This window comes from Triturus cristatus, chromosome 6 (assembly GCF_964204655.1).
Source record: "Triturus cristatus chromosome 6, aTriCri1.1, whole genome shotgun sequence".
NCBI lineage: Eukaryota > Metazoa > Chordata > Amphibia > Caudata > Salamandridae > Triturus > Triturus cristatus.
In genome coordinates this window covers 1,627,237,458-1,627,309,546 of record NC_140589.1, presented here as the reverse complement: position 1 = coordinate 1,627,309,546, position 72,089 = coordinate 1,627,237,458, and the positions used below count along the sequence as shown (strand labels likewise).

Genomic DNA, 72,089 nt, shown 5'->3' with positions numbered 1-72,089 from the left:
TTTGCTACTGGGTAATGCAACTTATGGAGTATCTAGTTGTATGATGATGATTTACTTAATACATTATTTTTCTTTGTAGATTGACCCCTGAGGAAGAGACTGATACGTCCCGAAATGCATCAGGCATTTTTTTGAATGTTACAGAAACAATGTTTATTAATAACCATGTTAAATGTTAATATTGCTTAACATATATGCAGTGACAATGCACTTCGATTAATTTTATTTTGTATTCTATTGTTGACTCATTCTTGGAAATAACATTTGTATTGTCATAATCAAATGATTAGAAATGTTTGAGAATTGAAAATTAAATTTGATTATATTTCAGACTAAACTGTTTATTGTGGCATAAATGCAGGGGTCTGAGTTTGACTCAGTGAATAGTGCACAGTGCACTCAAGTTGTAATACTTGTAATAGAACCTTCATATCTCCACACTTGAATTGACAGCAAGTGAAGCACTATAGCACCTTCAGTTAAAACTTTTTAAGAGCTAAAATATTGGCTTAGACACTTACTTCACTGAAACAAAGGTGTGCTCTTCCAAACCAAATAACCTTTCATTTTAGACAAGGCATGTTCTGTGAATACAAAATAATGCTGTAAATGTTTTTCTCATTGTAAAATGCAGAATTGCGGAAGATTAAAAGAAAAAAACGATACCCTTTTGGACTGTACTTTCTAAGAAATTGTTTTGTGTGCTATTTGCATGCGATAGCATTGTATAAACATGATTTTAAAAACTTGAGAATGAGTTTTCAAATATAAATAAACATTTGTTATTGTTAATCAATGATTCACTCACTTATGCATTTGTCCCATCGAATCCATATCAATGATATCGTATCGCAAATATAAAAAGTATGTTTTAAACATATGTACAAAATCTTTTTTCTTGTTATAATTTTTATTGAGCAGAATTAAAAACATAAAAAGGCAGTTTGACATAGAAAAAAAGATAGATGTATTATTGAGATTGATAGTAAGAAAATTCTGGGAAGGGATCATTTCATATGGACAAAAGTACAAATGCTAAAATGCGATAAATTCGACAAATACAATTCATACTGAGCTATTCTGTTGCTTAGAAAAGGCAATATAGACATCACAAATATTATACAATTAAAAAAGATCGTTTCATAATGTACAAAATCTAACACTGTGAGAAATTGTAGCAAGTGTTTTAAAAAAAATGCTCATTTCATATTATTCCGAAGTAATTCAAATCTAGTTTGTACATAGAGACACGGGGACAACTGCTGAATGCACCAAGACAAATGATGTGTTAGGTCACCACTTATCAGATATATATATACCTTCAAAAATCCCTTGTAATGTGTCATTCTCTATACTTGTTGATGCCTTTCAACCCCCTGTTTGCATTTGGGGTCTCACCAGGATTTGAATGGGTTGTTGTACTGCTGGAAATGGCACATCAGGTCACATATGAACCCTATCACAAGTGATGACCACCCCCCCCGGGTTCCATACCGTTTTCTGTCAGTTTCGACATTTACGTGGAGCTACTTGGCGAAGATTCACCAATAGATACACAACTCTACTTGAAAGTCTCCTCTGCTTCGGAGATCCAAAACTTCAAGCACAACTTTCACATCATCCAGACCAGGGTGACCAGCATCTACCTGAAGCTCACCCCAACCAAGACAGAATTTATTTTATTTGCTAAGAACAACAGACAAGATACAGTACAAACCTAGCTCAATGACATAACCTTGATGGCTTTGAACCTCAACTTTCACGAATGGCAAAACCCTTGATTTCACACTGGGCACCAACCTCTCCCCCAAGAAAAACATTGTCTGTTTCTTGAGGTTCTTGTACTTCAATGAGGTGTATGGAATGAAAATGTTGTCATAAAGTATATTTAGTGTAATTTTTTGTTGCGATACACCCATCTTTGATAGAATTTTTCGATACTTTTGCAGATTATAATTAGGGCTCCTGGTTTATGGGATTTATTTTTTTAACATTTCCGTCTATATTCATACATATTTATTTTTGGGCCATTGGTTTGGTATTTATCCATATTTATTTAATGTTTTGAGAATAAGTGGAGGTGTAAAATTGGATAGTTCCACATTTATTTAAATTATGCATTTATTTTGGCAAATTAGGCAGCCAAATATAACAAAACACTACACCGACAGGTAAATATTAGCATTATATACAAATATATGTTAACATATGCCTGTATTTAAGGGAATCTGATTCGGTTTTTAAATTCCCATGGTGTTTATCTGGTTAGCAGTTGGTCTAGAATTCATGAATGACAACAAGTAGAGCCATTTATAAGAAGCACAATTTGTGTATCTTTTCACTTTTAAAAATAAATACAGACAGGAAATAGATTGTTTTCTGTCAGTATTTATCTGTAAAAATCTATTTTAAAAAAAACTGGAAGACTTAATTATACTGTGTCATGATGGGATGAACGGTTACAAATTTTAATTCAGCACAACCCATTTTTTGCCCACAAACAGTAAAAAAAAACCTTGTTTTGTTTATGTGGGGGTGGGGGCTGAAATGGATGACTCCCTGCCTTTTAAAATGTAAGCATGTAGTTAAATCCACGGGCACTATTACACACATTTCTGCAGAAGATGTGCTCTTGGTCTGTCCTAAATTGAATAAATTTTCCACTTAGCCCCATATTAAATATTTGTTAGAGATGTGCTGTTTTACTCAAGCTCTTTCTGTAGAGATAAATGCTGTTTTTGTGCAGCAAAAATGAATGTCCGTGTGTTTTTTTTTTCTCAGACCATATGCCAACAGCATTGGCAGTTTAAAAAAAGAGATTCAGCAATTCAAAAATATACATTGGTTGTGGTTCTACATAGCGATTCACCACTTTTGGCAATTGACTGAAACATGGTTTCAGGGTGATATGTCTCAACCAAGGTCCGCTAGATTCTCCTTGGTTATTTCACATTTTGGAAATCCATTCAAGGTGCTACCCGTGTCTTTACGCAAAAGCCCGTTCTACCAAATCTTCTGGAATATTTCCAAAATGACAGCAGACCAGAGGTGTGTAATTTACAAATATTTTTTCCCCATCAGCTCTGTAAACAGCTCGCTGCTCTGCCATTTACGGAAGAAAATGACACGGCTCTGTATCAGGTGATTGGCGTGTGCTGGTTTAAGAGACATTAGTAGTTGGGACGATCGATAAATAGAAAGCAACTTTTAAAATTGAATTTAAAGAAAGTAAATACAAACCCTGATGGCTGAACTAAGTGTGGTGCGGCCATACTTTGTCCTGTGCGACTTCACTGCGGGAGACAAATAAAAGCTGGAACACAAAGGAAGTCCCAAGCAGCGGACGTCACTCTATCCGTGATGTTTAATACAATTAATTGTAGAATTTTAAAAGATGGATTCTGCAAAGCGCAACTAAGTTTCTTCATACACTGAGAAAACCCCCCAAAATACATTAAAAACTACTGAAAAATAAAACTGAATAGAAACGCGCGGCTGGCTCTGCTTTTTCTTGACAGTGTAAACTTACAGGTAGAGAAGCAGGAACAATGGAGACGGGCCCTGCTGTTTGTTGACACTGACACCAGCATGGGGGTGGAGGGCCCTAATTGAGATATCCAATCAGTCGCATGACATAATACGGAACCCCGTGGAGAGCGGTGATGGTCGAATAAACATATGAATGGGCTCAACCTAAACAAAGACAAACAGTGTGGCTGTGTTGATACCCACACCAAGCCCTGCCATTGGCATGCTGATGTTCTATGCGCGAGGTGAGTGTGTCATGACAAAAGGGTTTATTGAGGGGGTGGAGGAAATGGAATGTGTAATCTGGGAGGGGGAAGAAGATGTGGGCGGGGGAGATGAATTGGAAAGAGATTAGGAGAGGCGGAAAATGAAGAGCTCTCATTGTAAGGTGTAAAGGAGCACGGTAAGAGATTGCTGTTGTATGCCATCTCTCTGGATAGTGAAACGTGGCTGCTAAACCACATATTGCAAAGTGGTGGATACAGCAATCTGAGAGACAAGAAACAACCAATCAGTCAACAGCAAATTAATCTATCTACCCTCACTTCATCAAGCTCTGTGCATACGAACCCAGACGCACGCGCCCTCTCTCGTTCTCTCTCTCCCTATTAAGCTATCTTCCCTTAGGTTTTCTGTCTAGCTCGCCATCCGTCCACCCCTCACCTCCTGGTTTTCCTCCACCGTGCCTCTGTCCGCCCTATCATTCACGCACCTGTCCTCCCTGTACTGACCACACATAAGCACTCCGTCTATACAATTGCTGACGAGGCGTTCTTCTTTGCACGTTACAGAAGAGGATGCGTGACGTTGCAGATGAGGTGAATGCGTGCTCCACCTCAAGAGTGGACTCCAAGGGATGAAGGATGTTGAAGCGCCCAAACTATAGTCTGCGGCCTTTGGCTCTTCAGCCTCACAGACGTGTGACGAGCTGTTGTCTAACATGCGGGGAAGTGAGAGGAAGCGTCATTGCCTGAACGACTGTTTCTCATGTATGATCAAACGTAATTGGTTGTTGTAAACTGCGATTGAGTACAGCGTCAGCGTATGGGCCGCTTAACACGTCCGTGTGGTTGGGTGAGCGCACGTGGTGCCCTAAACGGGCAGGTAGGTTAAATACGTCAATTTTACTTAAATAGTTTTGAGAGCTTTCGCTTTTATAATGCTAAAAAGATAAAGCTGATATCTTTCCTTGTGCACGTAATTGTGTACACTAAAGAAACGTAAATAAAATGAGGCATTAATATTGGTAGGGTGACCACATCTTTGAGAACCAAAAACCGGGACATTTTGCAAACAAAATAGGACTACAATTTTATATCAACGGTGCTGCGCAGAATGACAACTTTTAAATACAGGAACACAAAAGAAGCACTAAGAAAATAAATAAAATGTAATTTCTAAAACCAGCATCCTACCTGTTAATTAAATTGCTTACTCATAACAGCTGCTAACTAGCAGATCTTTAGAACACCCAATAAGTGCCTCTCGCTGGTTTCAGTCGACCCCCTCTAAAAACCGGGACCCACCTTAGCCAACATTGCCGAAATCTCTGGGGACAGCTGGTGAAAACCCGGGACTGTCCGGGCAAAACCGGAATGCGTGGTAACCCTAATTATTGGTGTTAATGCTATAACATTTACAATCGTCAATGCACAAAGCTCCACTAGCAGGATTTAAATAGTGCTTGATGCTAGTGGCCTAACTGTAGGTTTGAAGCGCTTTTTACCAGTCTCAGATGAAGACATTTACGTGTCTAGCAACACCTTTGTAAGAGTACTTATTTCTGCCATCATAATATAGTTCGTAAACTATAAGAACCAATTTATATTATTACTGAGGGCACATTCCATTGACGGGTCTACACTGACAGAATCCTGGCCCGCTGCTCTCAGGTTGCAAAAGGCGGTGTAGCAGGTACATCAACGCGTTTCAATGAAGCTGTTTGCATTCGTTTTTAACTCTCACGTTCAATCTATTGCTCTCAATCCAAGCTTTCCCACAAGATGACTCATAAAGTCATTTAAATGACCCTTTACCCGCTCAAGAACTCTGAAGTTGCTTCGTGTAAGGTGTGAGTAGCCGGACTCCTGTTCAGTTTCATTCTCCTACTGGAAACACTACTAATACTGGAATAAAAAGTTGAACACCAGGTCTAGATGTCCAACTCCCGACATGACACACGAGAAAGTGCATTCTCTAAAACCCTTATTTATACTAAAGTATGCAATTATTATTGCAATACATTACAGCTGTCAATAATATGAATAAATTTAAATTGACAGTGATGCAAGAAGCCACTTTCGAGGTCTCTTCGAATGAATACAGAGAGTAAAATATGTGGTCACATTAGATCAAATATTCTGGAATGAAGATTCATTTAATTTGCTTTGGCTCTTTAAGTGACCTTACAGTCCAAGTATCCAGTTTACTTTTATGGAGAGACCTGAGCTGGTATCTAAATATATGTAGGATTAGCTCAAACTCAGATCATGATTTTCAAAAGTTCATGCTCTGAACTGTAGTATCCAGACTCTGGCCAATACACAAACGCATCATTACATATGACCTATCATTTAAGAAACATAAACAATAGTAAACTAGTCGGAGAATCACTTAACCAGTAGAAATGCATGATAATTACAATAATTGCATGGTTGACCATTGAGCAGGACCTTCCAACATTTGTTCATTTATTTATTCAGGTCATTCATCATATTTCTGGGCACCCACTCAACATTTTCTGCAGGGCAAACTCAGTGGGTCCCCAAAACCAAGGAAGCCTTGGTCAACTTCAGCGGCGGCTCCTCCGTTATGGCAGAGCAGCACACCCCACCAGCAGATGCAAAACTTGCAAAATAAAATGATAATAAAACAGATTTACTATCATTTTATTTTTCTTCACAAGGCCAAGTCTTGGGGACTGGGCCATGTTATGCCAGGCCAGAAGGATGCGTGGTGAGCAGATGCTACAAGTGCGCATGTTGGTTTGGCCAGCTGTCTTAGGACAGCCAAACTGACATGCGCACTGAAAGTGCTCCAACCCGAGCTGCAGTGCCAGGTTGGAGATAACAGGTACAGGCTCACAGTCTCTCTGGGAGTGCAAATCCAGGCCACTCAGGACAATCCCAGCACTTCTCTCATGCTGCTAGCATGAGAGTAGCATCTGGATTGGCCGTAGGGGAGTCTGGGAGCCTCAGCCTGTGTTGCAATGGAGCCAGAGGAGCAGAAGAGTGACAATGTAGCGGGCTGCAGGTAAGTTCTTTGTTTATTTTTGTTTTTTGTGTTATTGTCGTTGTCCCGTCTCCCCCACTCCCCAGCTGGCTACCACTTTCCCTGATAACAGCCGCTACTAGTCAATTTATAAGCTCAGCACTAAAACAACCAAGTCAGCGCCAACCCTTGAGATCCCCTTGGCTTCTTTTGAGTGAAGGGCCTGTGCAACCGGACTTTAACTTAGTCCCCTGATGAAAGTACTATCTCCTCAACCTCCCCAGAGAAGTGCCATGAAGTTCTCCCGCAAAGGCTCAGGACAGTACCTGTAGCATCATGCCACTATCACCAGGACCTCTGAAGTAACATTGCCTTTACTTGGGGTAAAACTAAAATCAAGCCAAATCCATGATTTGCCTGACTTTGGAGTGTGTGATGCCAAGATGTCTACCATCCCTGTGGCCCATCATGCGTCTTCCTCTCATAATATATCATTAACCACAGACCTGCCAACCTGTGATTTCCAGCTAATTTTTTCCTACCACTGTTTAATATCGACTCCTCATTTGCTTTGTATTTCATATTTGCACATTATATGCATTATCACTCCACATCTTCGATTTTCTTGGTTTCTCGATACTTGGAATCGCGCTCTGTAGTGCTGACACATTCTTTGCTTCTCTCTGAAGTTACCTTGCATGCTCTTCGAAGCCTATTTGTGATAAACTTGTATTATTTCAGCAGACTTTGTACAAAGATTCAACTAATTCATTTTATAAATAAATACAGAGAATGGTATCAGGTTTCACAGTTCATGCGTTGTTGTTGCCGTGGACCTATTCTCAATCTCAGTCGGTCATCAAATATGGAATTTATAGCACCTTTACTACCCATGGGTCTCTTAGTGTAACTGATCGAGGAACCTCAAAGGGGTAGGTATCGAGAACTTTCTTGAAGATGGACTATATTTTAGAGGAAAGGAGTTTCGAAATAAGGGGCACTTCACCGAAAAGGCACTACCTCCTTTGCTTTTTTAGTTTGACCATAAGGACAACAACAAGCTTCTGGTAAAGGCTTCTAAGATGTCTTAGATGAAAGCTACGTATACTTTTCATTTCAAAGTACTTGGGCATCAAGTTGCTTAATATATTAAACATTAAGCGCCTCTATCTGAATCTAATGAGAGACTTGAACTGGGAGCTAATCAAGGGAACGCTTGGCCTGGGTTGCATGTTCTCTTCTAGCCCTGCATACAAGGCCCTGTTCATTAAGGATAGCCATAGCTCCTTCTTCTTTTATTTGGTAAATTTTTATAATAATGATTTTACCAATTCCTTCAGTCGTTTGTTTGAGAAGCTGTTTAGTTTTATTAAGTGCTTGAAACCTACAGGAATGGGTAACCACAATATTTATTATGTGGCAATTTCTATCGTATATACCCTTATTTTCTGTAGTTTTGTGAGAATACACATAATTTTCCACCAGAGAAGCCCATGCATGGTTCAACTTGTGCCCTAGCACATAGCTAGGAAAAACTCCTGTTATCCCAAGCTCCTCGTCAAGGAGGGAAAGTGGACCACAGCCTGATTGGCTAGCATATTTGAACTATAATGATGTATTTGAACAATTTGACCAACTCTCCACCTTCATGTATAGAAACTCGGTCTGCCAGTCATCTCACTGAAGAGCTTCTAAATTTGGATCTGTATGGACCTTTGGTGTTGCACTGTATCCAGAATATGGTGCTTGAATGCTGCCTCCTTCCTCCTGGATGGAACAAAGCCATACTCCGGTTCTCATTGCCTGCCCTGCTGATACCATTTCCAGTGTGGAAGTCCCCATTCTGCCTCAAGCAGTAATGCATTTATGGAGCATGTGAAGGAGACCTGCACCACCTCAACACAAGTACAGAGGTCACCGCTTTCAAGGCATTCAACCTCGAAGAAAACAGATGTTCATAAACATTCACTATGCACCTCACACTCTGAGAGAGTGGCAGAGATGGGCTGCCCAACAGATTAGATCTGCAAGCGTATTTGCGATTGTGGTGACTCCTAGCTCTAGTTATGAATGTCATGGGTACTCCCTTACCATACCAAGCACAGTGATTTGTCACCTGGGGCCGTATTATAGAGGTGCCCCGGGGGCACAACGGGCATTTGCGCACACTTTACGTGCCCCCGGGGCACTTTGGTATTACAGAAGGAGCCACAGACGCTTCTGGGTCAGAGCCAACGCTTCCTCAAAAGGGCGTTCCCTCATTTGCATGGGGGCGGGGCCCAATGCAAATGAGGGAACCCCTTTGCCTCTGTACCTGCCCCATATTACAGACACAGGCACAGAGGCAAATAAGCTGTCAGGTGGCACACTGACAGTGCACCACCTAGAAGGTGGCGGACTATGAGTGCGCCCCGTGGGTGCAGCCCTATGGCGGGGGGAAAGAGGGTCCATAGACCCCCCACACATTTACTTGCAGCGGGTGCAGTCACTCACTGCACCCACCTGCAATAGAATCTCTAATCCCATTTAAAATTGCAGGCAAACTCAACCTCTGCGAAGACTTCGCGAAAGGCGAGAATTCTCCAATAAAACTACTGGACAAGGCGGGATCCAAATGATCTAAAAATACCTTAGGGTTCCTCGGTTATAACCTTTATTAATGAGGACACTTGTTATAGCGAAAAACACTTATCTTGGCGGGTAAAAAGAGCACAATGGTTCAAACCTGTCTACTACTCACCAACATGTTTCTGCCCTCAATATTTAGCCTGTCTTAATCAATCAAACAATCAATCAGGGATTTATAGAGCTCACTATTCACTGGTATGGGTCTCAAGGCCCTCGGGCAGCTCTGAGGTCATCTGAAGAGCCAGGTCTTGAGGTCCTTTCTGAAGACTTGCAGTGTAGGGCATCATCTGATGCTGAGCAGGGAGTTCATTCCAGGTCTTGGCCGCGGTGTAGGAGAAGGATCTGCCACCGGTTCTGGCTCTGTAGATGCGGAGGATTTCAGCAAGGGCAAGGTCAGCGGAACAAAGGTTTCTCTTTGGGGCGTGGAAGGTGTTGTGGTCCGGTGTTGTGGAGGGCTTTATTGGCGTGTGTGAGCAGCTTGAAGGTAACTCTCTTCTTGATGGGGAGCCAGTGGAAGTCGCGGAGGTGCTGAGTGATGTAGTTGTGTCGAGGGATGCTGAGGATGAGTCTGACTGCGGCGTTCTGGGCTCTCTGGAGTTTGCAAAGGAGTGATTTGTTGATTCCGGCATAGAGAGCGTTTCCGTAGTCCAGCCTGCTGGTGATGAGTGTGTGGGTGAAGGTCTTCCTGGAGTTTGGGGGATCCATTTGATTTGAAGGTCTTGCGGAGTATGCAGAGGGTGTTGAAACATGTGGAGGACATGGCGTTGATTTGTCGGTTCATGGTGAGTGAGGAGTCGAGTATGATGCCGAGGTTGCTGGCTTGGTCCATAGGGGTGGGAGGGTTTCCGAGGGCGGGTGGCCACCAGGTTTTGTCCCACAGGGCGGGGTGGATTCGAGGATGAGGACTTACATTTTCTCCGAGTTGAGCTTCAGGCAGCTGCTGCTCATCCAGGATGCAACATCCTTCATTCCTTCCTGGAAACTGTGCCTGGTGATGTCGAGTTCCTTGGTGAGGGAAAGGATTAGCTGGGTGTCGTCCGCTTAGGATACTATGCTGAGTCCGTGTTTTCTGACGATGGTTGCAAGGGGGGCCATGTAGATGTTGAAGAGCATGGGGCTGAGGGAGGATCCTTGGGGTACTCTGCATCTTATCTCTGTGGGTTCAGAGAGGAAGAGCAGGAGTCTTGTTCTTTGTGTTCTGCCAGAGAGGAAATAGCAAATCCAGTCTAAGGCAGTTCCCTGTATGCCGTTGTTGTGGAGTCTGGCGGCTAGTGTGCGGTGGAAGACGATGATGAAGGCTGCTGAGAGGTCTAGTAGGATGAGGGCTGGGGTGTGGCCTTGATCGAGGAGGGTGCAGATTTCGTCAGTGGCAGCTAAGAGGGTGGTCTTGGTGCTGTAGTTGCTGTGGAATCCAGACTGAGATGAGTCAAGGATGTTGTTTGTTTCTATGAAGTGCATTATCTGGGTGTTGACAATTTTCTCGATGACTATGGCGGCGAAGGGTAGGAGAGAGATGGGCCTATAGCTCTTGAGGTACGTTGGGTCTTCAAAGGGCTACTTGAGGAGGGGGATTCCAGGTGAGGCGGGTTGGCTGTGTGGCATAGGTGGTGACGGCCCTGTAGGCAGAGAGTGCTTCAGGGGTTTTAATGTTTCTCAATGTTTTCTCCAGTAATCTGCATACACACTTGGATTCTCAGAGGTCTGTAGTGAACCAGGTGGCTTTCGCGTGTTGTCTGTCTGAGTTCTGAAGGGGGACAAGAGTGTTGGTGCAGTTGGCGATCCATTGGTGGAGGTTGTTGGCTGCAGTGTTGGCGTCTGTCATGGTGGGGTGAGGAGTTCAGTTGGGGGCGGAGGGGAGGTGCTCTTCGGTGATCTTGCTCCAGTTTCTGCGCGGGAGGCGTGGCCACAGTGGCGGTCCTTCCAGAGAGGTTCTGTGGTATGACTGAAGCAAATTTTGTTTCCTCTGGTGAATATGGGTGGGGGTGGAGATGAGTTTTTTCAGTCCAATGTTGGCAGTGTTTTCTAGGATGGCGGTGGAGTTGGGGTCGCTGAGGTTGTCTAGGTGGAACATCATGTCTCTGAGCAGTACGTAGTCCATGGAGGCAAGGGCATGGGGTGCGATGTAGCCTGTGATCGTGTTGGTGAAACTGGTGCATGGTCCGAGTGGTCTGTAGGGGAGTGTTTCATGGAGTGTTTCATGGAGAGTCATTTTGGGGTTGGGCTGGATCTGGAAGTGGATGTGTTCCATGGGGGGGCGAGGAATCATTCGAGATGGAGGTTGTCAGTCGGAGGAAGCTTGTGTGGATGATGGCAAGGCCTCCTTTGGTGTGGTTGGGGCGGTCGTTCCTCACGATCTTGTATCTGTCGGGGATGGTGGTTGCGATGTCGGGAGCGGATCTGGCGTTGGTCTAGGTCTCTGTGAGGAAGGCAATGTTGGGCAAGAGGGTATTGAGGAGGACCTTATCTTCTACTGCGTGTCTGTGCAGGGAGCCTATGTTGAGGAGGATGCACCCCAGGGGTTTGGGTGTGCTGGCATACAGTGGGCTGGAGGTAGCTGTCTGGGTCCGGAGGTGGGTGAAGGTGCGCAGCAGTGTAGGCAGGAGAACGGGCCTTGGGAGATGCTCTGTGTCGAGAGCTGGCAGTTGTTGTTGCGTCTAGGGTTGAGTGCGTGAAGAGTGCTGGAGTCGTAGCATCTGAGGACCAGGAATCCTGGTGCTGATCGTGGATGGGTGCAGATGGGCGCAGACAGGCTTGCCTATGGCACGCTAACGCACCCCAGCGGCGCTCCCACTGCACGCGGCACACAGTGTCTGCACAGCGTCTGCCATTAAGTAGGGGTTGGGGACGGAGAGCAGCTGGGGGGGCAGAAGCGGGAACACACAGGGAGGGAAGGGGCCGTGGGTGCAGCAGCAGCAGGAAACAGTGAGAACAGAGGCAAACAGAGAAAAATGGAACAAAAGGCAGAATCACAAAAAGGCAAAAATGAGAAATCCAGAAAAAGCCAGAAAAGCCAGGCCAACAGAAAAAAGGAACAGAAAAAGGCTGACAAACATGTAGCGGACCAGTAGAAGAGCAGGCTCTTCTACTGGACCACCAGGGATGATGTGCAGGCAGGAGCCTGCGGGTGGAGGAGGGCCTTAAACACCTACCTGGGAACCAGAAAGGCACTGGCGGTAGTGCCTTATTGGCGGAGCTGCGTGAGGGAAGAGCAGTATCCCTGACCAGGAGGTCAGAGGTCTAGCTCGCCTGTCGTGCAGTGGCTGACATTAAGTAGGGGTCAGGGGAGGGAGTGAAGCTGGGAGGCGGGAGCAGGAACACAGGGGGAGGGGCCACGGGGACAGGAGCAGCGGGTACCAGCAAGAACAGAGGCAAATAGAGAAAAAGGGAATAAAAGGTAGAATCAAAAAAAGGCAAAAAAGAGAAAGCCAGAAAAAGCCAGAAAAGCAAGACAAACCGAAAAAAGGAACCAAAAAGGCAGACAAAAATGGTGCGGGCCAGCAGAAGAGTAGGCTCTTCCACTGGACCATCAGGAATGAGGGGCAGGCAGGAGCTTGCGGGTGGAGGAGGGCCTCGAACATCTACCTGGGAACCAGAAAAGCACTGCGGGCAGTACCTTATACATGGAGCTGCGCGAGGGGAGAGCAGTTTCTCTGACCAGTGGTCTTGTCTGGAACATCCAACAGGGCTAATGTATTCGCTTGTTCACTTGTGTGGTGAACCTTTTGATGAAAGTGTGACTATAAAGGACACCACCCCCTCCCTGACCCTCCGTTCGGTATCCGCTAAAGTCTAGGGTTTTTTCTTTCGTAATCCGTTAGATGAGAAGCCCAGGTAGGATTCACCTGGGTAGATGTGTTGGTTGGTGATGCACCTGCATTTACCACTTAGGTTAAACTGGGCTTTTAGGCTATCGTTTTAGGGATCCTTTGGCCCCAGGCCAGATAGGCAAAATATTGAAGGCAGAAACATGTTGGTGAGTAGTAGATGGGTTTGAGCCATTGCGCTTTTTTTGCCCACGAGATAAGTGTTATTAGCTATACCTAGGGTTCGCATGAATAAAGGCGATAACCGAGAAACCTTAAGTTATTTTAGGATCACCTGGATCCCACCTTGTCCAGTAGTTTTATTGAAGAACTCACTCCTTTCACCAACTCTTTGGGGTGGTTGAGTCCACCCTGGTAGTACCATCTTACCAGGGTTGGGAGAGGATGCCGATGATGAAGCATGACACTATTATGTGTGTGAGACATCTTCTTCCACTAAGGATTTCTTTTTCGCTTTAGACGGACCTCCCCTTAGTGCAGCAGTAATGTTTTGACCTCACCTATAACTTAGGCTGTGGTCTCGCTTGTGATGCTTTAATCTCCTTACAGGCACCCTACTCTTTTGTGATATATCAGTTGTGTGCGGGCGGGAGGAATATGTCGGTACTTATTCCTCCGCCTATGTATTTTGTGGTAAGGGCAGTGAAAGCATTGACATATTGAATTACATTGACATTTATATAGTGTCCTGCTTTTTGTGTATTGTGCTGCCTACTCGTCATTCGATCCCATCAAGCTAATACTGTTAAAATATTTGGCTGGAAATTGTCACTGTGCTGTAGGTTATTTACATGTGCCCATGCACCATCTCTTAAGCTAAGCTTTAGTCCTCTTGCCCACATCTACGTGGAGAGCCAAGGACGGCTAATTAACCCCCACTTTCTATTGCAGTAGGGGCCCTGAGCATTCTCTCATTCTCTCATTTAAAGAGCTCTGTGGTTCTTGTAATAAATTGCCCTGCGACCCACCCTGATAATTACCTTTCCTCCTCTCTTTGCATGTGACTTTAGTGCCAAAACCTATATGTGCTATTAGAGTGAAAAAATTTACCTTATAAACCCCAGAGGAGGGAAAGGAATTTATTTCTCAAAATAGAAAAATGAATAGGTAAAATGTGCAAATGCTCAGTCTTACAATACTTTCTCCAGGGGAGTGTCAACAGTCAGCGGGTCTCAGGGTCTCATTATGGGTGCCCCCAGTTATCATGATGACCAGGTAGTCCTGTTATCGAAGATGTGTAGGACCACTACAGGTCTAGTGATATTGACCATGACTCTTCAACTGTCTGGATGAAACTCCATGGAAAAACATCATGTGAAAATTAGTATGGAAACACCAATTCCTGCATGCTATTCCTCCAAAAAATGTATTCAGACATATTTCTGCCTCCTCCCCCTCTGAAATTACACATGCCTATGGTGCCAGTAACTCAGGGAGAGCAAAACGAGGACGAACTCCTACGCCCGCCATCATGCATGCCCAGTGGGGAATACATTATTTATAGGCTTTGCTAAAGAAAAATACTCCTGGTAAAGCTATTTATTGGGGTAGATAAATAACTCCTTTTATAAGTTTCCCCATCCAAATGAGGAATTACATGTAGATTTTGTTACTTTCCACATAGAATGTTTATATCCTGGAGTTTCCCTGACATTTTTTAAACTCCTAATATTACGCAGGTTTCACCTGCAGAAATTGAATTCAATGGGTCAGTCTTTGTCACACCTGGTAAATTCCAGATGTGGTAAACTCCGACAAATTGATAACTGTGATTATTGACCAAAAAGATCAGCAATTTACTGGGACACTCATATTAAGGGCCTAAGTGTTGTTGAGTAGGCCTACATATAGAAATGTAGTATGTAAGTGCATTTCCAAGTAGAACTCCTTAGGATTCTGTGTAGCCCCAAATATGAGGAAACTATAAGCAAATAATGGCGAAGATTTATAACGTGCAGATTTCCTGTTTTTTCTGTGATGTAGTAATGCAGATAAGTTACGATTACTCTTTGCTGATATTACAGCATGACAGGTTTCTGAGAGCTCAATCCCATACAAGGTATGGGAGACGACACAGTTGCAGCAAACCACTCCACCCTCTTTGTCGAGCACAGCCATTATCTGGGAGGATATTTACGATGGCCTTAAATACACGAGCAAGGACCATTGACAGGCCGCCACCAGACTAATAAAAGAGCTGGGGGACCAGAGTGGTAGGAGCCAGAAAATTGAATAGATAACAGTATTGCAAACATAACGGAGAAATAACATAAAGCAGAGCAGGAGGTGGTAACACTGTTGATGTGAGAACAAAATGAGGCACTCGGTAGAAAATAGTTGCAGCCTGTTCGTGGCAAGTGATGAATGCTGGAGCTGCCTGCAAGTAAAGTGCACCTTCTTCAGCTAGGGAATTCTATTTATTTTTATGGCAGATTGGTTTTCACGAGAGGCCCTATTATCTGCCTTTTGTTTGCCTTCCAAAACTACGCCGGTACAACACACCAGCCTGTCGCCTGAGTTTGTGTTTTCACACTCCATTAATTAGGACGTTTTAACTAATTTGTTTGCATTTTGTATGAGCACGTTGGGCTTTTGGATTGACTAATGTAATTGCTGCCAATTTCTGCCAGAACCAAATTATTCTTTCTAGTCTGAGCAGAGAAAAAAGTAAATATTTAATAGACGGCCCTGTTCCTCGCAGCTTTTCGGCGTTCTGCTATGCTCTTCAAAGTTTGAATTATTTCTGCAGCGTTTGATTGCGATTCAGTGTTAAATAATTACGTTTTAATCAGTTAAAAAAAATAATAACAAAGTCATTTTAGGTTGTTCCCGTGGATTTGTTTGAATGACTCGCTGCTTTTTCAGATCTTGAGTTGGCATCTTCACTGCTATGTCTGCAATTAAACCTGGTAATGTTCTAAATTGTTGTTTCCAAACACTTTCTGAGCGTGATGTAAGATATGTACTTATTGACAGCACTCACAATGATCAACCGGCCCCCATGGCACTGCTCAATGTAAGAAAGTTTCTTTCGCCGTTGGCTACATTATTTAATCTAGCTTTTCCTCCTCCTTTAACCCCTTCGCTGCCAGGCCTTTTCCCCTCCTGTGCCACGCCCTTTTTTGGCTATTTGGGGTAGTGCGCGCTTAGACCCCTGTAACTTTTTGACCACATAAGGTATCCACGCCAAATTTGCGTCCTTTTCTTCCAACATCATGGGGATTCTAAAGGTACTCAGGGTTTGTGGATTCTCCCAGAGGGGTCACAGAAATTAGCCAAAATACAGCAACATTTTGGTTTTTTTCGGAAAAATTGGAAAAACGGTCTGCAAATGAAAGCATCTGTGGTTTTCCCTGCAAATGTTATCAAAAAAGGGTTTGTGGATTGGAATCACCATTTCCCCAGCTTTTCGGGGATACCAGACTTTTGTCAGAAACCCAACATTTTTTACACAGTTTTGGCATTTTTCTGTGACACAGCCTAATTTTGCTATTTTTTGTGCTTTTGACCTCCTTCCAGTTAATGGCAGAAATGGGTACAAAAGGAATAATGATCCTGGAAAGCTATACATTTTCGAGAAGAAGACAAAATTCTGAATTCAGCAAGGGGTCATTTGTGTAGATCCATCAAGGTTTTTTATAGAAACTAACAGTTAAATATAGGATAAATTGAAAATTAGTTGAAAAAAAAGCCTTTTGTGTCAACGTTTTCACCTGTAACTTCTTCTAATTATGACAGCTCTTTGAAAGCAATATACCATTACATCCGCTGGACATTACTGGTTGTGGGGATATATAGGACTTGTAGGTTCACCAAGAACCCGACGAACCCAGAGCCAAAAACTGAGCAGCAACTTGCAATGGTTTTTTATTTTGTACCGGGTATATAGTAATTATTCTGTAAAAATGTGTACATGGAAAAATCGGTATGAAAGACACCTATGTATTTCTGAAATGGGAACAAAATATAGAGTTTAGAAACAGTAGATATTTGCACATTTCTGAAATTGGGGATACTCATACTAGCATGAGAATTATCAGTCATTTTTTAGAATGACTTCTTTTTTACACAATATCTTTCATTTGGAAGGCAGAAATGCATCGAAAGTCAATAGATAATAACAGTTCCTTTACAAAACTGAATTACCCTAAGTCTTCCGATAAAAATGGTACCTCACTTGTGTGGGTAGGCATAGTGCCCGCGACAGGAAACGGCGCAAAACGCAACGTGGTCACAACTCAATATCGCAGTGAAAATTTACCCTTTTTTGGCAAAGTGCCTAGCTCTAGTTTTTGAACCCTAGCTCTGCGGGCACCTTGGGAAACCTAGCAAACCTATACATTTTTTAAAACTAGACACCCAGGGGAATCCAGGATGGGGTGACTTGACTGCCTCCCACCAGGGTCTGTTACCCAGAATCCCTTGCAAACCTAAAAAATTGTCAAAAAACCCACATTTTCCACACATTTCTGTGGTGGAAAGTTTCAGAATCTGCGTGGATCCACAAATTTCCACCCACCTTGCGTTCCCCAATATCTTACGAGAAAAACGGTACCTCACTTGTGTGGGTCGGCCTAGTGCCCGCGACAGGAAACGGCGCAAAACGCAACGTGGTCACAACTCAATATCGCAGTGAAAATGTACCCTTTTTTGGCAAAGTGCCTAGCTCTAGTTTTTGAACCGTAGCTCTACGGGCACCTTGGGAAACCTAGCAAACCTATACATTTTTGAAAACTATACACCCAGGAGAACCCAGGATGGGGTGACTTGACGGCCTCCCACCAGGGTCTGTTACCCAGAATCCCTTGCAAACTTAAAAAATTGACAAAAAGACCACATTTTCCCCTCATTTCTGTGGTGGAAAGTTCCGGAATCTGCGTGGATCCACAAATTTCCACCCACCCCCCAAAGTCTTACGAGAAAAACGGTACCTCACTTGTGTGGGTCGGCCTAGTGCCCGCGACAGGAAACGGCGCAAAACGCAACGTGGTCACACCTCAATTTCGCAGTGAAAAATGACCCTTTTTTGGCAAAATGTCTAGCTGTAGTTTTTGAACCCTAGTTCGGCGGGCACCTTGGGAAACCTGGCAAACCTATACATTTTTGAAAACTAGACACCCAGGGGAATCCAGGATGGGGTGACTTGGCTGCCTCCCACCAGGGTCTGTTACCCAGAATCCCTTGCAAACCTAAACAATTGACAAAAAAAACACATTTTCCACACATTTCTGTGGTGGAAAGTTCCGGAATCTGTGTGGATCCACAAATTTCCACCCACCCCGCGTTCCCCAAAGTCTTACGAGAAAAACGGTACCTCACTTGTGTGGGTCGGACTAGTGCCCGCGACAGGAAACGGCGCAAAACGCAACGTGGTCACACCTCAATTTCGCAGTGAAAAATGACCCTTTTTTGGCAAAATGTCTAGCTGTAGTTTTTGAACCCTAGCTCTGCGGGCACCTTGGAAAACCTAGCAAACCTATACATTTTTTAAAACTAGACACCCAGGGGAATCCAGGATGGGGTGACTTGACTGCCTCCCACCAGGGTCTGTTACCCAGAATCCCTTGCAAACCTAAAAAATTGACAAAAAAAACACATTTTCCACACATTTCTGTGGTGGAAAGTTCCGGAATCTGTGTGGATCCACAAATGTCCACTCACCCCGCGTTCCCCAAAGTCTTACGAGAAAAACGGTACCTCACTTGTGTGGGTCGGCCTAGTGCCCGCGACAGGTAACGGTGCAAAACGCAATGTGGTCACACCTCAATTTCGCAGTGAAAAATGACCCTTTTTTGGCAAAATGTCTAGCTGTAGTTTTTGAACCCTAGCTCTGCGGGCACCTTGGGAAACCTAGCAAACCTATACATTTTTGAAAACTAGACACCCATGTGCTTCCAGGGAGGCATGAGTTGTGTGGATCCCCCTACGTTTCCTTACCCAGAATCCCCTGCAAACCTCAATTTTAGCTGAAAAAATCCAATTTTTCACACATTTTTGTGTGGGAAAGTTGTGGCATCACCGGGCTGACACAAATTTCCTACCACCCAGAGTTCCCCCGGGTCTCCCGATAAAAACGGTGCCTCACTCGTGTGGGAGGCCCAAGTACCCGCGACAGGCAAGGTCCCAAAACGTATTGAGGCGACATGAAAATTGCCTACATCAAAACGACCTGGTTTTGCATGGGGGTCACCTGGGTTTTTGGCCCGGTGCTTGGCGGCCACCTAGGGGAAACTACCAAACCCACACATTTCTGAAAACTAGACACCCGGGGGATTCAAGGGAGGTATGGCTTGCGTGGATCCCCCAACGTTTCCTTTCCCAGAATGCCCTGCAAACCTCAAATTTAGCTGAAAAAATCACCTTTTTCACACATTTTTGTGTGGGAAAGTTGTGGCATCACCGGGCTGCCACAAATTTCCTACCACCCAGCGTTCCCCCGGGTCTCCCGATAAAAACAGTGCATCACTCGTGTGGGAGGCCCAAGTACCCGCGACAGGCAAGGCCCCAAAACGTATTGAGGCGACATGAAAATTGCCTACCTCAAAACGACCTGGTTTTGCAAGGGGGGTCACCTGGGTTTTTGGCCCGGTGCTCACCGGCCACCTAGGGGAACCTACAAAACCCACACATTTCTGAAAACTAGACATCCGGGGGATTCCAGGGAGGTATGGTTTGCGTGGATCCCCCAACGTTTCCTTACCCAGAATGCCCTACAAACCTCAAATTTAGCTGAAAAAATCACCCTTTTCACACATTTTTGTGTGGGAAAATTGTGGCATCACTGGGCTGACACAAATTTCCTACCACCCAGCGTTCCCCCGGGTCTCCCGATAAAAACAGTGCATCACTCGTGTGGGAGGCCCAAGTACCCGCGACAGGCAAGGCCCCAAAACGTATTGAGGCGACATGAAAATTGCCTACCTCAAAACGACCTGGTTTTGCAAGGGGGGTCACCTTGGTTTTTGGCCCGGTGCTCACCGGCCACCTAGGGGAACCTACAAAACCCACACATTTCTGAAAACTAGACATCCGGGGGATTCCAGGGAGGTATGGTTTGCGTGGATCCCCCAACGTTTCCTTACCCAGAATGCCCTGCAAACCTCAAATTTAGCTGAAAAAATCACCTTTTTCACACATTTTTGTGTGGGAAAATTGTGGCATCACTGGGCTGACACAAATTTCCTACCACCCAGCGTTCCCCCGGGTCTCCCGATAAAAACGGTGCATCACTCATGTGGGAGGCCCAAGTACCCGCGACAGGCAATGCCCCAAAACGTATTGAGGCGACATGAAAATTGCCTACCTCAAAACGACCTGGTTTTGCAAGGGAGGTCACCTGGGTTTTTGGCCCGGTGCTCGGCGGCCACCTTGGGGAACCTACCAAACCCACACATTTCTGAAAACTAGACATCCGGGAGATTCCAGGGAGGTATGGTTTGCATGGATCCCCCAACGTTTCCTTACCCAGAATGCCCTGCAAACCTCAAATTTAGCTGAAAAAATCACCTTTTTCACACATTTTTGTGTGGGAAAGTTGTGGCATCACCGGGCTGACACAAATCTCCTACCACCCAGTGTTCCCCCGGGTCTCCCAATAAAAACGGTGCCTCACTCGTGTGGGAGGCCCAAGTACCCGCGACAGGCAAGGCCCCAAAACGTATTGAGGCGACATGAAAATTGCCTACCTCAAAACAACCTGGTTTTGCAAGGGGGGTCACCTGGGTTTTTGGCCCGGTGCTCAGCGGCCACCTAGGGGAACCTACCAAACCCACACATTTCTGAAAACTAGACACCCGGGGGATTCCAGGGAGGTATTGCTTGCGTGGATCCCCCCATGTTTCCTTACCCAAAATGCCCTGCAAACCTCAAATTTAGCTGAAAAAATCACCTTTTTCACACATTTTTGTGTGGGAAAGTTGAGGCATCACCGGGCTGACACAAATCTCCTACCACCCAGCGTTCCCCCGGGTCTCCTGATACAAACGGTGCATCACTCGTGTGGGAGGCCCAATTACCCGTGACAGGCAAGGCCCCAAAACGTATTGAGGCGACATGAAAATTGCCACCCTCAAAACGACCTGGTTTTGCAAGGGGGGTCACCTGGGTTTTTGGCCCGGTGCTCGGCGGCCACCTAGGGGAACCTACCAAACCCACACATTTCTGAAAACTAGACATCCGGGGGATTCCAGGGAGGTATGGTTTGCGTGGATCCCCCAACGTTTCCTTACCCAGAATGCCCTGCAAATCTCAAATTTAGCTGAAAAAATCACCTCTTTCACACATTTTTGTGTGGGAAAGTTGTGGCATCACTGGGCTGACACAAATTTCCTACCACCCAGTGTTCCCCCAGGTCTCCCGATAAAAACGGTGCCTCACTCGTGTGGGAGGCCCAAGTACCCACGACAGGCAGGCCCCAAAACGTATTGAGGCGACATGAAAATTGCCTACCTCAAAACGACCTGGTTTTGCAAGGGGGGTCACCTGGGTTTTGGGCCCGGTGCTCGGCGGCCACCTTGGGGAACCTACCAAACCCACACATTTCTGAAAACTAGACATCCGGGGGAATCCAGGGAGGTATGGTTTGCGTGGATCCCCCAGCGTTTCCTTACCCAGAATGCCCTGCAAACCTCAAATGTAGCTGAAAAAATCACCTTTTTCACACATTTTTGTGTGGGAAAGTTGTGGCATCACCGGGCTGACACAAATTTCCTACCACCCAGTGTTTCCCCGGGTCTCCCGATAAAAACGGTGCCTCACTCGTGTGGGAGGCCCAAGTACCCGCGACAGGCAAGGCCCCAAAACGTATTGAGGCGACATGAAAATTGCCTACCTCAAAACGACCTGGTTTTGCAAGGGGGGTCACCTGGGTTTTTGGCCCGGTGCTCAGCGGCCACCTAGGGGAACCTACCAAACCCACACATTTCTGAAAACTAGACACCCCGGGGATTCCAGGAAGGTATTGCTTGCATGGATCTCCCCACGTTTCCTTACCCAAAAGGCATCACCGGGCGGACACAAATTTCCTACCACCCAGCGTTCCCCCGGGTTTCCCGATAAAAATGGTGCCCAACTCGTGTGGGAGGCCCAAGTACCCGCGACAGGCAAGGGCCCAAAACGTAGTGAGGCGCACTATGTTTAGGACCCTTGCCTGTTGAGGCGCACTACGGTTTGAATTCTTGCCTATCGCGGGTACTTGGGCCTCCCACACGAGTGAGGCACCGTTTTTATCAGGAGACCCGGGGGAACACTGGGTGGTAGGAAATTTGTGTCAGCCCGGTGATGCCTCAACTTTCCCACACAAAAATGTGTGAAAAAGGTGATTTTTTCAGCTAAATTTGAGGTTTGCAGGGCATTCTGGGTAAGGAAACTTTGGGGGATCCACGCAAGCCATACCTCCCTGGAATCCCCCGGGTGTCTAATTTTCAGAAATGTGTGGGTTTGGTAGGTTCCCCTAGGTGGCCACTGAGCACCGGGCCAAAAACCCAGTTGACCCCCCTTGCAAAACCAGGTCGTTTTGAGGTAGGCAATTTTCATGTCACCTCAATACGTTTTGGGGCCTTGCCTGTCGCGGGTACTTGGGCCTCCCACACGAGTGATTGACTGTTTTTATCGGGAGACCCGGGGGAACGCTGGGTGGTAGGAAATTTGTGGCAGCCCGGTGATGCCACAACTTTCCCACACAAAAATGTGTGAAAAAGGTGATGTTTTCAGCTAAATTTGAGGTTTGCAGGGCATTCTGGGTAAGGAAACGTTGGGGGAGCCACGCAAGCCATACCTCCCTGGAATCCCCCGGGTGTCTAGTTGAGGCATCACCGGGCTGACACAAATTTCCTACCACCCAGCGTTCCCCCGGGTCTCCCGATAAAAATGGTGCCTCACTCGTGTGGGAGGCCCAAGTACCCGCAACAGGCAAGGCCCCAAAACGTATTGAGGCGACATGAAAATTGCCTACCTCAAAACGACCTGGTTTTGCAAGGGGGTCACCTGGGTTTTTGGCCCGGTGCTCAGCGGCCACCTAGGGGAACCTACCAAACCCACACATTTCTGAAAACTAGACACCCGGGGGATTCCAGGGAGGTATTGCTTGCGTGGATCCCCCCACGTTTCCTTACCCAAAATGCCCTGCAAACCTCAAATTTAGCTGAAAAAATCACCTTTTTCACACATTTTTGTGTGGGAAAGTTGAGGCATCACCGGGCTGACACAAATTTCCTACCACCCAGCGTTCCCCCGGGTCTCCTGATAAAAACGGTGCATCACTCGTGTGGGAGGCCCAATTACCCGTGAGAGGCAAGGCCCCAAAACGTATTGAGGCGACATGAAAATTGCCTACCTCAAAACGACCTGGTTTTGCAAGGGGGGTCACCTGGGTTTTTGGCCCGGTGCTCAGCGGCCACCTAGGGGAACCTACCAAACCCACACATTTCTGAAAACTAGACATCCGGGGGATTCCAGGGAGGTATGGTTTGCGTGGATCCACCAACGTTTCCTTACCCAGAATGCCCTGCAAATCTCAAATTTAGCTGAAAAAATCACCCTTTTCACACATTTTTGTGTGTGAAAGTTGTGGCATCACCGGGCTGACACAAATTTCCTACCACCCAGCGTTCCCCCGGGTCTTCCGATAAAAACGGTGCATCACTTGTGTGGGAGGCCCAAGTACCCGCGACAGGCAAGGCCCCAAAACGTATTGAGGCGACATGAAAATTGCCTACCTCAAAACGACCTGGTTTTGCAAGGGGGGTCACCTGGGTTTTTGGCCCGGTGCTCAGTGGCCACCTAGGGGAACCTACCAAACCCACACATTTCTGAAAACTAGATACCCGGGGGATTCCAGGGAGGTATGGCTTGCGTGGGGGATCCACGCACCCTAAAAAAAAACCTACAAACTAATCCCTGGTGTTTAGTGGGTTTTCTGCCCCCCCCGGAGGGGCAGATTAGGGGCCAATGCCCCATCTGCCCCCCGGGGGGCAGAAAGACTGTAGTAATGGAGGGGGGTGGGGGCATGGGCCTGCCCGTTTTGGGCAGCCCCCACCCCTATTTATTTATTTATGTAACTTCCCTGGTGTCTAGTGGGCTTTTTACCCCCCCAGGGGGGCAGATTGGGGGCTAATGCCCCCATCTGCCCCCCAGGGGGGGTAAAAAGACTAAAATGGCCAAAATTACACAGGGGGGAGCAAAGGCCCTTGCCCAAGGGGCCGCTCCCCCCTCCCTGGTGTCTAGTGGGTGGATCCCTGCTTGGGGATCGCCCTCCTGTGGCGATCCCCAAGCAGGGATCCACTGGGGAGGGGTACCATTGGAAAGGGGAGATTCTCCCCTTTCCAACGATACCTCTCCCGTCTTTGTACGTGCTCAGGGGGCTGAGATAGCCCCCTGAGCACGTACAAAGTGAAACCAGAAATGAGCCTCTTGGCTCATTTCAGTTTCACTTTCACTGTAATGACGTCGGCGCGACGTGCGCGCCGATCGTCATTGCAGTAAAAGGGGGGGGGGTGGCCTCGGGTGCTGGGGAAGCTCTTCCCCAGCTCCCGAGGCTATTTTGCACAAAAGGGAATCCCTCTGGTGCCCGCACCAGAGGGATTCCCTAGGGCATGCCTCATGACGAGCTGGACTCGTCATGGGCACAGCGCGACTGTGCTCCATGACGAGTCCAGCTCGTCATGGGCATACAAGGGGTTAGTAATATTTCAGCTTGGTGTATGCGATCACCTTTGCTCTTCATTTTGACCCTTTTTAAGTACTGACATTGGGCGATAACTGATATGGCCTGGTATTGCTGAGTCCCCTCCCATGAAATGATCAGTTTACCCTTACCTCCAAACCCTCTCTTCCCTGAGGCATCGATAATGAAACATCCAAACACAACTCTTTGGATTAGGGGTCGTATAACCCCGGCCTTTGTTTATTACAAATTGATAAAACATAATGAAAATTCATAACACAATACATTTTCTAACATATACTCAGAAAACCCAAACATATTCAATCACATTTTGAATACAAATATTTAACACATTTTATGGCTAACCTTAACATGAGTCTAATTCATAGCCATACCTAACCTAAAACTGGAATATGTACAATTTGTTTTCTGCGTATCCTGGATGAGCCTATATGCAAGGTCATGACTGTTCCCAACTACTTGCCAGGTCCACCTTTACCAGAGTTACCTTGCGCAGGAGGCCCAAGTGCCCACCAGATTCCTTTTCGCGGGCGCCCTCTACGCCCTTCCATCCTACCTACCAGAGTCTGATGTTATGCTACGTTGGCGCCCAATGCACCTGCGAAGGGGTTGGCCCAAGCGGCACACCGGAAGCGTAACTTCCTGCCCCGCACCCTTCAGCCTACCGGCTGAAGGCGCCCCTTGGAGTGTGAGGAGAGACCACTATCCCCACCCCAGGCGTCCCCGTTAAACAATGGGATGCCTTCTAAAAGATGTCAAATTTGACTTAGCAATCATGACCGTACCGCAGACCAAGGATACTCAGACATAAAATACGACAAGAAAATTGACATTAACCTGTAAAGTAAAACATAATGAATGACATTCTTCAGTAAATGACAACCAGCTTACAAACTTAAACCTAAAAAGCAAAAAAACACTAAACACAAGCCTGACACAATTATTTCCTAAAACCTCTCTGCCTCAGGGGATGGTGGGTGGGGAAAGGAACAACGGAGGCTTCCTGGAGTCCTCCGCGTGTGGCTGGTGAGGTGGTGCTGCTTCAGGGGCAGAGCGGCGAAGAAGAGATTCTGCCACCGCTCTGCTGCTCTTTTAAAGAGTGCTTTGGACCCAAACTGGACTAAACAGGTCCCGGCGAGATCCGGGACCCATTTTTCCAGCGTTGCCCCGGAAGCATTAAGACTGCTTCTGGGGCAGATCTCCCATGACCAATGGGCGAGCGCTGGGGCGGGCGCCCAGCGCGTCACCAGTGCCGACACCCCCACACCCAGTGGAAGTGTCACCGGGACCGACACAACCGCCATATTGGCGGCATGCCTGAGTTCCCGGGTGGCACCTTCGTATCGAGGGCACCCAAGACTCCTAGGCTCCAGTGCCACTGCACCTGCTGCAATATTGATACCTACCCTCTAGCCCAGATTGTACACGAGCTGCAGAAGGTTGTAGAAATTCTTACTGCCATTGTTTTTTTTATATCCAAAGATGAGAAAAGTATGAGATAACTTAGGGGGAAGGGAGGGGTTGAATTCCCACAGAGTGTGTATGCATCTTGAGGGAATTGCAAAGAGAAAGTAAGACTGCTCTCAGCCTGACAAATGCATGTCTGTCCATGGCCATGGAATGGAAGAGGTGTGTGAAGGAGCCAAGAGGAAAGAGGTGGACAAGTGGCCAGCAGCCCACTGCTCGGGCCCTGGTTGTGACTCCTAAGTCTCCTTTCCTAAGCTCCCTACACACTCTTACTGGTATGCCATGCATTCATAAGCATAACAAAGACTAAAAGTGCCCCCTGCAGAGTATGTGAAAGTGCCCTCCTCATACCCAGACTTTCAGGTATAGAAGATGACAGGTGGCAGAGGCTCCCCCAAGAACCAGGGCCAGTGTTAGAGAAGTGTCAGGTGTTTGGGAGGAACAGGTAGGGTGTCCCGGACACCTCTACATCTTTTAACTTGCTCATTTGCACAAAACGAAAACTGTTATTATATCTGGGGGATCCGCAGCCTTTTAAAAAGTGGTGAATCTATGTTTTTATTACTTTAGAGTGTGGTGCATGGGTTAAGTGCCACGCTCAGTTCTTCTCCTATTGCGGCCAATATTATATCTGGGGGAACCGGGACCTTTTAAAAAGTGGGGAAATACTGGGTCTCCTAACATGGCACCATCTGATAAATTCATGAAGATCTACAGTTTTTTCAGTATTTCCTGGCTAAGGTTAATCTATTTTTTTTAGTGTGATCTACACAGTTTTCCATCAAAACAGCTAAAATTGCCTTTATTTTCTCTTATTTTCCAAGAGAGCTCTAATCTAGGCCGTGCTTAAATAAGTGTCCTTGGCGTCAACAATATACAGCATTTTAGGACAGCATTTTTATCAGGGACTAAAAGAAGGTCTTAAAAATGCTCCTTATCAACTAAATCTAATGGTTAGTGGCTTTAGTGCTTGAGACAGATCATTAGGAAGGCAACAAAACAATGCATCCCGTGATCGATACATATAAATCACAATTAGAAAAGTGATCAAAGCAATTAATCAATTGACCCTTCAAGTGATAACTTTTTATTGTTGGAAAACAAACATCACATTGATATGAATCATAAACATTTTTTTAAATATGGAGACCATATGGATTCATTTACGAACAAATTCATCTCACAAAATGCATCAGTGTCCGAGTTCCAACGCTAATCCGTGACACCCAACATAAGCAAAACCCATTGACTTGTTAAAATAAACAATTTCGGTCGTTCTCTATGGCCAGGTACTACCTACACCCCCTCTTCCCTTAACCAGGCCCAGAAAGTGACAGGAGAGGAGTTTGGATGTGGGGAGCATAAACCCCCCGGCCGTATTTATTAAACAAAGATTAATAAAAATTATCAAAATTTACAATATTTACATACATTTTTCGCAGAAAATTATACATTACATTGATTACAATTGATAAGTACAGATGTCAGATGGCTAACCCTAACATAACTCTAATACAAAGGTTTCCTATCCAAATCTAACATATCTTTAATAATCATTACAGTATTTATTTTCTGCGTATCCTAATTGGACCTACGGCAAGGTCACTAAGTGGTGTCAGATCCTTATCAACTTAACCACGCCCTCCAGCCAGAGTGCGCATGCGCAGAGGGCCCGTTCACCCCCGGTTACCCCATACGCTCCGTACATTATCTCCATAAATGGGGCCCTTGCAGTTCTGTGCCATTTACTGGTGCCGTTGTGCACGTGCGGGGTGGCCAACCAGCCTAGAGAAAGCGTGACTCCCTCCTCCCCCACACCCAACTGCCCCTGGAATTCTAGGAGAGACCCCTTGTCCCTCCCACTTGGGCGACCCCATTCAAGAATGGCGCCGCCCTCTAAGGACCTTAAATTTACTGCTCACCAATCATGACCTTATCGCCACAGGCCAGCATAGTTGACCGACTAGCTGCCCCCCCTCTGCGCTCACTAGAAGGTCATGCCCTGTTTCTGAGGCCACCCAACCAAGCTAATATATTCTCCAAGAAAACCTCATTGCCTACTTTGGACAAGTGAACACCGTCTCTTAAGAAGCACGGCTCCACCCATGGGCGATGGTCTGTAGATGAGGAGCCCTGAAAAGCCTCTCTATTTTGTTATTTATTCTCCTCGCAGAGTGATTCAATGCTCTTACAGATTCCACTCACCTCCATTGAAATCGGGGTATCATCTGAGACCACCCAATAGTGCATCCCTGGCATGTCTTGGCTAACCAACCTACTTCTGAGATTATGGTTTCCACCAACCCCCTCCTTCCTAGGCTTGACAGATCGTTCCTCCCTAGGTGCAGAATAATAATATTGGGAGGAACCCCCCCCTTTCTCAATAAGTCTAACATGATACCCCTAAACTGACTGAAGCAGAGGCCCCTTTCCCATGAAATGATATCTCAAAACCGGCCTGCTGTGCCCTGGTTTTATAATTTCCTGTAATGAAAAAATTAGACAGACGCCTTACATACGAGTGGCCAACTATCCAAACAACATGTGATCCTTTATCCGGTGATGATGGTCCTTGAGTTGCCCAACGCTGTTGTTGCGGTGTTTTCGGTTTCCCCCTTGCGTGACAGGTTTGAGAAACTGTAATGAAAGCAGAGAAGGACACATGCGTCAGCGCGTGGCAACATATCCCACTCACAGCATATGTAGTCGCACATAGCGCTTATAACAATTATAGGCCCACCTCCCAATCCTTTGGACATTGTTGCTAGCTAGGCCCCTAACCGTCGCCTCAGTGGCTGCCCCTATCCTAAAAGAGTGAGTTCCAAAACAGCTTGGGTTCAAACCTGCTGTCTGGATTGCCATGTCCAGGACCCTCTTAAATTGAAAACGTGTGAGTGGGATCCCATCTGTATGTACTAGTAAAGGCCCCCCTTTGTCACAGGGTCTACACTGCAGGTAATTTTCCACATGTGAGAGGGGGCAGAATGGGTTACTATGTGCCCGATGCAGTACTACCCCATCCCCACGTACTTCCTGATCCATCTTGGACTTCCTAATCGATATCAGTAGTGTATCTTCTTTTACCTTAACGCGGTCAAACTGCAGGCCGCCGTGTACATCCTGTTTGTTTTGGGCCACCAATTCCCCAATCCTGAATGCACCATAAAAGGCCAATGAAAACGCGGCAGTGAACAACAGCACTTCCCCTGAGGTGTTGCAGATCAAGGGGAGGGTCCCTAGTAAAGATGTCAGCAGCTCCACCCCAATTGGCTGTCTCGTATCTGGGGCAGACCCTTGGAGGCGTTGTCAACCTTTCAAGGCCTTCATAACCGTAAAGCTGTTGGTGGGATCCCCTTTGTCGCTGATTTGGGCAAAGAAAGAGATTGCCGCCACATGCCGCTTAGCTGCTGCCGCTGAACGTCCCTCCCCCTTCAAAGAACCCAGGTAATGAAGGAGTGCCCCCGTGTCGTGCCACTTCCCAGCCCACTCCGTTCCCAAGAAAGAACAATATGCCCAAAACTCCCCTTCATATGCTTTCCTGGTCCTGGGTGCTAGGCTAGCTGCCACGAGGTCCAGTAGTTAGGGGCACCAATCTGCCAAAGTAGTTCTGGGAAGGGGGTGGCATAGGCCGCCTCAGCCGGGAGGTGTTCCCTGAAAACCTGCATCTTAAAGCCAGAAAGTGCGTCAGCAGCATGGTTTAGAAAACCTGGTACATGTTTGGCTCTAAATTGCATATTTAGCTTCATGCATATGAGAACAATCTCTTTCAATAGACGGAGAATCATTTTACACCGTGCAGCTTGTCAATTGATGCATTCCACGACAGTCATGTTGTCTGACCAGAACACCACTGATTGATTACGCAGTTGTTCTGGCCATACCGTCAATGCCACCCAGATGGGGAACAGTTCCAGGAAACCAATGTTACCCGTCAAGCCAGTCTCCACCCACCATGCTGGCCACCGCTGTGCCACCCACTCGGTACCGTGCATGGCACCGAATCCCTCACTACCCGCAGCTGTCAGTCATTAAGCCCAACTCCACGGAAGTAGTGGGCGGACCGGGCTACACTACCCTGCCATTGAAGTCCTGCAGGAATGCCATCCAAATCCGCATGTCCTGCCTAACCTCAGCTGACAGCCTGCTGTGGTGGTGTTTTTCCCTGAGCCCAGCCATGGCCTGTGAGATTGATTGGGAAAATGGCCTTGCCATCGGTATGACCCTTAAGGCAAAATTCAGTTGCCCTACCGTCTGTTGCAACTGGTGCAATGTGACCTTCTCCCTGCTCAAGCATTGCTGTAATGCTGCCCTAAACTTGGTGATCTTGTCCGTGGGCAACCTGAAACACCTCTGAATGGAGTCTAACTCAATCCCTAGGAACTCTATTGTCGTTGCTGGCCCAACTGTCTTTCCCGGGGCCAAAGGAACCCCAAAAGCCTGCATGAGCGTGCAGAATTCCTGCAGCGCCCACACACACTCCCGGGAGCCCCGTGACCCCAAGATAAGAAAGTCTTCCAGGTAGTGCATGACTCACTGATACCTTGCCTTCTGCCTGAACGCCCATTCCAAAAATGAACTGAATCTTTCAAAATAAGCGCAGGACACAGAGCAGCCCATTGGCATACACATATCCATATAGAATTTTCCCTGAACTGAAAACCAAGCAGATGAAAATCAGAAGGGTGGACTGGCAATAACCGAAAAGCAGATTCTATGTCTGATTTAGCCATCACTGCTCCTGGGCCCAAACCCCTGAGCATCTCCACTGCTTGGTCAAAGGAAGCGTAATTCACACTGCAAATCTCATCATCAATTGCGTCATTCAGTGAATTTCCCTTGGGTGCTGACAGGTTGTGGATGAGTCTGAATTCGCCCTCTACCTTCTTGGGAACCACCCCCAAAGGGGAGCAGACAAAATTCCACACAGGGATGGACTCAAATGGGCCAACTATTCTGCCCAAACGCAGTTCCTTGTCAATTTTTGTTGCCACTACACCGGGGTTTGCCCGTGCCGAGAGTTGATTCTTGCACTCTGGTGTTCCCACGTAACCTAATGCTGGTATCCTAAAACCATATCTGAAACCATCCAAAAGAGTTTTAGCGGTGAGATGGCAGGGATACTTGTTGAGCCAGGGTGTCAAAGCGGTTAAATCAATGGGTGACTGTACTTTGAGCGGTGCCTCCAACTCACTCCTGTTTTTTTCTACCCTTATCCTTGGATTTCTTGAGACATTTAGACTCGGGGTGGGATGGGTTGGCACAAATGGAACATGCATGTTTGAACCTGCACATTCCTTGGGGTCTGGTGCAAGTCCGTCTATTAAAGTTCCAACATGTCCCTTTCCTTCCCCCACCGCCGTTTGTATTATTGGCGGAACCTGTGCTACCCTGTGACCGAAAGGAATGAAATGGCTGAAAAGGCTGGGGGGACTGGCTCTTTGTAATATTTTGTCCTTCCCCACCAAATCGATCTAGCCATGCTATTGTGTTTATGCGGTCCCAAGATAGCGATGGGTCAGATGCCTCAGATCTCCTGAAATTCTTGTCATATTCCATCCACCCCCCCCCCCCCTTGAGAATTTATCATGTGCCCGAACTATCCTGTTCTGGTAGCAAGACATTTGTGCCTGTAAGTTAGGGAAACGCTCAGCCGTCACTGCCATGAATATGGAAAAACCTCTGATCCAATTAATCAAGTTTTCCTCCACCCTGTATTTCTGCAGTTGATTGGCCCATTCCCTAGGGAGCATCCAGTCTTTATTTTTCCTCGCGTCCTCCCTCTCTCTCGCACAATTCAGCAAGGAGAACATATTAACATATTCCCCAGACCAAATCCTGTTTTTTACCTCTTGTGAAACATGTCTGCCTAAACGCTCTCACTCTGAGCGGGACTCCCCCAAGTCCAGCATTGGCAATGTCGGCAGCTTACCTACTGCGGTGGCCCCAGCTGCCTCCGGCTGCTTCTCATTTGTCGCACTGCACCCTGCCAATCCCTTGTTGTTTTCCAGTGTGCTGGTACCACCTGCTGAAATGACAGGCAAAGGTGCAGCTGGCCCCTCCACAGTTTTTACCACAGGTACCGTATGAAACTGAGAAACTATTCGCTTTGCCTCCGCTAGTGCATCAGTACCTATGTCCTTAGCCCCCACCGTTGAAGAGAGGATACCTGCCTTCCCCAATCATGGCAGGATTGCTGCCAAATGGGAAACTATGTCTTGTGGGATCTCACTTCCCATCGCCGGAGAGACTAATGGGAGCTGTGGGCTTTCACCCGGTGGGGTCTCCCCTGCAGGCCTGGGCTCCCCCGTGGGCTATGCAACTGGTGCCGGGACCCCTGGTTCAACTGGCACTGCCCCTGTGGGAGCGGGTTGGGGAGCTGGTACCGGGGCAGCCGGAATCACAGGAGGGGCTGGCACTGGTGCTGGGGTAGTCGGTGTCACTGGATGGGCTGGTACTTGCACCGGGACGGCCGGTGTCACTGGCGGGGTTGGTACTTGGGCATGTGGGACTTCCCCCAGAGGTACAGGTGGGACTTCCCTCACGGGAACAGGGGCCAAGGGCACAACGGGTTCCTCCCCCGCCCATTTCTTTGCCCTAACTCTTTTCGGGATAGGAGGGAATGCCGCCTTGGGGGGCGCAGTGCTGCACCTAGCCCTCTCTTCTGTCCCCTCTTGCCCCTCCACCTTCTCCCTGAGATAAACGAGACCATGACCCAGTTTGTCTACCTTCTTTCATCAATGCCTCCATTAGCCTCTCCATACGAGAACGCTGGTCTCCCCTCTTAGCTTTCCCAGCCATTACTTATCAAACTTACAGCAGTATTCTGCCCACAGGCGAGCTACACATGTAGTAGCCTGACTTAAACACTCCTAGGTCCAGCGATGACTTGGACCACAGTCCAGGCGCTTACCTTAACACGTTGGAGGTACACAAACAGGCCTTAAGCATCCGCGCAACCAGAGCCCAACACTAGCTAATCCAGCGGGTCAGGTGATCCACTCCAAACCTGTGCGGCTCCCGGAAGCGCTGGAGTGCGGGCCTGCCTGTGTCCTCTTAGGCAACCTGTGTGCTTCACCGGTTGTTCAAACCCCGACGAAGATTCTGCGGTCCTCCTGTGTTCACTGATGTCACCTGGTATCTATAACATATAAGTGAAACAGCATAAATGTGTCCCACCCCCCTGAAGCTATGTTTTGCTCAGCAGATCCTTGTTAGACCATTCGCTAAACAGTATGTGCTACTGGTAGTCACTTATAAAACGAGCAAAAACACAGGCTTGTGCAAGTGATCCTTTTGTTCACAATAACAGCAAAATTACCCCACACACCTTTCTAATTGTGATCATGAACCTGACACCAATTCATAAGCAACAATAGGACACCACCTTTGGGAGTTGAACCTTGCACGAAATCGATGTCACACACTTTTAACACCCTGTTCACCTTCTGTCGTTCTCCTATGTATAACTTGCTAATTATGCCACAAAACCTCTTGCACCTTGTGCGATGGTTAAGATGCTAATGCACCTGCTGCCGTACTAATGCCAAAGCGCAGCCTACACCATATGGATGAAGACCGATGATGCAACAAGTTAGAAAGCACTTGCTGCGCGCACGATTGCCTTGATGCACGCAGCCTAATAAAACGGGAGAAAACCGGAGGTTGCCAAATGCGGGAGCACTCGCTGCGCGCACAATTGGTCCCATGCCAACGCGGGCGAAAACCGGAGGGGTGTGCGCTCTAAATCAGCACAAGCGCCACCTCTACCGGGTACCTGTACCGGGCTCCGATTAGCCCGTAAGCCGCTTCCTGTTCTCCACTCCTGACGCGACCCAGCACTCAATGGTGACTTCGTCAGCCCGGCACTCAACGTCGCTGCAACGCACGCTCCTGACATGACCAGGCACTCAACGGTGGCTTCATCAGCCAGGCACTCAACGTCGCTGCAACGCACGATCCCCCTGCCTGCCGATCTCCTACGTCCGAAGGCTGCTGACCGAATCAAAATACGCGGCTCTCCGATGACGACGATACCTGTAATACAAAATCAAATTACTGCCTCCTAGCGAGGCTGGGGTGGCAGGCTGGGGAGCAAGGAGTGAAGAGACCGACTCCTGTGGTCCCCAGCCTTTTATCCAATTTTTTATGCCAGGCCGGTTCTAACCGGCCTGGCATCCCGTCGTGTGACCCGGAAGTGATTCCAATCACTTCCGGGTCACGCCCCCCTGGGCCGGAACCAATTGGAGAGGAGGCGCTCCTGTCGCATCACCAAAGTGCATGACAGACTTGCCTCCCGGTCTGAAGGGGGCTGGCTCGACCGCCATACTTTTGGCGTGGCCGATGCCGATGCCGGCCCCGCTGTTCTCTAAGTCTCCTTTCCAAAGCTCCCTGCACACTCTTACTGGTACGCCATGCGTTCATAAGCGTAACAAAGACTGAAAGTGCCCACCTGCAGAGTATGTGAAAGTGCCCACCTCATACCCAGACTTTCAGGTATAGAAGATGACAGGTGGCCCCCAAGAACCAGGGCCAGTGTTAGAGAAGTGTCAGGTGTTTGGGAGGAACTGGTAGGTTGTCCCAGACATCTCTACCTCTTTTAACTTGCTCATTTGCACAAAATGAAAACTGTTACTATATCTGGGGGATCCGCAGCCTTTTAAAAAGCGGTGAATCAATGGGGCATATTATCAAGCAGGGCGTTAAAATTATCGACGCTTTACCGGCAGAAAACTGCCGCTAAAGCGGCGATAATGGACTTGATAATATGCCCGTGAGAATTCCCATAGAAGCCCATGACACCAGAACATGGGCTTCTATGGGAATTCTCTGCGGCATATTATCAAGCCCATTATCGCCGCTTTAGCGGCAGTTTTCTGCCGGTAAAGCGGCGATAATTGTAATGCCGTTTCTTAATAATATGCCCCTATGTTTTTACTACTTTAGAGTGTAGTGCATGGGTTAAGTGCCACGCTCAGTTCTTCTCCTATTGCGGCCAATATTATATCTGGGGGAACCGGGACCTTTTAAAAAGTGGGGAATTACTGGTCTCCTAACGTGGCACCATCTGATCAATTCATGAAGATCTACAGTTATTTCAGTATTTCCTGGCTAAGGTTAATCTATTTTTTTTATTGTGATCTACACAGTTTTCCATTAAAACAGCTAAAATTGCCTTTATTTTCTCTTATTTTCCAAGAGAGCTCTAATCTAGGTCGTGCCAGTGCCCTTATTCTTAAATAAGTGTCCTTGGCGTCAGCAATATACAGCATTTTAGGACAGCATTTTTATCAGGGACTAAAAGAAGGTCTTAAAAATGCTCCTTATCAACTAAATCTAATGGTTAGTGGCTTTAGTGCTTGAGACAGATCATTAGGAAGGCAACAAAACAATGCATCCCGTGATCGATACATATAAATCACAATTAGAAAAGTAAATTAATCAATTGATCCTTCAAGTGATAACTTTTTATTGTTGGAAAACAAACATCACATTGATATGAATCATAAAAAAAATTTAAAATATGGAGACCATACGGATTCATTTACAAACTCATCTCACAAAATGCATCAGTGTCCGAGTTCCATCGCTAATCAGTGACACCCAACATAAGCAAAACCCATTGACTTGTTGAAATAAACAATTTTGGTTGCAGCACTTCAGGTATTTCATTTATTTAGTTTGTATACTACCTTAAAAGTTAACAGGGGGTTTTGCAATAATACTTTCATGAAAGCCATACTTCATCTTCATGATCCTTTTTAGTAGCTCCCTCATGGAATTTTATGCCTCATGCCCTTGAATAATTGTGTTGACGCATTTCAACCCTAGATAATTTCAGGGTCTCCTCAGGACAGGGAACTGGTCGGTCTTAATGAGGTAGTCTGTATAGCAGCTTCAAAAGTGCATTTTCTCATTGGGTCGAGGCACCTGAGTGGCTCTGTCGATATACATATATTTTTTATTAGGCCATGAATAATTAGTTTTTATGAGGGTTTCTTGTCTTGTTTAATGTTTGCGTTTGTTCCTGGTATTAAAAGCAATGGATTCAATAATAACCTCATGATTGAATCTAATTGGAGGTTTTTATCCTAAATACAATCTATCTATTTCTTCTTCTGAACTACAGAGAAAAATACTGCCCTAGTTTATAACACTCCCATTGCATAGCATCCCAGGGAAAGAAAAATGAAAAAACCAGGACCCCCCCAGCCAATCAGCCACTGCTAGCGTTTCAAGGGGAATTTGGCAATGAGCATTCACTGGTACCGTATTTAGATCTCAAGCAACTCGATGAGGATAGAGTCGGACTGTGAGTAATGTGGGGACTGAATGTGTGCATCAGCTATCGTAGGTGAGGTGTGACTTGCTTTGTTTCCCAATTAGAATGACTCCACCCACCACACCAAACCGGAAAGGACATGATGTAGCTTCCTTCATACCATGTGATCTACTCACCCTGTGGTGCATTGTGTGCCCGGTGCAATCTAAAGTCGCTTGTGTAGCTCTGTCTGCTACTGCATTCTACTCATTATATAAAGGTGCTCACAACAACAGACCACATCCTGCCTCATATCTGGCCTACCAACACAAAACTAGCCCACACAGCCTCAAACAGGACCACACACTGACCTCTCAGACTGGCCAATCTAGCACTCTGACATTGCTCTATAAGTCAATCAGCCCTGCCCATCCTTCACATCTGTTGCTTTACGCCTTATTTAGTTCCCTCAATTCCTAAATTAATTGCCTGAACTTTCACCTGTTTGTGGATAATGAGTTTGCTTAGTTTGCTTTATTTGTCCCTTACTTCCTCTTACCTTTCTTCTTGTTTTGCTTTCAATCTGGAGTTCACCATTTATGATACCGCTATCCTCCATATTGGTTTAGGTACATGGTCTACTGCCATTCTGAAGCTGGTAAGCATAATAACGAAAATCACCAAAGTTGTTATATTGCTTCTGACTGTGTATAATGGTAAATAATTGTTTACTTTATGTCTCTATAGTAAACTCCTGATGTTAACCTGTAAGAACTCTATTTTGAATCCTCTAAAGGTTTAGAGATACACAGATGAGATAATGGTACCCTGTCTCTTCTCTCTCTCACTTCTAGTTCCCTTTCCCTCCAGAGATTAGTCCTGCTACCTATGCTTGCTCATGTGTAGACAGATATGTGTCCTCTGGAGCAGGGTGCATTGTCATCAGATTCTGCCATTCAAGATTTTCAAATCCTGAAATTCATATTTGATTGTTTTCATAAATCATATCTTCTATCATTTAATGGTGCCTAAAAGCTTCTAAATCCTTCCAAATGATCTATTCCCATTATCCGGTGAACAATGAGTAATTTGTGATTTAAAAAAAAAAATGAAACTGATACAATACTCTTTAAAATGTTCAATGTGATGAGCCATCTAAAGGCTCACCTAAACCCAATCACATTTGAAATACAGCCTTTCAAAAAATTATGCCCCTCTCCTATGGTCTCTCCTTCATAAATGCACAAATTGAGTGTTTTTACCCCTGTTTAAAATGGCCTCTACTGCAATATTTAAATAAAAAGTTACCCTTGTTCCTCTTCAGGTTCCATAGTTATCATGCTTGAAATGTGTGTTTTTCTTGGAACTAAAATATACCTCATTACTCTACAACATTTATTTTTTCCCTACCCCATGAACTCCTCCCCTACCAGAAATCGCCCTACATGCTTTTTTAATGAGCTGTTGATCTCCTTTATTTCAGTAATTCCAGTGAAATACAGGTTATTACATTGTGAAAGATTCTAGAGCTGTTCCAGAACTTTTTTATGTGCCCAAATCTTCTTCTTATTGGCTGGTATAGAGGTCCACAGAGGAAACCAAAGCGCTTCCCAGCATTCACTTGAAGCTTCGGAACATCAAAGCGGAAGGGTGGGCAGATGCCAATAGTTTCCTAAATTCGTTGTGAAAATAATTGTCCCGGTGAGATTTTGTTGAAAATGTACATTGTAAACATTATTGTGAAGGTATGGGATACTATGTGATTGAACCCTGTTTTTTTATTTTTTGTTTTACCTATCATTGCTCAGGGGAGCCCTGGAGTTTAAGCTGCCATCATATAGCAGGCTAGGAAATACTGGAGATCAAATGATAAGAGAAGTAGGACAGAAAACCATCATGTCTTTCATTTTAGATCGGATACCTTCTGATTTAATTAAGGGATTTAAGCTAAAGTTTGATATCTGCGTGAAGAGTTTGAAAGCTTTGCAGCAGGAATGTTTCTTTTTTTTCTCTCTCTTTTTACATCATCATGTGTATTTTCCTATGACCAAGTTGTGACAACTAGACTAAAGGAATCCAGTGCAGTCTAAGAGAAAGTACGGGGTTGAGTGTTTTGGTGGGTGGTGAGTATGCAGCAGATAGGTTGATTTGTGGCTGCAGAAGACAGATAAAGATTTGTACAGTACTGATACTGAGCAATGCTGGAATTCACAGAGCTCTTTCCCTAGCATTACATTTTAAGGTGCACTTAGAAGAGCTAAAAGGCAATGCCCAGTTTACAGGGATTTTTCTCTGCCAGAATAGGAGTGCTTAAATCTTCTACAAGTGACGATTCAAGACAGGTTTACATTCTGGATGGAAGGGTGAGGCATCTGAAAATCTGGCTGAGTCAGAAGAATTTAAGGGGCATAAAAGGGAAAATCAAACCAGTATAAATTGTCTCTCAAGCACCACCACAAATTCGAGAGGTAGCAGAAATCCAAATCAGTGTTACGTTTGGAAATCCATCAACAGGTTTAGTTCTGCTTGTCTAACTGTGCTAGTTCAGGTAATACAAAATCTAGTGAGCATTCTGCTATTGAAAAACAACAATAAGGGCTGTTAATTTACAGCCCCGTCAACTTTGTAAGATACTCCTAAAATACAAGAGGCAATTCAAGATGGTGTAGATGGGATAAGGCAAGATATCAACTAAGATTGCCACACAAGTCTTCCAATGTTTATGAAGATAAATGTAGGTCAAAATAGCCAGATGTGACCATGCTGACCCTAGAATTATACAATGTGTTATCAGTGAATTGCAGTGCCATTCAACCCTTAGTTGCTGAAGCTTATGGCTGCTTATGATGCTTCAGCTATTCAACAAGACCAATTGGGTCATGGACAAGGAGGGGGCAACCTCCACAACTGTACCTTCTCCATATATGAATTTTTCAGACATAGGGATATAATCTCATGCTACCTTGCTGTCAAGCCAGATTCGTATCCTGGAGCAGATTGGCACCTTGCGATGCATGCACCTTAGAGCAGAAGGCATGAGAATGATATCAGCAGTGAACCACGATAGGGCGTGGGGTAGGTGGTTAGGGTAAGGACAGTGGGGAGTAGATCCTGCTAGGACAGGAGCCAACATCCGCGTAGGTTCTTTAGGTGACAAGTTGAAACACTTAATCACAGTTGCAGATGTCCTCAGAAGTTTCCCTACCTGTGGATTGTGCTGTAGAGACTTGTGGCTGAGTACTTGGTTTCTGGCATAACCCCTGTGGAAATTTAAAAAGTGGATGGGAACTAGAGTGAAATAAAGAACTCCATTAACATCATTATCACAAGGATTCCTCAAGCACCAGTCACAGGGATTCTGCTCACACCAGTTCTACACTGCAAAATATTACTTACATAGATTTTTCAGTAATGTGGATTTATTTATGAAAAGATTTATTGATGAAAACGTTCTTGTCAAGACTGTTGCTTCCATAATCCTGACTAAGATGACTGTCTGGCATTGTGTCAGGGAAGTTCAAGTAGACCCTTTCCAGGCTCTTGCTTCCACAAACCAAGATAGGGATACATGTCTTTAATGTTTCTGGAAAAATTATTCTTAAACAAAGTTTAAATGGGACTTTATCCGTTCTGTATAGTGATGGAACAGGTAGTGCAAAATGTTGTATACCTCCTCTATTTTGCATGGAAATACTAGTTAGATCATCTATTAATTATCATATTATTAAACGAGTGCTGCATATATATTAGTTCAACATTATTAAAGGCAAATTACACGTGGGAGACTGCTATTTGCATGGCTAAATAACTCATGTAACTAAAATCTGTACGCATATTAACAATAGTATATGTGGTAATTGTATATTGCATGATACATTGCTTTGTGATGTTTGCATCTTCGTGGAGGATCGAAAAGGTGATTATGTTTGCTTTAAATGTCGCTATATGCTAGATAAATACAAACTCATAAAGGGATTAGTAAGGGGTTAACATTAGAAGCATCATTCCTATATATTAATTATTCTTTTGTGTTTGTTTCGCTTAAGTTGACATCTGGGCCTAATCCAAAAGGGCCGCTGACTCCGTACAGAGAAGTGGCCACCGTCTCGTGAAGCGTGGAGTCAACTACGCATGTCCGGACGGAATCATGAACTTCTTAGCAACCTTTATACATCATGTCCACGGTCAAGGATACGAATTTTGTGGTCTGCCACGATAAGGGAACAATCAAGAATACAACAGACCGGAACATGCCGATACTAATGTGAACTAGTGACCTCACAACTCGGACTGAACTGAGGCACTGGGAATAAGAATCGGGCGATCCCAACCAGCCAATCACCACTGTTCTAGGCCTAAAAATGTATCTTCTTAACCTGATTTTATTATAAAAAGGGTAGTAGAATAGAGAGGGGCGCATCGCCTTTTCCTGATGGTCCAGATGCTGCCCGACCGCTTGATGACTGCAAACCTTTTCCAAATCCACGGGCTATGATAGATGCTTGCACGATTTCTGGTCCTTTGATAACTTGGGGACTGTAACGTGCTGAGCAGAGGACTTTGAACATTGAGCTTTGGCCTGCTTTATTCGGACAATTTACGATAAATTTGATTATGCAGAGCCAATGAATTAGAGGACCCTAGATAGCCAGATTAGGTAAATATGATGTTCTGTGATTTACTTAAATTGATCTAGAAATTCTAAACTGTGACGAAACAAATGAAAATATAAATCATTATGAAAATATAGATAAACAAATATTGATTAACAAGAAAAATGAGTTTGTGGTGTTTCATTAAGGGAAATAAGGATTCTGAATCTTAAATGTGTTTTAGCTGGTTCTAAATCACCATCAACCAATCCAACTAATTGGTCCGTTGATCAAGTGGGTGGAGTGCCTTGATATTTAGGATTAGGCGACGATTGCTAATGTATATTTATAAAATAACTCTTCTCTCCCTATAGGTTATAAGGTGTTCCACCCACATGTCCAGCGTAAGAATTATATCATCCCTCCTGTGTGCAGACTCGTGAAAGAGAAACGTATGAGTGTTGGTGTTATGGGCCCCACAAATGAATGCGTGTATGAATGAGGTAGTGTGACGGTGGGTCTGCGACGCAGGGGGGACGGTTGTGCTCTCACTCTTTCCCCGGCTTTTTGTGCTGGATCAGTTTTTCTGGTAGCAGGATGATGGTTTTATTGTTTTGGTTTGGTGATTATTGCTTATTGATCTGATTATTGCTTATTGATTTCTCAATTTTGCTTATTGGTTATTGATTGAGGATGTTTGGATGAGAATTGGTTTATGTATTAACACTCTATGTTGAGCATGTTGTTTGACGGCATCTGGGATGTAGGAAGTCGGAAGTTTGAGACGATTCCGTAGTAGAGCAGAGGTAAGCGCTGTTCTCGGGAAAGACGGAATTGTTGTTGTTGCCCTGTAGGTACACGGGGAAAACGTGTGATGACTGAAGTTGCACGACGCATTGTCTGGGTTCGATTGGTAACATCGTTGTGTGTTGCCGCTAGGGAAATTTTCTGTATGAGAGAAATGTATGGTAGCGAAGGCCACATGTGAAATTTTGGTCTTAAGTACCAGGAGTCCAAAAGGCACTCTGATTACGCTTATCACTGGAAAGGTAATATGTGTTCCCTAAGCTTGTTAGAAGGATAAAGTAGAGGGAAGTGCTACTTTGTAAACAAGTGTCATAATTCTGTAGTAGGGCAGAGGTAAGCGCTGCTCTCGGGAAAGACAGAATTCTGTGTGAATGAACTACATTTTCCGTATGAAAGTGCGTGAATGAAATAGCATTCAGGCTAATTGTGAAACTCTGGTTTTATTTCTCAAGAGCAGAGCGTCTCCAACATGTGTCTTAATTCTAGAGAAACGGTTAGCTAATGCTTGTTAGAAGGGTAAGGTAGAGGGATGTGCTACTTTATCAACGGAAGTAACGATTCCGTAGTAGGGCAGAGGTAAGCGCTGCTCTCAGAAAATACGGAATTCTTGTGAGAAAGGTCATTAACTATACTTTTGTTAGCGAAACAGATAATGGTGGCGTTTTTATGTCGTTACCAACAGATTTGTAAGTCAGAAAGAACGTAAGAAGGTTTGCCAATAAATTTTGTAAAGGAGGGGTCAGCAGAAGCAGGAGTAGTGAGAAAAGCTGACGGCAGAAAGACTGCGCTGGGATTGGCCAGCTGTAAAACAACGTAGACACTCCTGATTGGCGTGTTAGTGTACGCCGCTCTAGGATTGGAGAATTGCAGAAGTGACATAAATGCTCTGGATAGGTGCGTTAGTGTAAGCCGTGCAACGATTGGTTAATCAACAGAATAGTCGTAGGGAAAATCTAACGGTACTGAAAAGACAAAATGATGTATTACGCACCACCAGAAAAAGAGAAAAAGTCTTGGTTTGGAAAAATCAAAGGTCTATTTAAAAATGGCAAACAGATTGTGACTAGAGAGGGACAATTGCTTCCTCCACCAAAATCGCACGCATCCTTTATGGTTGCGAAATACGGATATCATACATGTATTTGGTTGGACAATTGGGCAAAGTATACAAAAGATGATGGAGTTTTAGCGTTCCCGGAACATGGTTCATTTAATTTAGCGGTTTTGAGAAATTTAAGAGAAAGAATGATGGATTTAGAACCAAGACTTAGACCAACTCAGTTTGAAGCATTGACAGAATGGGAAGACGAGCTGCATGGCAGAGAAAGACAGAGGAGTGGCGGAAGGTATAAGTATATGTTTGGTAGATCATATGGACAGGAGAATCATGATGACAGAATGAGGAGATGGCGAAGCGCAAATATGACTGATGGTTTGTTTCCCGTGAGACATGCTGAAGAGGTTAGCAGTAGGAAATGTATGGAAAAGAGAAATAATATAGAGTCAGGAGGGTATGGTGTGCATGAATCGGAGGATGATGTTCTTGATGGCATGTTTTATAAAAATCCACCCCCATATCAATCAGATTCCACATTATTGATACCAAGTGCCCCAAAGAAAGAGACACCACGAAATATAAAATTTGAATCAGTTTCACAAGAGGTAGGAAGAAATAATCCTTTCAGAGAAATAGAGAAAGAATAACATGGTAAAACAGGTAATGAAAATTCAGCTGAATTAGCAAAAACCACCTTAGAATTAAGTGAAAAGATTAGGGAATTGACCAAAAACCTAGAAGCTGTAACCGTTCCTGTAAATATAGGACCTGTAATGCCTATTTTTGATAAACAAAAGGATAGTGAGCATTGTCTGACGATTCCTTATAACAGTAATAAACAAACTGAGAGGCCAAGAAAGAGTTCGGATGAGAATCCATGGAGACAAACAGTAAGTATTTCAGAACAAAGTACGCCTAAAAACTTGACAGTAAATCAAAGTTTAGTGGACAGAATAATAATGACAACAGAATCAGTTCCAGGATCACCAAAGGGTTCAGAACAACCTAGTAGCGAGAAAAGTTCAGTAGGACCCACTACAGAAGAATTAAGCGAATGGTTGAGGAGCTTACAGCGGAGAGATACAGAACCCCAACCTATAGATGTGGCCAAGCTGAAAATTGTGTTGGAAGAATTAATAGTAGGGACTACCCCACCAGAGAAGTTAAAAGCTTATCAAGATAAAGAGTTATTATTTTTATGCAAAAGTATAACATGGAGAGCAAGGAATCTACATGAAAGATTAGAAGAAGTAGCAAATGAAATGGGTATAGACTTTGAAAAGGTAAAGTCTTTACAAAAACCCATACCGAGTAGATTTTTCTGAAAAGGATATTAAGAATCTGAACACAACAGGACGAACAACCCAGATTAAAGACTTAATCATTTTATTAAGAAAATGGGGAGATGTAGATAAATGGAAAAGTAGGTGGTTTCGGAAGCGAGATGATATCTCAGACAAAACGTTTGCAGCTTTCCCAGTAAGAGAAAAGGAAAAGGCAGTAACAGAATGTCCTATGAGAGAAATTCCAGGTGGAGGATATGTACATGTACCTTGGACTAGACAAGACATTTTGTCATTCACAAATGATTTCCCTCGAGTGCGCGAAAAGCCAGTCGAGTGGTATAGGCAGGTAGATAGGTTTGTGAAATTATCAAAAGTTCTATGGATTGATTTAAACAGTCTTTTTGACATAATAGTACCAGCAGACTTGTGGACAGAATGTAAAATAATGATTAGCTGGCCTACACAAGAGTACCCTAGAGACCCAAAAACAGGTGCCCCTGATCCCGAAGTAATGAAAAAATATGAACAGGTAATTACTTTTCTGAAAAACAAAGTACCCCCTAAAGAAACTGATTGGGTAAAAATTGACCGAACTCATCAAGAAGCAAAAGAATCGGTACATGCCTATTACGAAAGGTTAATTCTTGCCTTCAAGCAGTTTAGTGGTGATGAAAATTTGAGTCAAAAGGATTTGAGTGATTTTGTATATCGATTTGTATATGGGCTAGTACCAGAAATTAGCTAAATGATTAAACAGCATACAGTTGATTGGCAGAACAAAAAGATAGATGGAGAACTGAGACATGCAAAATATTTTAGTGATGAGATTGAAGCTAAGCAGCGTAAATTAAAAGAGAAAGCCATGTGGGCTCAGGTAAAAGTGGCAGAAAGACAGGAAGCTCAAATGATTGAACAGGCAAATGGTGCAGTTATGAAACCTACATTTAATGGTGGAAAAGGGAAGTAACAATTTAATATAGATGAAGCCAAAAAGAAATGTCCATGTCATAATTGCGGAAGAATAGGGCATTGGAAATCCGAGTGCAAATTTCCCCTGAGTGCTAATGATGATAATGCATCATTGAATGCACAGGTGCAGAAAGAGGTGAGTTGTCAACCACAGCGACAGCAACAGGTTGTTGCCCAACCGAATCAGGCGCCAAAACCGCCTTTTCCACAGAGCGTAAATCCTCAGAAATACAGTAATGAGACAGGATTCTAAAACGAAGAACAGGTAACTAAGCTGCCGCCCGCTAGTGCTGTTTCACAGTATTGGCTACAACGCGATGAGAGTGAGTCAGACGAAAACTATTGACAGTGCCGAGGGGAGGAAGAAGAGTGCGTGCTTGGCGCAACTCTAGAAGTAGACCAGACAGGCCCTTTTTTGGATGGAAAGGTTAATGATGAAAATATTACTTTCCTAGTAGATACTGGTGCTACTCGTTCAACTGTTAGGTCAGCTGATGTTAAAATTCTTCCTCTCTCGGACGAAACAATCCAAGTAGTTGGAGTGTCCAACAGACAGATAAAAACGTATCTCACCGATCCAGTCAAAGTTAAAATAGGGACATTTTCTGAAATGGACCTCTTTGTTCTGTGCGATTCAAGCGCTGTAAATTTGTTAGGGAGAGATTTGCTGTGCAAAATGAATTGCACTATATTTTGTACTCCCGATGGTATAGCATTTGAGACTCCAGATGAAGATGTACTGTATAAAATGACAATGGCTAACATGGAAACAGAAATTACCGAGGCATTTGCTGTATTTGATCCTGAGGAATTGTCTCAAGAATTGAAAAAGACAGTGAAAACAGAGGTATGGGATTTTACTGGAGAAGATGTGGGTTTGATGAAAAATGTAGATCCCGTAAAAATTGCTGTAAAAGAAGGAGTAAGTTACTCAAATATTCCACAGTATAAATTGACACCCGAGATAATTACTGGAGTTACCCACATAATAAAGAAAATGATTTAAAAAGGTATTTTGAGAGAAATAATGAGCAGTCCATGTAATTCACCAATTATGGGTCTGAAAAAGCCTAATGGAACATTTAGAATAGTGCAAGACCTGAGAAAAATAAACAAAATTGTTGTGTCATGTTGTCCTGTTGTACCAAATCCATCTGTGATTTTTTACCAGATTCCTCATGATGCAGAATGGTATACAGTAATCGATCTGTGTCAGGCTTTCTTTTCTATCCCATTGCATCATGACAGTCAACAGATTTTTGCGTTCCGGTTTCGCGGACATATTTTGGCATGGTGCCGAATCCGACAGGGGTATACAGAGAGCCCCTCAATATTCAATCAGATATTGAAAAAGTCCTTAGAAGATCTAAAGATGCCTGAGAGTTCAGTACTGGTGCATTATATTGACGACCTACTTGTGGCGTCAAAAACTCGAGAAGCTTGTGTGGTAGATACCATAGCATTGCTAAATCATTTGGCAGATGGAGGACTTAAAGTATCTCAGTCGAAATTACAATTTTGTCAAAAGGAAGTACAATATTTAGGCCACAAAATCGAAAAAGGATTGAGGAAAGTGACTGCAGATAGGATCAAAATAATAAAAGGAATGAGAGCCCCAATCACGCAAAGAGAAGTGAGAATGTTCCTCTAAATGGTGGGATATTGTCGTTAGTGGATAAGTAACTTTTCCCTGATTGCAAAACCATTAGTACACTTAACAAGAAGTGATGTAAAAGATCCCATTGAGTTAAACAAGGAGGAATTAACAGCTTTTAAACAATTGAGAGACAGTTTATGTGAAGCACCAGCACTTGGTATGCCTGATTATGAAAAGGAATTCAAACTTTATTGCAGCGAAAGATACGGATGTGCATTTTCTGTGTGAATACAGAAACATGGGAAACTGCGAATGCCAGTTGCATATTTCTCAGCTATATTAGATCCCGTAGCTGTAGCATTGCCAGGTTGTTTGAAAGCTGTAGCAGCCACTTGCAAAAGTTTGTAACAGAGTGAAGGAATTGTGATGGGATATCCTGTGAGTGTGTTTGTACCACATGATGTGACAATCCTTTTAATGAGGAGCCGCACCCAGTTCATGACGCACAGTCGTCTGACTAAATATGAGAAAGTCATCCTAGGTGCAACGAATGTGAGCCTTGTGAGATGTCTGAATGTGAATCCTTCAACGTTGTTGCCTGATGCTGAGAATGTGGAAGTCAGAGATGATGTGGATCATGACTGTTTGGAAGTGCTTGACTTCTGTACCAAACCACGACCTGATATAAAAGATGTACCTTTGACAGAAAGTGACTATGTGATGTTTGTGGATGGATCATGTTTGAGAACGGATGAGGGAATTCTAAGTGCAGCATATGCAGTTTGCACAGTAGCAGCAGTATTGGAAGCGTCATACCTGAAAGGAGTAAAATCAGCCCAAGTTGCCGAACTGTTTGCTTTAACAAGAGCATGTAAGTTGGGAAAGAATATGAGAGTGACTGTGATAACCGATAGTCAACATGGCTTCGGTGTAGGTCATGATTTTGGCCAGATCTGGTCGCAAAGAGGCTTTTTGACATCAAGTGGAACTCCTATAAAGAATGCTGAAGTGGTTGGAAAATTGCTTGAGGCGAAACAGCTGCCTAGGCAATTGGCAGTTGTGAAGTGTGCAGCACACACAAAGTCTAATGACTATGTGTCAGCTGGTAACCAATTCGCAAACGATATGGCTCAATAATGCGCACGCAATCAGAATTCTGCAAATCGGGCAAGAGAAAAAGAAATGAATTCATGTCCCTTGTTGTTTACTAACATTGTGAATACATGGGAAGAAGTAAGACAGTTACAAGAGGAAGCAGGAGATGAGGAAATGAGACAGTGGGTAAAAGCAGGATGTGCACCAAGGGAAACAGATCATGTGTGGGTCTATCGGGATGGAAGACCAGTTATGCCTGATAGCATGGTGTCCGCTATGGCACAGATGTATCATGGACAAGCACATGTAGGAAGAGACGCAATGATTAGATTGTTCAAGCAAACATGGTATAATGCAAAATTCAGACTTGTAGCTGAAAGCCTTTGTCAAAGATGCCTTATATGTCAGCAGTTCAATCCTGGAAGAAAAACAGTGGTAAGTCTAGGAACGATAGGTCGAGAAGGAGGGCCATTCACCAGAATGCAGATTGACTTCATTGAAATGCCTCCCTGTAACAGGTTGAGGTATGTTTTAGTGATGGTCTGTCTGTTTTCTAGATGGGTAGAAGCATACCCCACAAGAAGGAGTGATGGAATTACAGTGGCCAAACTACTATTGAGAGAGTTTATCCCTAGATTCGGTTTTCCAGTCACAATTGAGTCAGATAGAGGAAAACATTTTCATAATGAAATCATGAAGCTAATTTGTGAAGCATTGAATGTACAACAGAAATTACATTGTGCCTATCGCCCAGAGGCTTCTGGTGTTGTGGAACAAGTAAATGGCACTATTAAAAACAGATTGGGAAAAATGTGTTTAGCCAGAGGTTTGAAATGGCCTGATGTCATGCCTCTGGTACTCATGACTATTAGATCTATTCCAGATAGGAATACAGGTCTGAGTCCCCATGAAATTGTCACGGGAAGAGCAATGCAACATGCTTTCATACCAGTCAACAAACTGTTGCCTATATCTGATGACTTGGTGTTGGATTATTGCAAGGGGTTGGCTGATTCCGTTCATTCTGTGTTCCATCAGGTTGGATCGGATGCCACCACCCTTGAAAAGAAGCCAGCTCATGATTTGAGCCCAGGGGACTGGGTGAGAATTAAGGTGCACAGAAGACGAAACTGTTTGGTCCCACGTTGGGGAAAACCACGTCAGGTGATCTTGACTACAACAACAGCAGTAAAATGTGAATGAGTGAAGAATTGGATTCATGCTAGTCACACCTTGCGAATTCCAAACCCAATCGATAACAAGGAGGGAGAATACTTTGAAGAATCAGATACAAGTTCTGAACCCGATACTGAAGAAACAAGAATAAGACAAATCCCTGAAAGGGGGGAATCAGAACAAAGTCCAGTTATTGCACCAGAGAACCTTCCTTTAAGAAGAAAATTGCAGTGTTCTGATACCAGCTCGGAATAGGATACTGAACCAGTACGAGTACATGAAAAAAGGAAGATAAACGGTGAAGAGATTGTCCAAGAAATCTTTGATGAAGAGATTCCAAGTGAGAGTTCAAGAGAAATTCCACCTGAAGTAATAACATTAGATGGTAAGGTACCAGATACAGAGAGTGAGGGAAAGATGTTTGTGGAAGACCCCTGAGGAGTTGTAGGGAACTCACACATCCAGTTAGAGGAAGGGACAGTTAGTCAGCAGGAAGATTGTGTGGAAGAACCACGAGGAGGGACAGAAGAAGAGAACAAAATAGAAGTGGTGGAAAGGAGAACAGTTGAAGGAAAAAGTCAAGTTGAAACTGAATCGGAAGACAGTGATGAAGAAGTACCAGAAGGTCGAGTCCTAAGAAGGAGAGCATGGAGAACTGAGAAAAATGAGAAAGGAAATAAATTGAAGAGATCAGCAAGAGATGAAATTTGTCCAAATAAAATAAAGAGATTGAGATACAGATTGACAAGAGTGAATTCATCTAGAGCTGAACAAGTGAATGAAGTATCAAGCCAAGAAAAATTGAAAGAAATAAGAGAACGAGAAAACCTAACCAGAAGTATAAGTCGCCGGAATGGTCATATGTGGCACAGCCTGAAATAAAAGAAGAGGCAGACAGCCAAGGAGATCCAGAGGTGACTGTACCAGAAGTGGATGAGGAAGACGAAGAATCAGAAATCCTGAGAGTTATCTTGTCCGATATTGGAGAAGAGACAGATGTTCAGGAAGTTCTGTACCAAGATTAAGAAAAGTGAAAGACGATCAAATGCCAAAGTGAGAAGACCAAAAGTGACCCAAGTGCGAAGGCAATAAATTACTGAAAAAGACATAAACTGATAGAACCAAGTAGGTGCTTAGAGCCTTGGGTTAGACAAAATTAGTTGTGAAGTAGAAGAGGCTAAGTCAAAAGACACCGATCATTTTTCGAAATGGCAAACACAGAAAGTAGAAAAACTAAATGTGTATTTCTTAGAAGATGGTTTAAAATGTGTTGTTGTTGTACAGGATTACTAATGCTTCTGTGGAGTGTATTGGCTTTAATAGTTTAATTCAAGGTTACATTAGGGACAATAGAAGGATATAGTGAGAATAAAACTAATGTAGAAAAGATTCAGAAAGTATACCCAACTAAAATAGATAGAAATTATTTACATAAAGACAGGTCTATAAATGATTTCTCTAACAATGTATTTTTAAAATTACTATACGAATATGTAAAGATGATGGACGTGAGGGACTGCTTCGTCTGCATGCAGTTACCTGCATTGGTTTCAGAGGGAGGGACCTATCATCACCTCCCAGTAACATATGGAATAACATGTAGTGTAATAGCAAGTGTGTTTTCACAAGTACCGGTAATTAACAAATTGATTAAGGTAAAACCTGCAAAGGTATTAGGTGAATTTTTCTTAGAAACTAAAGAACTAACATTAGAGTGCATATTTAGAAATAATCTAACTTGCAGCTTAAAGAAGGAGGAGAAAGTTTTCTTGGATATGGTTGAAGAAAGGAGATTGAAAATGCAAAAGAAAGTACTTGAGGAAAAAGAAGAAAAGACAGTCTGGGACGTTGAAAGAGAGAAACATTTGAAAGGAGAAGCTAGTCCAACAGTGGCTTTAGATTGGCCTCAGAAAGGGAAGTTGTGTATTAGAAGAAATCAAACTGCATATAATAATTATTTTGTAGGTACGAGTGATTGCCATGATACATATCGAATCATGGGTGGATGGGGATTTAAAGGAGGAAATGATGCAGTTTTTCCTGGATTATATTTTATCTGTGGGAACAAAGCATATTATCGTTTGCCAGACCATTGGTATGGCACATGTTATATAGGCCTGGTTTTCCCAAAGATATTCCATGTGGGAAGAGGAAGAGATGGTGTACATAAGATAGGTAGTCAAATAACACATAGAAAAAGAGAATCTTGGTCAGAAATTGTAGGAGACATATTTCGTTCCGTTCGCGGAAATTGCGATAATTTGACATTTTCGTGTTCCGCGGAGAGCGCGAAAATGTCAAAAATTCCGGTTTCCGCAGCTTGGCGATAATTTGTTTCTTGCTCGCGCTGTAACATAATACATTCTCGCGCGCGCGCGATCGCCTTACCTGAATCCCTGCGTTCGCCGACAAGTTTTCTTGATCCGGTCGCGTTCTCCATGAGATGTTGTATTGTTTTTAGCAGTGACGTCATGCGTCGCGCGATCACGTCTTTCTTCTCGTGATCATGCACCGCGAGACAACTCAAAACAAGATGGCCGCGCCCGCAAGCAACCACATGGGTAAGTTGGCGACCCGCAACCATGCAGAAAATCTCGCGAAAATGCCGGAAAAAAACTTCCGCATCTTCGCGATATTTCCGCTTGTTTGCGATAATTTTAAACATTTTCGCGATAATTTGCGAAAGTTAATTTCGCAAATTCCGCCCACCCCTACATATTTGGAGCATTGATACCAGCAGTGGGAATATCTCTGAATGCACACAAAATTAGAAAATTATCAATAATAGTGGATCGCTTTTCAACAAGCACCGCCAGAGGATTTTTATTGGTAAATACAGAAATGGTTGCCATGCGTGCCATGGTAATGCAAAATCGACTTGCCATTGATATCATTCTGGCAAAAGAGGGTGGAGTCTGTGGAATGCTGAAAGTTCAACATTGTTGTACTTCCATTCCTGATGAAAGTCAAGATTTAAAGACATACATTAAAAATATAACTGATTTGCATAAAGAAATTGCACCACTGGAGGTTGAAGGTGTTTGGGAAAAGATTGGAAAGAAATTTTCCTCGATTAAAGATTTCCTATTAAAATTAGGTAGTACATTTTTAGGTAAGATCCCATTTCCATTAACATGTGTGATATTTTTAATATTAATCTTAAGACTAGAATGTTTCTGTTACAAAAGAAAGAAAATATGAAAAAACATAAAAAGAGAAACTTTGAAGAAAAGAGAAAATAAAAGACGAGAAAGAGAATTTGAAGAAGTGGAATTAGAACAAATGAAAGATAGTATGTATAAAAAGCAAGTGAAGAAGAGACAGGTGAAACAGAAATGTGAACTAATAACATTTTGGATTCATTTCTTTTTATAGAGTTAAATTTTTTTTGGTAGTGTGGTGATATAATCACCAAAGGGGGGATTGGTGATCCTCTATTTTGCATGGAAATACTAATTAGATAATCTATTAATTATAATATTATTAAACGAGTGCTGCATGTATATTATTTCAACATTATTAAAAACAAAGAGAGACTGTTATTTGCATGGCTAAATAACTCATGTAACTAAAATCTGTACGCATATTAACAATAGTATATGTGGTAATTGTATATTGTATGATATATTGCTTTGTGATGTTTGCATTTATTTTATTTTTAGAGTTTTCTATAGCGCGGACCAGACCCAGGAAAGGGTATCAGAGCGCTTTACACTGAGGGCACAATACGAATAAAACAATTTGCAAGAGAAGAATAGCATACATAAAATCAACTTTAAGCAACGGGTCGAGAGCAGCGAAGGTGTCTATCGGGGGACAACAGGAGCAAGTTTTTAGGGTGTATATCTGGAATGGTCCGTGAGATAGTTTACGGGAGGAATTTGCACATAAGGAATGATTATGCTTCTTTTTTTAACAGAAAAGTAGAGGGGATTTTTCTGATGTAGGGAGGAAGCGAGTTCCAAATTCTTGGTGCTGCTCCGGAGAATGCTCTGTCAGAGGTTTTTTTCTTTCTAAAGCGTGAGGGTTTCAGGAGTAAATTATCAGCACTCCTTGAATGTCTGATTCCTCCAGATAAGGTCAGTTTTTGGGATAGATACTGGGGAGTATTGTGGTGAAGCGCTTTGTGAGTGATGCATGCCATTTTTAGGTGGATTCGAGCTTCAAAAGGAAGCCCGTGGAGCGCTTTCAGGTGTGGTGATATGTGGTCAAATTTCCTGGATCCTGTTAGAAGTCTTTCTGCGGCGTTGAGACAGGCTTTTAATGGGGCGGTTGAGATTTTGGGCTGTCCCGCGAGGGTGGTGCATCCGTACTCCAGCCTTGAGATGACTAGGGATTGAACTGCGGTTTTGAGGTCCTGGTTATCGATAAAAGGTTTCATTTTCCTGAGATAGCTGAGGTGAAAGCGTGCGTTTTTAGAAAGCAATTTGATGTGTGTTTGCATGTTAAGGTTCTTATCTAGAGTAATTCCAAGTGATTTGGTGGAGTCCACCAGAGTTGGCGTGCAGTTAAGTGCAGTGATCAAGTTGGACCACTCCTTTGTCTCCTGGGAGTTATTAGGGGGGGAGATTAGAAGAAATTCAGTATTTTGTGAGTTTAGCTTGAGGAAGTTGGTTGTTAGCCAGTGGACTGTCTTTTCGAGTGCCATGTTCATCGATATTATGTCTTCATCTTCGTGGAGGATCGAAAAGGTGACTATGATTGCTTTAAATGTCGCTATATGCTAGATAAATACAAACACATAAAGGGATTAGTAAGGGGTTAACATTAGAATCCTCATTTCTATATATTAATTATTCTTTTGTGTTTGTTTCCCTTAGGTTGACATCTGGGCCTAATCCAAAATGACCGCTGACTCCGTACAGAGAAGTGGCCACCGTCTCGTGAAGCGTGGAGTCAACTACGCATGTCCGGACGGAATCATGAACTTCTTAGCAACCTTTATACATCATGTCCACGGTCAAGGATAAGAATTTGGTGGTCTGCCAAGATAAGGGAACAAGCAAGAATACAACAGACCGGAACAAGCCGATACTAATGTGAACTAGTGACCTCACAACTCGGACTGAACTGAGGTGCTGGGAATAAGAATCGGACGATCCCAACCAGCCAATCACCACGGTTCTAGAACTAAAAATGTATCTTCTTAACCTGATTTTATTATAAAAAGGGTAGTAGAATAGAGAGGGGAGCAACGCCTTTTCCTGATGGTCCAGATGCTGCCCGACTGCTTGATGACTGCAAACCTTTTCCTAATCCACGGGCTATGATAGATGCTTGCACGATTTCTGGTCCTTTGATAAATTGGGGACTGTAACGTGCTGAGCAGAGGACTTTGAACATTGAGCTTTGGCCTGCTTTATTCGGACAATTTACGACAAATTTGATTATGCAGAGCCAATGAATTAGAGAACCCCAGATAGCCAGATTAGGTAAATATGATGTTCTGTGATTTACTTAAATTGATCTAGAAATTCTAAACTTTTACGAAACAAATGAAAATATAAATCATTATGAAAATATAGATAAACAAATATTGATTAACAAGAAAAATGATTTTGTGGTGTTTCCTTAAGGGAGATAAGGATTCTGAATCTTAAATGTGTTTTAGCTGGTTCTAAATCACCATCAACCAATCCAACTAATTGGTCCGTCGACCAAGTGGGTGGAGTGCCTTGATGTTTAGGATTAGGGATCTATAGGCGACGATTGCTAATGTATATTTGTAAAATAACTCTTCTCTCCCTATAGGTTATAAGGTGTTCCCCCCACATGTCCAGCATAAGAATTATATCATCCCTTCTGTGGGCAGACTCGTGAGAGAGAAACGTATGAGTGTTGGTGTTATGAGTCCCACCAATGAATGCGTGTATGAATGAGGTAGTGTGATGGCGGGTCTGCGACGCAGGGAGGACGGTTGTGCTCTCACTCTTTCCCCGGCTTTTTGCGCTGGATCAGCTTTACTGTTTGTTAGACCTGGCATCATTGGCATGAGTCTCTCCTCCATTTTTTTCTGTTTGCCTCCTCTGTTTACGATGTTTTTGCTGGATTATTGCTTTGGGCACTGTGCCACTGCTGATCAGTGCCACAGTGCAAGTGCTCCCTATGTTAAATTGTTACATTGATTGGTGTTACCATGATTGGCTTGGTTGACTTACTGTTCAGACCCTAGTCTAGTGCACTGCGTGTGCCAAGGGCGTGTAAGTTAACTGCTGCTGGTGGGCTTGCAGCACTGGTTGTGCCACCCACAGAAGCAGCGTGTAAAATGTGTTTCAGGCCTGCCACCGCAGCGCCTGCGTGCAGTCCCTGACTGCCATGTCGACTTGGCAAGGAAACCTACTTGCCAGTCTCTAAACCTTCACTTTGCCACATTTCAGACACCTCTATGGTAGGCCCTAGGGCAGGGTGCATTGTTGGTAAAAGGTAGGTCATGCCCTGATGTGTGTGGCATGACCTAATAGTGAATTACAGCCATTTTCGTTTTTCACTATTGAAGGGCTACCTGCCTCCAATAGGCCAGACTGGGCAGACTGATTATTAACTCCATTATAATCTATCTGACTCAGGGAGCATGGTAGCAAGTCGAGTTTAGTATCCCTGAACTCAGAATTTAATAACACGCCCTTTAGGATGGATGGTTTTTAAATTCTATGTTTGAAAATAGCACTTTTAGAAAGTGGCTATTTTCTTGTCCAACTATCTACCGGTCTCTGCTGGTTTGGTGTGTGTGTCAGGGGCTGGGTGGCTCCAGAGGTCTGAATGAGTCAGTGTGGGGTGAATGGGGCGTTTACACATAGAGTGAGGGAAGAGTAGCCTGCCCTGCCTGACACAATACTGGCTCCACCTCCTGCTGGGCGACTGATAGCCCTGCTCCTGCCAGTGACAATACTGGCTCCGCCTCCTGCTGGGCGGCTGAGGACTCTGCCCTGCTCAGTGAATAGGCCAGGTGCCTCTGCCTGGCAACACCCACAACAAACCTGAGATGGTGGGAATCTCCCTGCTTGGACAAAGGGAACAAAGGGAAAAAGGGGTATAAGAGAAGGACCCCTGAACCAAGAACTCAGATCACTTCTGACAAGGAAACCTGTACCAAGGACAAGAAGCCTGCTGATCTAAGGACTTGCCTCCCCTTTCTGCCAGAGTGCTGTTTTGCTGTGGAGGAACCTGAAAGCTGCTTCTTTATTTTTGCCAAGGAACAAGGAGAGAGGAACTTGGTGTGTACTCTCTGAACACTTGCTAGGAAATCTCCAAGGGCTGGAAGAGTGCCAGTCTCCTGCTGAAGTCACAGGGCCAAAGGACTTCACCATTTGCTGAATTGCTGGAAAGTGTTGTTTCCAGTACACAAGGGAAAATCTGCAGTCTCGACGCCGCCGACGCCGCCGAATCCAGCTCGACATCGTGAGTAACAGCTCCAGTGTCCCGAGCCTTCGACGCCGGCCGCCGGGCCCGATCGACACCAGCAGCAACGCCAGTGAGCAGAGGGTATCGGCCCCGGCTCCAAATGACCCCGTCTCGACGCCGGTATCGACGCCAGTGAGGAGTGAGTATCGGCTCCACCTCCAAGCGACCCCGTCCCGACGCCGCTGCTGAACGCATCGACTCGACGCCCTTCTCGACGCCGTGAGCGCTGCTCCGGCCCGACATCCCTCGACACCGCTGCGGATTGACACGACTCCGAGGCACGATCGACGCCGACCTCGACGCCGACATCTCGACGCCGTGGATCATCGTTTTCTTCGTTTCTCAAGGTACTGTACTTGTGGGGTCTGTTGCAACTCCAGGCTCGAAGTAGCGCTCCTCGCGGTCGACGCCGAACCTTGGGAATCTTGTAGACTCGACGTCGTGTGACTCCTGTGGGGGTTACATTGTTGCCAAAGAACTGTGCTCAGAAGAATACTTTGCTAAAGAACTATTTGCCAAGAAGAAACCTTACTTGAACTATTATTTTTCCTTCCAAAGAGTATTTATTAAGACTGTGGTATATTTTTGTCGTTATTTGGTCTTGTGCTAAGCCTTATATAAAAATACTATTTTTATAATAACTTCTGTGTCGTGTCCATCTGTAGTGTATTCACTTGATTACTGCATGTGGTCATAAATGCTTAACACACTGCCTCTGAGATAAGCCTGTCTACTCTGCCAAGCTACCAAGGGGGTAGCAGGGGTTATCTGAGTGTGTAATCCCCTTTCCCTGACTAGAGTTGGTAGGTCCCTATTTGTCAGAAGTGTATACCTCTGCCAACTAGAGACCACCGGTTCTAACATTGGTGGTCAGCGGTGAGGATTGAACTTTGCATTTATGACTCATGTGCAGTGATTAGTGTACGCTACATAGTGAAAGCAGACCATAACGCAGCCACATTCTGTTTTGGTAGGTTTGCCTATTTTTGTTCTCCGCTTTCCTGGAGCTTATTTTTTAAACACTGCCAGTTTTGACCATGGAGAATGCCGGAGCTGCTACACCTGTGGAGAATGTTGTGGGGGAATTTGATAAGGAGAAGATAGATTCCTACACGCTAAAAGATCTAAAAGGATTTTGCAAGCAGTTTAAAGTTCCTACCACAGGTGTCTCAAAGAAAGAGGGCTTCCTCAAAGCGCTGAAGGCCTGGTTAGAGGCCAGAAATCCCTCTGATCCGGTGGTGGTACCGGAAGAGGACGAAGAAGAAGAAGAGGAAGAGCCCACAGGCGGGCCAGTGTCATCTCCAGGCAGTAGTGCGTCCTCTAGGAGCCTTTCCCCCGAAGAATTAGAAGACAGGGAGAAGGAGAGGGGGTACAAGTTGGAAATGGCGAAACTTAAATTAGGAGGGCAATTGGAATTAGAGAATGCAAGAAGCAAAAGAGAAGCTGAAATGGAGAGCAAAAGATTAGATTTTGAGAGAGAGAAATTAGCGTTTGAACGTGAGAAGATGGTGAGGGAGATGGAGCTTAAAACTAAGAGTTTAGAGTTGAATCCCTCTGGTGGCAGCACTCCATCTGTGCCTGCAGAAAGTAGGTTTTATTTTCCTAAAGATGTGATCAAAGATTACAGTAAGAATGAAGATATTAGCCAATGGTTTAAAGCGTATGAGTTAGCATTGTTGGCCCACCGGGTCCCTGAGAAAGATTGGGGAACGGGGTTGTGGAGCCGCTTTACAAATGAAGGGAGAGATACCTTGTTGAGCCTTCCTGCTGAGGATAGGATGTCTTATACTCATATGAAAGATGCTTTAATGCTAAGATATGGCTTAACTCCAGAAAAGTACAGACAAACCTTTAGAGAATGTAAGAAGTTGCCTGGTACTACGTGGGTTGAATATGTGTCTTTTTTCTTCAGAACCATGGATGGTTGGATAAAGGGTAGCAAGGTTGATAGTTATGATGCTCTTTATGATTTGTTTGCTTGGGAGCACTTGTCTAATAACTGTTTTCCAGAGCTACGCCAGCACCTTGTTGATAGCAAGATATCTAACCCTAGAAAACTTGCTGAGGAGGCGGACTGCTGGGTCAGTACCAGGGTCCACAAGGGTCCAGTGGGAGACTCAGCCAAGGGTGGGCAGGGTCCCCAGCAGAAGAGTGGGGGGGACAGGGGTAAACAGAGGGAGTTTCAGAAAGGGCCCCAAAGTAGTCCCCAAGGGAACCAAGGGAAGGGTTCCCAGCCTCCTCCTGTAAAGAAGCCAGAGGCCCCGACAGGTAAACCTGTTCACAGGGGCCCCATGACCTGCTATGCCTGTAAGCAGGTGGGACACCGTTATTATGATCCCCAGTGTCCCATGAAGGATTCAAATGCACCGCCGCGTGCACCCCCTCGTCAGGTAGCGAGTGTAGCCCTGGGAGGGGATGAGATGGGTGCCCCCAGTGGGTGGGGTCCCGCAGAAATGTCCCTGGTCTCTTTAGGAGATGTCGAAATGGTCCCTCCAACCCCTCTGCCTAGTAACACTAAGAAATATAGGCAGTGGGTGACCATTAATGGCCATAGGGTGGAAGCTCTCAGAGACACCGGAGCGAGTGTGACAGCTGTCAAGTGTCACTTGGTGTCCAGAGAGCAGGTGGTCCCCCATGCATTCTACCCCGTTGTAGCTGCTGACAACTCACAGAGTCAGTGTGAGGTAGCTCAAGTTCCCTTTGAGTGGGGGGGGTCTCAGGTACTCTTCAGGTTGCTGTGAGGCCCGCCATGCCTGTTGATTGTCTCCTGGGCAATGATTTGGAGGACTCCCCTTGGGCTAAGGTGGAGAGAAAATCGCATCTGGAAATGTTGGGTCTGCCTGAGTGGGTGTGTGCGACCACCCGGTCCATGTCAGTCAGTAAGGGTGTTGATGGGGCCCTGGAGCCTGAAAGTATAGCCCAGGTCCCAACCGTGAAGAGAAGGGGCAGGGGGCGCGGGAAACCGTCCCCCATCGTTCCCGCGGTCCAGGAGGGAGCAGACCCTGAGGGGGATGCCCTGGAACCGACAGGAGAACAAGTGGCCGAACTGGGAGACCTGCCCGAGCTGACCCATTGGCAGCAGGATGGTGGTCCCTCCAGGGAGGACTTTTGTGCTGAACAGAAAGTGTGCCCTTCTCTTGTGGGTATGAGGCAGCAGGCCTCAGCCCAAACGACGGGTGATCAGTCAGGATCACATTGGGTCTACTGGGAGAACGACCTCCTGTATAGCGAGCCTAAGGCTGCTGAACCTGGGTCAGCCCGTGTGCTGGTGGTACCCCAGCGCTTCAGAGCCTTCCTACTGGGGTTGGCTCATGATGTTCCGTTAGCTGGACATCTGGGGCAGGACAAGACCTATGACAGGCTTGTCACCCATTTTTATTGGCCCCAGATGAGAAGGGATTCAGATATCCATTGTAGGACCTGTCAAACTTGCCAGGCAAGTGGGAAAAGTGGGCGGAAGCAGAAGGCTCCCCTCCAACCTTTTCCCGTCGTCAGTACCCCCTTTGAGCGAGTGGGAATTGACATTGTGGGGCCACTGGACCCCAAGACAGCCATGGGCAACAGGTTTATCCTGGTCTTGGTGGACCATGCCACCCGGTACCCGGAAGCCATCCCTCTCCGAACAGTGACGGCCCCCGTGGTGGGACGGGCACTGATGGGTGTTTTCTCCCGCATGGGGTTCCCCAGAGAGGTGGTGTCAGACCGGGGCACCAACTTCATTTCGAATTATATGAAGTCTCTGTGGAAGGAGTGTGGGGTAACCTACAAGTTTACCACTCCTTACCACCCTCAAGGTAATGGGCTGGTTGAGAGATTCAACCGGACCCTAAAAGGCATGATCATGGGTCTTGAAGAACCAATGAGGCGTAAATGGGACGTCCTCTTGCCATGCCTGCTGTTTGCTTACCGTGAGGTGCCACAGAAGTCTCTAGGGTTCAGCCCATTTGAGCTTTTGTATGGTCACCCGGTAAGAGGACCTTTGAGTCTGGTTAAAGAAGGCTGGGAGCAATCTCCCAGGAAACCTCCGCAGGATGTATATAGTTACATGCTGGCCTTTAGGAACCAGACTCGGCGCTTCAGAGATCTTGCTCAGGCAAATCTGGAGGCCAGCCAGGAAGAGATGAAGCGGTGGTACGATCAGAATGCCACTCTGGTTGAGCTTCAACCTGGTCAGAAAGTTTGGGTCATGGCCCCTGTGGAACCTTGTGCGCTCAAGGACAGGTGGACTGGACCATTTGAGGTTGTGGAGAAAAAGAGCGATGTCACCTACTTGGTGGACTTGAAGTCTCCCAGGAACCCCTTAAGGGTCCTGCATGTCAACCGGTTAAAGCCCCACTTAGAAAGGTCCGAAGTGGGCATGCTCCTTGCCACAGATGCTGGGATGGAGGAGGAGAGTGAGCCTCTTCCTGACCTCCTGTGTGCAAAAGAAAAAGATGGGTCAGTGGATGGTGTTGTCCTCTCTGACACACTGACCCCTGAGCAGCAGCAAGATTGTCGCCATCTGTTGGTACAATTCCCTGATCTGTTCTCCTTAATCCCTGGTGTCACTCAGTGGTGTGTCCATGATGTGGACACTGGGGACAGCACTCCTGTGAGGCACAAGGCCTACAGGGTGACTGAAAAGGTCAGAGCATATATCAAGGAGGAGGTCTCCAAGATGTTTGCCTTAGGGGTGGTTGAGTCCTCTAGCAGTCCTTGGGCCAGCCCAGTGGTCTTGGTCCCAAAGGCTGCAGCGCCTGGTGCTTCACCAGAACTTCGGTTCTGTGTGGATTACCGAGGACTCAATTCGGTCACCAAGACTGACGCGCACCCCATCCCCAGAGCTGATGAGCTCATCGATCGGTTGGGGGCTGCCCGGTACCTTAGTACGTTTGATCTAACGTCTGGGTACTGGCAGATCGCCTTGACTGATGGGGCAAAAGAGAGGTCTGCATTCTCCACACCAGATGGGCACTACCAGTTCCGTGTGATGCCCTTTGGGATGAAGAATGCCCCTGCCACATTCCAGAGGTTGGTTAACCAGGTATTGGCCGGGCTGGAAGATTTCAGCGCCGCCTACCTGGACGATATAGCAGTGTTCAGCGCCAGCTGGGAGGAACACTTGCGCCACCTCCAGGAAGTGTTGTTGGCCCTGCGCAGAGCAGGCCTCACAATCAAGGCTAGTAAGTGCCAGATTGGGCAGGGTTCAGTGGTGTACTTGGGGCACCAAGTAGGGAGCGGCAAGGTGGCCCCCCTGCAACCCAAGATAGATACCATCCTGGCTTGGGAACCGCCCAAAACCCAGACTCAGGTGAGAGCCTTCTTGGGTCTCACGGGTTACTACAGGAGGTTTGTCAAGGGGTATGGCAACATTGTGCACCCCTTGACCTCGCTGACTTCCAGGAAGCAGCCGAGACTTGTGATCTGGACTGACGCCTGTCAGAACGCCTTTGACACCCTGAAAACTGCAATGTGTACAGCACCGGTCCTCCAGGCACCCGACTTTTCAAAAGAATTCATTGTCCAGACAGACGCTTCAGAGCATGGTGTGGGGGCTGTTCTAGCACAGATGAATGAGGAGGGCCGAGACTTACCTGTAGCCTTCATCAGCCGGAGGTTACTTCCCAGGGAACAAAGGTGGAGTGCGATAGAGCGTAAGGCATTTGCTGTGGTCTGGGCGCTGAAGAAGCTAAGACCCTACCTGTTTGGGACTCACTTCCGGGTTCAGACAGACCACAGGCCCCTCAGATGGTTAATGCAGATGAGGGGTGAGAACCCAAAGCTGTTGAGATGGTCCATTTCCCTACAGGGGATGGACTTTACGGTGGAACACCGCCCTGGTACAGATCACGCCAATGCTGATGGTCTGTCCAGATTTTTCCGCCTTAGTGATGAGGACTCCCTGGGTGAAGGGTAGTTCTCCCCACATTTCAGCTGGAGGGGACACGTGTTAGACCTGGCATCATTGGCATGAGTCTCTCCTCCATTTTTTTCTGTTTGCCTCCTCTGTTTACGATGTTTTTGCTGGATTATTGCTTTGGGCACTGTGCCACTGCTGATCAGTGCCACAGTGCAAGTGCTCCCTATGTTAAATTGTTACATTGATTGGTGTTACCATGATTGGCTTGGTTTACTTACTGTTCAGACCCTAGTCTAGTGCACTGCGTGTGCCAAGGGCGTGTAAGTTAACTGCTGCTGGTGGGCTTGCAGCACTGGTTGTGCCACCCACAGAAGCAGCGTGTAAAATGTGTCTCAGGCCTGCCACCGCAGCGCCTGCGTGCAGTCCCTGACTGCCATGTCGACTTGGCAAGGAAACCTACTTGCCAGTCTCTAAACCTTCACTTTGCCACATTTCAGACACCTCTATGGTAGGCCCTAGGGCAGGGTGCATTGTTGGTAAAAGGTAGGTCATGCCCTGATGTGTGTGGCATGACCTAATAGTGAATTACAGCCATTTTCGTTTTTCACTATTGAAGGGCTACCTGCCTCCAATAGGCCAGACTGGGCAGACTGATTATTAACTCCATTATAATCTATCTGACTCAGGGAGCATGGTAGCAAGTCGAGTTTAGTATCCCTGAACTCAGAATTTAATAACACGCCCTTTAGGATAGATGGTTTTTAAATTCTATGTTTGAAAATAGCACTTTTAGAAAGTGGCTATTTTCTTGTCCAACTATCTACCGGTCTCTGCTGGTTTGGTGTGTGTGTCAGGGGCTGGGTGGCTCCAGAGGTCTGAATGAGTCAGTGTGGGGTGAATGGGGCGTTTACACATAGAGTGAGGGAAGAGTAGCCTGCCCTGCCTGACACAATACTGGCTCCACCTCCTGCTGGGCGACTGATAGCCCTGCTCCTGCCAGTGACAATACTGGCTCCGCCTCCTGCTGGGCGGCTGAGGACTCTGCCCTGCTCAGTGAATAGGCCAGGTGCCTCTGCCTGGCAACACCCACAACAAACCTGAGATGGTGGGAATCTCCCTGCTTGGACAAAGGGAGCAAAGGGAAAAAGGGGTATAAGAGAAGGACCCCTGAACCAAGAACTCAGATCACTTCTGACAAGGAAACCTGTACCAAGGACAAGAAGCCTGCTGATCTAAGGACTTGCCTCCCCTTTCTGCCAGAGTGCTGTTTTGCTGTGGAGGAACCTGAAAGCTGCTTCTTTATTTTTGCCAAGGAACAAGGAGAGAGGAACTTGGTGTGTACTCTCTGAACACTTGCTAGGAAATCTCCAAGGGCTGGAAGAGTGCCAGTCTCCTGCTGAAGTCACAGGGCCAAAGGACTTCACCATTTGCTGAATTGCTGGAAAGTGTTGTTTCCAGTACACAAGGAAAAATCTGCAGTCTCGACGCCGCCGACGCCGCCGAATCCAGCTCGACATCGTGAGTAACGGCTCCAGTGTCCCGAGCCTTCGACGCCGGCCGCCGGGCCCGATCGACGCCAGCAGCAACGCCAGTGAGCAGAGGGTATCGGCCCCGGCTCCAAATGACCCCGTCTCGACGCCGGTATCGACGCCAGTGAGGAGTGAGTATCGGCTCCACCTCCAAGCGACCCCGTCCCGACGCCGCTGCTGAACGCATCGACTCGACGCCCTTCTCGACGCCGTGAGCGCTGCTCCGGCCCGACATCCTTCGACACCGCTGCGGATTGACCCGACTCCGAGGCACGATCGACGCCGACCTCGACGCCGACATCTCGACGCCGTGGATCATCGTTTTCTTCGTTTCTCAAGGTACTGTACTTGTGGGGTCTGTTGCAACTCCAGGCTCGACGTAGCGCTCCTCGCGGTCGACGCCGAACCTTGGGAATCTTGTAGACTTGACGTCGTGTGACTCCTGTGGGGGTTACATTGTTGCCAAAGAACTGTGCTCAGAAGAATACTTTGCTAAAGAACTATTTGCCAAGAAGAAACCTTACTTGAACTATTATTTTTCCTTCCAAAGAGTATTTATTAAGACTGTGGTATATTTTTGTCGTTATTTGGTCTTGTGCTAAGCCTTATATAAAAATACTATTTTTATAATAACTTCTGTGTCGTGTCCATCTGTAGTGTATTCACTTGATTACTGCATGTGGTCATAAATGCTTAACACACTGCCTCTGAGATAAGCCTGTCTGCTCTGCCAAGCTACCAAGGGGGTAGCAGGGGTTATCTGAGTGTGTAATCCCCTTTCCCTGACTAGAGTTGGTAGGTCCCTATTTGTCAGAAGTGTATACCTCTGCCAACTAGAGACCACCGGTTCTAACACTGTTACTTTACTGTCTTTACTGTTTCTGGAAAAATTATTCTTAAACAAAGTTTAAATGGAACTTTATCCGTTCTGTATAGCGTCCATTTGTCCCTCATCTTTAGTGCTCTGTTGCACTTCTTTTCCTTACCGTCTCATATGTCTTAATTATTCCAAGACAAAGTAGTCTCTGGGCTTCAAGGCAACAAACCTTTTACTTAGCTGAGGGTACAGTCCCCATACTGAATGTGAGGTTTGAGTCCAACTACTGCCTTGGAATATCTCCTTAAAGTTCAGGGTACGGTAAACAAGAAGATAATAGGCTTATCTCTAATCCCTGACAATTAAATATGCAGGAAGAAATCCCATCCGATCATTTATGTTGAGTTCAAGCATTCCTTTTCTGCTGCTGCTTCTGCTGATTAACTCTGTAAGTAAGTGGGTATGCCTGGGTGCATCTCCCTTTTATACAGAGGTTGTGCCAAGGCCAGCTTGCCAATCTTGTGGCCTTGAGAGATCTCACGAGAGTTTGCAAGATGGTTGCTGCCTTCTTAATCAATGGCATGCTTTATGCCAACCACCCACCTGCTCTCCATCATCCCTCAGGTCACCCAGGGACATCCATTGGAAGCTACAGCAACTGCACCTTGGCCCCCAGGAACAGCCTTGAAAGCCACAGCAACCGCTGCAGTGGTTGCAACCAAACCGCCACCAATGCATCTACCACTTCTGCAGTACCTGTGGCTCCTGACACTTTGATCATTTGAAAGACACACTCCCTTCAACTACTTTAGTGTTGACCTCTAGACTGAACCCATTTAAAGTACTTGGATTAGACTTAGAAACTGTCTAACTTCCTAAAATCACCAAAAGGAGGGCAGGACCCGAGATGATAAACAAAGGGTATTTTTCAAAATTAAATTTTTATGGAAAAACATAGACGCTGTTATTCATAATAAGTCAGAGACTAGTCCTTGTATAGAGACAGAGGAAGAGGTGGACTCCTGTAGAAATTGTTTTTGCTAAACGTCTACAAAAGAGACATCCTGTTAGTGTATGGCTAGGTTAAAGATGATGGGGCATATTTACAATAACTGGCGCATCCCTGCATATCAGCAGGGATGCGCCAGTTATTGTGCGCCACAGCTCCGCCACCATGGGGCAAAAATGGCACAGATGCGTGACGCATCTGTGCCGTAAAAGTTGCGCATTGCTGGAGTTGCGTCGCAAGCGCGACGCAGCTCCAGCAATGTTCTGGGGGGCCCTATCTTGTTAATGCTGTGTCAATCCTTACGCCTGCTTCAGGCAGGCGCAGGGTTTTGACGCACCAGGGAAAAAAGGAGCGGTGAGAGGGGGCAGCCCTGCCTCATTCCCCTTTCAATGGAGAATAGCTCCGAGAATGCCCCGTTGACTTGGACTCATGCTTGTGGTCGAGAGTATAGCACTTTGGCCAGGTTACAGAAGTGTAGGCCCATGCCCATCTCGATTAGGACATCCTCTAGATATCGCCAGTCTATGGAATCAACGCCTTTTCAAAGTCAAGAAGAAGAAACGCTAAATAAGGGGTTAGCGATTGGCAGTGCGCTAAGGCTACGTGGAGGCGTCTGAGGCAGTGTCTAGTTCCACGGGATGGCATGAACCCACATTGGTCGGGGTGGATCAATTTGGAAAGATATGGTTTCAACCGGTGGGCTAGAATTGAGGTGAAGATTTTGACCTTCATATTTATGAGGGAGATTGGGCGTTATTCGGTGCAATGTAGTGAGGAAGGTTGCATTTTGGGGATTACCACGATGGTGGCGGCATCTGTTTCAGGCTGAAATCAACCCTTTTGGCTGCTTCAGGATAGCTGTCTAATAAGTGTGGGACAAGTGTCTCTCATTAGGTGGTGTAGTATTCCTGAGGGAAGCCATCGGGAACCAGGGTTTTACCCGGAGCGGAGCATGATATAGCATCACTGATTTCTTCCCGTGTAATAGGAAGGTCTAGGTCTAGTGCCTCAGCCTGTCTTATGCGAGGTAGTTGGAGATGCATGTGGGTGATTAAGCTTGAGAGAGAAAGCTCAGGTTGCTGCCTCAAGTAAAGTTTGGAGCAATAGACGGCAAAGGTCTCGGCTATCGCCGATGGTACGCGATGAATACCTTCCGGGTCTATCATTTCCGGGATGATACGATTGGCCATTGGATATGTAGCCAAACAATGTAAAAGTCTCCCATTCTTGTCCCCCCCTTCCATACACCCTGGCTATAAAGGATCTCGATAGTAGTTTGGCAGCCTCCAAGGAGACCTGTTTGATTCTGTCCCGCAAGTGCATGAGTTGTCTCTCCTGTATACCTTTCAGCCGGGCAGCTATCTTTCACGGAGAGTCGCTTGGGCCTCTAAGAGAGTGATCCAAGCGTCCTGGGATAAGTGCTTGAGTTTGAGTTGGCCCTTGGCAAAGCAGCGGATAGTGGCTTTACCCGCTTCCCACAAAGTACTCGGGAGGGGACCGAGTCACAATTAGTGAGAAAGTATTGTTGGAGTTCTGTTCCCACAGCCTTTTTACCTTTTTAAGGTTTTTATCCTGGAGGAACCTCCAAATCAGATGAAGTGTAGTGGGGGGTCCCCTACCCTCAGGAGAATGGGCGAGTTGTCAGATATGCCCCTGGGAATGATAGTGATGTGTTTAACTCTCTGGCAGTCTAATGTAGGCATAAATATGTGGTTAATGCACGCGTGCGTGTGATGCACTGCAGATGTGTGAGTGTACTGTTTGGGCTGGGGATGCCAAATTCTCCAGGTGTCACACACAGCGAGTGTGCTTGCCCAGTTAGTGAGGAGTTGTGCGTGGGCGGACCTTGTATTGTATTGTGAGCTTGTGGTGTCAAGGTTTGAGTGCATAACTGCATTAAAGTCTCCACTAATGGACGTCAGCCGGGCGGTAGTGAGGCGATAAAGTCTGTGGTGCATTTTAGGGTCGATGTGAGTAATGACGGAGGGGAGTATATGGGAGCAGGTTGAGGACAGTTTCTCCTATGGATCCTCTAAGGGCAATAAAGCATCCCTGAGGTTGTTAGTGATCATAGTTGATGTAAAGGGAAGGTTGGGGTGCATGAGGATTGCTACACTCATGAGCCTCGGGTGAACCGAGAGTGCCAGGCTCTATCGTAGCCATAACACGCTGGAAAGGGGCAGCTAGTACCCATAAGATGTGTTTCTTGAAGTAACAATATGTCGGCTGCCTGGTATTGGGCATATCGCAGGACTGCTGTTCATTTAACCTTGTCTAGTAGTCCATTAACATTCCAGGACAGTATGCGGAGAGAATCCCCACCGTTATGTGTATTTGTCATGGTGGATAAAGGCACAGATGAAGGCCTGTATGGCATGAGCGGGGTGTGGAGTTTTCTACATTGTGGGCAGACTGCAGAACCGTGAGCGCCCTTTTGGGCCGTGTGCAATGCCTAAGAGCGATCTGCTGCTTGAAGAAGCTGCTGGTGAGGTGACCATAACTTGAGAACTGGAACTTGGGACAACGGTTCCCCCTTTCCCGACCCCCACCCACCCTATACTTCAAGAATGAAAGCATCTGTCGCCTCAAATGAACAAAAGGAAGGAACTAAACTAAACTAAAACACTTGGGTATGGGTTTGCGTGGAGGACCCCTCTTACATAAGGATATTTATTGCTGTATTATGGGAGAACTATACATTATGGCAAAGTCCTCTTCTTCGAAGGTATCTACTGCGGAGCTAATTGGCCTGCAGGCAGCTCAGGTATTTACTCCAGAAGTGCTGGGCTTCGAGAAAGGTCTGAATCAACTGAGTCCAGTTGGAGCACCCTGGAGGAGGCTTCGTCAGGTTCCGAGCGGGCCACAGACTCGGATCTTTGAAGGGAGGGGGAGCCATTCAGCGGTGCATGGTCTCTGTGGTGCAGTCCGGGGCTCATGGGTGAGTCCGATCTGTCTCGGCACACTCCTTATCCTTTACAGGAGCGTGTGGGTCCTCCACCCGGCTTGAGCGAGCTCGCCAGGGTGTCTCCACTTCAGGTTCCATTGCGTGGAGTCGAGGCATTTGCCTTAGTGGTCGTTCCTCAGTCAGCCAAGTCCAGGCCGCCTCTGGAGAATCAAAGAAGAGGGATTTGTTTAGAAACAGCACTCGGAGGCATGCCGGGAAGAGCAGTCGATATTGAAGGGCCAGAGCACGCAGTTTCTGTTTCACCTCAGTGAATGATCGCCTTTGGGGTTGGACTTCCCCTGTATAATCTTGCAATATCATTATTGGCTGCCCTTGATATTCTAGGGATTTTTGGATGCATGCCTCATTGAAGATAAGGTCCCTGTCTTTGGAGTTGAGGATCCTGGCAATGATGGGCCTGTGTGGTGCTCCCGGTGGGGGTCTTGGGGCCAGAAAATGGTGGGCGTGCTCAATAGCAAACCAAGTGGAGGGGGAGCCCTCCGGGATCCAGGATTGTATCCATTTTCAATAAAGTTGCACATTTGGCCGTGTTCTGAGCCCTCCGGAAATCCCACCAGGTGAAGGCTAATATGTCTCGACCGATTTTCAGCATCTTCTGCTCTTTTGTGTAGCTCTTTGGTTTGGGTTTGCAAGCGTGTGACTTGCTCCTTCAGTCGCTGAAGTCGTTTTCAACTGGAAATACGAGATTCAGTCTCCGCAATCCGGGCCGTTGCATTGCGAAGGTCGTGTCGAATGAGAGCCATTTCAACCCGGACTTCACCAATTTTACTCTTGACCGATGCTTGGGGGGCGTTGATTGCCCGTAGTATGGTGTTAAGATCAGCAGCTGCAGGGGGTGGTTTCTCTGTGGGCCCACTCGCCACCCCAGGGTCATCTTAGTTTGCGTTAAAGGAGGTTTAGGGTGCGGTCTCTCCCCATGTCGGTGATAAGGTGTGTGTCTTACATGTGACTATTGTCACAGAATGCTTCCCGGTGTTCTTCAGAGGAAGGGAAATGTGCCTCCAGAGCTGTGGCTTTGGCAGAATGAGAGAGCGCTAGGTATGTCTGTGCAGGGTTCGCCTTGATATATCTAGTAATTAGTGGTGTCTGGATAAGACTGCAGATGATTTAGCAGGCCTTTGTAGTCTACTCCTCTCTGGGTTCATTAGGTGTTCTATCCCAGGATACTAGTTGCTGTCCTGAGCGGCAGGTCTCAAGTCGGCCCAGCGTTTAGTTCCCTTGAAGGCATTCACCGGCCTGTTCACCCAGCTGGTCACTTGAGCAGGTGCTGGAAATTGTTAGTGTACAATCATTTAGATGCAGAGGCAGGGATCGGGGCCACCGCTGGACGATGCCACGTATAGGAAGGGCTCTGGCAGGTTGCCTGCACTCCTAGGCAGTGATGGCCACCTCCAGCTGCTCGTCCCACTGCCCAACTCCGCAATGAAGGGTAAGCAGGGGAAGGGGGCTCCTAGGAAGATGCCTTCAGCTGCACGGGGCCAGAGGAGGCCAGGAGGAGGCCAGGAGAAGCACCCCCGGGAGGCTCCGCAGGCAACCGGCTGAGATCAACCGGTGTTGAGGAGGGCAGGGGGAGTCACGGTTCCTTTGGGACCAGCCCCATCCGACAGCTTACTGGATCGTTGAGGGGCAAGGAGTTAGTCTTCGTGGCCTACTCCTGGTCCTTAGAGTGGATTCCAAAGTGGCATCTCTGGCCGGTCCCCCAGGTCACCGCAGTCACTTGGTTGTCAGTGCCACCGGCAGCGGGCTCCAGTGTGCTCCCTCTGCGGCTGTCCGCCCCTCATATGTTCTGGGGCCCAGGCAAAATCAGGCGGACACCGCAGGCTGTCAGTCGCTGCTTCAGCACTGGACTCCAAGCTTGCGCAGCCGCTCCTCCGGGGCGAGTCCAGCCCGCTGCAGCAATCAAATCTACCCAGGGCGGGGAGTCAGCCAAAGGGTGCCTCGGAGGAGTAGGAGCGCTGTCCACATCTCCCACAGCCCAGATCTCCGCCACCGGCTTGGGCCCTCCCAAGCTGCCGATGCGATGTGCAGAGTTACAGGAATTGGATGCAGGGTCTGCCCGGCAACCCACGGCCCAGGGTCCAGGACGCTTTGCTGTCAGGCCACGTCCAACCCCCGCTACAGTCGGCCGGTGTGCTCTGGCCCGGATGCAGCCAGGGCCTACTTCAGCGCCAGTCACCTATCAGCACCACGCTGCAGGGAGGCCACGATTGGGCCCGGTTCCTCCTCGCAGTGGCCGCAGCTCCATCTCTGCCTTCGATCCATCTCCGGACAACCCTCTTAGGCCGTCAACAGCACCGCAGGGAGTTGCTCTGACACAAGCGTCATCTGCATCATTTCAGTCGGCCCAACCCACTGCAGTCAGCCAGATCTCGGAGATTCACTCAGCAGGCCCCACTGCCATCTTGTGTAGGCAGTCAGCACGGTCCTCAAGGGCCAGCCCTCTCGTTCTTCCAGCGGTGGCACAGCTCGCCAGGACACCCGCAACTAGTCTAAAAGGGTAACGCCAGGCGCCGAATTGCGTTTATTTGCAGCGATGTATAAGGATGACTGAGCAGATGACAGAGTGGTCCAGAGCACTCTGAGTGCGACCACCATCTTGATGCTTCAAGCCACCCCCTCCTTGTAGTGATAATTTAATTGGAAGTGCTTGTATTGGTTAGGTAGGTGTGACTTTATTTTATTGGTTCTTTTCTTTGATGTTTTAATTTTTTGGGTAGCTTAAAACTTATTTGATGGATGCTAATTAGTGTTTATATGTTAATATCATATGTATATACATTGCTTTTTGAAATTATGTTTAAGTTTATTTAAGTTGCTATGCTTATTTTGATAGGCGTTCTTTTGATTGTTTTTTAATATTGGTTTAATGTTAAATTTGCTTAGTTTAATGTTAGTGTGATATATTTTATGTTAAATGTATTTATTGGTTTCCATATTTAAAAAATTATCTTTTATATTTATTTTGTTAATGTGTTGTATTTTTCCATTAAATAAAATATGAGCTTACTTGTTTTTTTAAATATAGTTATTTTGTAATATACTATTAGCAATATTTTTTTCTTTAATGTTGCTGTTTTCAATATTTTGGTGGTGGTGTAAATATTTAAGTTGGCTGTGATATTTCGTTTTTTGCTTCCAACCACCAGCCTCATGCTCAGTGGAACTTGCACCTGGACTTACAAATGCTGGAGATTCTTTTCTTTTCTCAAATTGATAGTTATCCAGACCAAATAAGATTTACCACATTGTGAACCCTTGCAGTACCTTACACAGTTGGGAACCTTTGTGAAGAAACCAGACAAATTTGCCTCATATTTTCATAAGCTTTGTTCACGTTCCACTGGTGAGCAGG

General features: G+C 45.8%; 1 pseudogene; it reads right to left on the bottom strand.

Annotated features, from left to right (window-relative positions):
* Window positions 1-30,405: 30,405 nt before the first annotated feature.
* LOC146821737 (uncharacterized) lies at window positions 30,406-31,100 on the bottom strand (annotated as a pseudogene).
* Between the last annotated feature and the right edge of the window lie 40,989 nt (window positions 31,101-72,089).